Source organism: Eulemur rufifrons, chromosome 30, assembly GCF_041146395.1.
Source record: "Eulemur rufifrons isolate Redbay chromosome 30, OSU_ERuf_1, whole genome shotgun sequence".
In the NCBI taxonomy this organism is placed as follows: Eukaryota; Metazoa; Chordata; class Mammalia; order Primates; family Lemuridae; genus Eulemur; species Eulemur rufifrons.
This window is the reverse complement of record NC_091012.1, coordinates 14,511,317-14,583,405: the sequence shown is the minus strand read 5'-3', so window position 1 is coordinate 14,583,405 and position 72,089 is coordinate 14,511,317. Positions and strand designations below refer to the sequence as shown.

Here is a 72,089-nt window from a genome sequence, read left to right as displayed (position 1 = left end):
ATAATAGAACGAGAGTTGCATTTTGAAACACCGCTCTGGTCACAGGGCAAAGATTAGATTTTAGTGATGTGGGATTTGAAGACAATAGACTGGAGGTAGGGGCGCCAGTTAACAAGTTGTAACATTTTCCAGTGATAGGCAGTGGTCACCTAAACTAAGCACATGTCAAAATAAAGATCTGTGCATGGATTTTCAAGTTGAGGAGAAAGATAAATACCTCAAGACTAATGTTCTCCATGATATAGATCACAAGTTAAAGACAAACGGGGGTGTAGACTAGACAGGCTGAACAACAGATGCATCAGAAAATGGAGAGATAATTGAGAAGCCTGGACGGTCCCAATCTGTGCCATATGATGGGGTTCTTCACATGGGATTTTCTAACACCTTTGCCCCTAAATACTTACATTAAGATGTTCTTTTGTTTTTGTTTGTTTGTTTATGCTTTGTTTTAGATACCTGTCAATTTGAAGACCTACCCCATGTCAAGCATGTAGACATTCATGTACATTTTGTCACCTAATATAGTGAAAAACTCAATGTTTTCAGTTATTTTTTTATGAAAGTGCAGCAGAGACCTGTCCAAATATGTATATTTACCAATTGCCAGAGGAGGAACTTATATGAAATTTTCTGATTCTAAATTCCTTGGATTTATGAAAACTTTGCCTGGTAAGATAAAAGTTACCTTTTCATATATATGTATTTTTTTTTTTTTTTTAGCCAAGATGCAATGTAGAAAAACAGAATAAATTTATACCTGATCTTGGAGAACTCCACTTTTCAGGTTTATCAATATTCTTTATTGTATAGCATGTTGAACAATTTTTCATTAAGTGAGAAAACTGTAGGGGCATCTCCAAAATACATAAATTAAAAAAATTGGAAATATATGTGATAAGTTAGACAGCAGCATATGGTACATCAAATTTTCAAATGAATTAAGCAAACATTGTTATAATTATATTTGGGTATCTTTTTAATTCTATAATTTAATTTTCAAATATGTTACCAATATCATCAGTTGAAATTTGGAACAATAAGAAAGAAATTACAAGACTATTTTCTTTTCTGTTTCTATAAAATAATAAAAACTATTTCACATTCTTTTTTTCTCTTTCTCTGTGTGAAAAACTTTATTGTGATTTTGCTTTATTGGTGTGGTATGGAATTGAACATGCACTAAAGGTGGTAGACATTTCTTTGACCCAAATTTTCTTTCTAATGTAGACAAGCACACAATTTCACACATAGTGAAAGTTATATTTAGTGGAGATGCGTTTGGATGGGATTTTTACCCATGCTCAGGGACTGGGTATTTAAAAATCAACTAGATATTTAAAAATCAGCTGTGTCAAAACATCAAATGTTCCCCATAAATATATACAACTATTTTGTACCCCTAATAATTTTTTAAAAAAAAACCAACAAACAAAACCTGGGCAAAAGATCCCTTACTTATTAGAATCATAATGATCATCCAGGTCCATTATGCTCATGACAAGGTCCATTAGCAGTAATTTACCATCTGACTTACCCAGTAGATAATTTTTGTTTTGGCTCTTGTCCTGTTAGTGTTGGAAAATGTTAGAAAGGGAATGGGTGGAGAGAAAAAGTCATAGAAGGCGAATCACTGTCTTGACAAAGTTGTGGTTTCATAATCCTAAACGTGGGCAACTGCTGTAGGATGGCACTTCGAATCTTTCTTCTCTTTGCTCCTACTTGGTATGAGCTGCAGTTAAGATAATTAAGGATTGTAGTAAGATTTTAGCATAGCATCTTTTCACTGGCCAATTTCTTCCACCCTCTAAATCTGATTTGTTGGCCTGGAAAAGAAAGTTATTGTGATTTTAATTTGGGTTCTAGGGCTGATAATGTAGCCAGTAGAGCAGATGAGGGCTGTTGCTAAACATGAAGTTAGTGTGCTCTCTCTAACATGGTATGATTTTAGGCCATGATACCAAAAACAAGTGCCATGGCTCACGCCTGTAATCCTAGCACTCTAGGAGGCCAAGGCAAGTGGATTGTTTGAGCTCAGGAGTTTGAGACCAGCCTGAGCAAGAGTGAGACCCTGCCTCTACTAAAAATAGAAAGAAATTATATGGACAGCTAAAAAATCTATATATATACATATAGAAAAATTAGACGGGCATGGTGGCGCATGCCTGTAGTCCCAGCTACTCGGGAGGTTGAGGCAGGAGGATTGCTTGAGCCCAGGAGTTTGAGGTTGCTGTGAGCTAGGCTGACACCATGGCACTCTAGCCTGGGCAACAGAGTGAGACTCTGACTCAAAAATAAAAAAAAATAAAAATAAAATATCTTAAGATATGAACAAAACATTATATAGGCATTACTGGCAAACGTTTGTATATTCTATGAAGTTTTCATCTAAGAATAAGTTTCAGTGCCCAGATTATTCTATTTTCATGAAACCTGGTAATCTATGATCTTTTTGGCTGCCAGTCAAAAGTTATAATCCAACCCAAGTTGATAAAAGTTCACATTAAACATAAAAACTGAGAAACAATTACTGTGAAGAAATCAAAATTAGAACTCTTTAAAAATATGCTCAATCTATTCAATATTTTATGAGTACTTAATTTTTTCATGTGTATAAAAGGTAAGATTAATTTTTTGCATAAAATTGGTCAATATACATAAAAATATTTTAAATATTCAAGAATTGCTAAATCTTTCAATTCTTGCCTCTGCAGTCCCATAATCCCATATTGATGCATAGAAATCTTTGGTTTAAAAAAAACTACCTTTTATGAGATACTTTTTAATGTACTACAATTTAGATTACTTTAAGAAAGAATGTATGTTCTTATTCATTTAAAATATGATTAAGTGTTTACTATGTGTGTTGCTTTATTTCATTTTGTGGCTACCTAAGTGAAAGGTCATATATTTGAAAAGTTCAATCTTGTGTGACAGACTTAAGAAAAAGAAATGGTGAATACTATGATATTTAAGTAAAATGATTAAAATCTTAATGTGTGCTTAGGAAATAATAATCTAAATATTTTACAAATATTTGCTGAATTATTCCTCAAAATAAACTTAGGGAATGGATATTCATGTGATTATTTTAAGATAGAGTCTGAGAAATAGTTTCAATAACTTGCCCAAGAACACAGAGAGAGAACCTAATGGAATGAGGATTTAAACTCCAGTTGATGAAGTCAACACTGTAGAGCCTAATCTCTTAATTAACACAATGCAAGGAATGACATAGGCAAGCATCAAATACCCATAATCACATATGAAGGGATGCATCAAACACTGGGCATCAGAGATCTCTTTTAGAGACTGACACAGAAGCTGTGGTTGAAATGACAACTAAATAATAAAGAGAAGAGAGAAAGTCATTACAGGCTAGATGGTATGCTACCATTGCCTTTGACTGTTGACTTCATATAATTACCAAAATATATCATTCCGATATCATCTTTATAAGTTTAGTTTATTCCCCTATTTTGCCAAATAAGGTTTGAGGTGAATTAATATTCAAAAATCACATGTAAAATAGGACAGTCATATGAAAAGTATGCATAGCATTTCAAAGGCCTCATAACAGAAGCATCAAGATACTAAATAACAAATTTAGATGTAACATAAACAAACTACAATTTGGCATTAAATAAGCATATGTAACATTGATATGCAATGGCCTATATTGTTTCAATGGTAAATTTTACTTTTAAAGAGTATCAATTTCACCCATTATATTAATATGAAGATTTCTTGCTTATGAATTATATTAACAAATCCATGAATGCATTAGATTCTCTAGGTTTTCTGTCAGTCTTTGCATTAGGCACTGTTTTTTTTATTTCAGGATATTATGGTGGTACAAACATTTTGGTTACATGTTATGACTCTGCCACATCCCAACCATGATTTGAGATGTGCCCTTCCCTGCTGCAATGCTCACTACATCCATTAGTTGTGAGTTTATTCACCCCCAAACCCCCTACCCCCAAAGAATATTACTACCGTGTGAGCACCTTAGTGTTGATCAGTGTCAGTTTGATGGCGAGTACATGTGGTGCCTATTCTTCCATTCTTGTGATACCTCACTTTGGAGGTAGGCACTGGTTTTGTGGTGCTTACTTTCTTTTATCATTAAGTGCAAGACCTATTTCAAAGTTCCCTTTCCTCTACCCTAATTGTAGAGGAATGTAGTCTAAGAGAGCAACATGCATTTGTATCAGAGTTATAAAACTTATCACAAAAGAGCCATTGTCTGTGATTAAGCACAAAGTCAGCCAGCACATTTCAAAGAATTCCAGAGTATAACTTTTATAAACAATACTGTAATAAAATCATGTCACTTTAGAGTAAAAAATAACCACTGGCCAACCAAGGAAAATAACATTGTTTTCAAATAGGTCCAAATATAATGGAAATGAACAGCCTTATTTATATGATGTAGTAGATGGGCTTACATATGCAGAACTTGATCAATCAAAACTAACAGAAGAGTTAGAACCCATAACAGAGAAAAACAGAAAACATTTCCTTAAACATATTTTGTAAAGGGCTTTTACTATTTGTTTAGTGAAAAATGTGGATTGTTTTATCAGACCTTCATGATCATGTGTTATTTAATTTGATAAATAGTACATGTTTATACATTTAAATTGTGGCTATATGTTTCCTTATGTAATATTTATAAATTTCATAAACTTTTCTATTTTTCTCCAAGTAATTTTAATACATAATATTTTATTTAATAGCATCTAACTGTCTCTTCAAGACTCTGAAGATCAAATTAGGCAAACCAAGATCAGCAATGTTTCTTTCTTTTTTGAGACGAAGTCTCACTCTGTTGCCCAGGCTAAAGTGCCATGGTGTCAGCCTAGCTCACAGCAACCTCAAACTCCCAGGCTCAAGCAATCCTCCTGCCTCAGCCTCCGAAGTAACTGGGACTACAGGCAATATATATATTTTTTTAGTTGCCCAGCTAATTTCTTTGTATTTTTTAGTAGAGGCGGGATCTCGCTCTTGCTCAGGTTGGTCTCAAACTTCTGAGCTCAAACGATCTGCCTGCCTTGGCCTCTCAGAGAGCTAGGATTACAGGCGTGAGCCACCATGCCCAGCCAGCAATGTTTCTTAACTGATTTTTAACAAAATGTATTTGTCTATTTGTGAATTTATATATATACATACCTATCTTTATTTATCTATCTATATGTATATCAAAGTTTAAATAATGCAAAATGCAATGAAGTTGTGATTGGCAATAGAAAGAGAAGTGGTGCATTTTTTTTAACCCCATAAGGTTTTCCATATATTTTATTTATTTTATAATAATAATGATGACGATGGCTAATATTTACTGAGCACTTACTATGTGCCAGAGTGTCTTTAAAGAGTTTTACAATACTAATTTAATATTTATAACACTATAAGGCAATTGCTATTAATATTAATATCCCCATTTTACAAATGAGTGAACTAATCCATAGAAAAGTGAATTACCTTGCCCCAGGGCCAAGCCTCTTTACATTCATTCATTCATTCATTCATTTGGAAATATTAAGGAGCTACAAAATTTTTGTTACATTTATAGCTTTGGTACTGCTTGTGTCAGGGCTATAAGTGTACCTGTCACTCAATTAATGTTCATTGTACCCATTAAGTAGGTTTTTGCCCCTTCCCCTGCTTGATTTCCAGTGACTTTTACCTCCCTCTGTGCACATGTGTACCCATCCATTAGTTCCAATTTATGTGAGAGTTAATGTGGTGTTTGTTTTTCCATTCTTTAGATACTTCACTTAGGATAATGGTCTCCAGTTCCATATAAATTGCTACAGAAGGCATTAATTCACCCTTTTTATGGCTGAATAGTACTCCATGGTATACATACAGCACATTTTGTTAATCCACTCATGCATCGAAGGGCACTTGGGTTGATTCCACATCTTTGCAATTGCAAATTGTGCTGCAATAAAAATTTGAGTGCAGGTGTAATTTTTTTGATAAAATGACTTATTTTCCTTTGGGTAATTACCCAGTAGTGGCATTACTAGATAGAATGATAGGTCTACTTGTAATTCTTTGAGAAATCTCCATGTTGTTTTCCATAGAGGTTGTACTAATTTGCAGTTCCACCAACAGCATATAAGCATTCCTTTCTCTCTGCATCCATGCCAGCATCTATTTTTTTTTTTGGTGGGGCTTTTTAATAAAAAACATTTTTAACAGGGGTGATATCTCATTGTGGTTTTAATTTGCAATTCCCTGATTAGTGATGTTGAGCATTTTTTTCATATGTTTGTTGGCCTTTTGTCTACCTTCTTTTGAAAAACTTCTGTTCATGTATTCTGCTCAATTTTAATGGGGTTATTGTATTTTTTTACCCTATAAGTTTTTTCATATATTTTCCATATAACTCACATGATTTGAATGTCTTATTGTATACTTTCAGAAAAAAGAGACATTTATCATTGGGTTATACTACATTGATAATGCAAGTAAGTTCTTAGCACTGTAATTTTTTATATAATAATTTTACATAATAAAATCTACAAATCAAAAGTATGTAATTCAGTAACTTTTGAGAAATTCATATACTCATGTAGCTATCAATCTAATAAAGGTATAGAATCTATCCATCACCCCAGAAAATTCTCTTTTGTCTCATTCCAGATAATCCTTCACCCCTACTAAAAAAATATTGAAATATCATTCTTTTTTTTTTTTTTGGAGAAAGAGTCTCACTCTGTTGCCCGGGGTAGAGTGCCATGGCATCAGCCTCGCTCACAGCAACCTCAAACTCCTGGGCTCAAGCAATCCTACTGCCTCAGCCTCCCAAGTAGCTGGGAATACAGCATGTGCCACCATGTCTGGCTAATTTTTTCTATATATTTTTAGTTGGTCCGCTATTTTTTTTTTCTATTTTTATTAGAGACAGGGTCTCGCTCTTGCTTAGGCTGGTATCGAACTCCTGACCTCGAGTGATCCACCCGCCTCGGCCTCCCAGAGTGCCAGGATTACAGGCATGAGCCACCGTGCCTGGCCAAAATATCATTCTTATTTCAATCATAAATTAATTTGCTTGTTCTTGAAACATGTATATATATGTGTATGTGTATATACCATTAAATGAAATTTATGATGGACCATCACTATGGACTAGATTCCTACACTAGGCCCCAACAGACCAGACTAAATCAGAATGAAGTCACTCATCAAATTGACATGGTCCAGTTTAAACAAACAAACAAACAGAAATTCATAGCAACCAAGCAGAAGGGGCCCAGTTTACCTTAGAGAGAATGATGAAGAAGTATCCTCTGTTTTACTCTTATAAGGAAAGAAACTTTGAAATGACCAATCTGTGTTTTCTTTGTTTCTTCTATTTTTAAAGCCAATTTCTGCCTAAAACCCAACCTCCACTTCTTAGCTCATTGGAACACCCATTCTACATTATATTACAGCATGAGATATTGGTCAATTCCATAATCACTAACAAAAGCCAAGCATCTTTAAGTTTCTTATAATCTTGTCTTTTGACTGTATCTATGTATCTGTCTTTGAAGCACATGAACACATGAAATGTACACACACAATATGTGCTTTTTAACATCGAGTTCCTTTTGTGAAATGCAATCTTAGAAGATATGTGCATATTGTGTGTGTCTATTGATTATTCTTTTTTGCAGAGTAGTATTCCATTGTATGACTGTTCCATAGTATTTATCTCTTCTCTTATTAAAGTACATTTGAATGGTTTACAAGTTTGACTGTTAAAAGAGAAACTGTGGCACATTAAAATATTAAAGAGTTTACTTGAGCATTCACAATTTATCAATCAGGTAGCCCCAGACTTCAAGTGGTAATGGGCTCAAACAAAGAGGCACGAGGAATGCTTTATAAGGTGAACATAAAATCAAAGCAAAGAAAATATTTGATTGGTTAAAGCGGTTCAGTTGCATTATTTGGGAAAGCCCCAAGTTAGAGGTTTGCTGGGGATTTTGTATAATCCTAGAATGTGACCATTTATACTGAGCTGGGTTCTAGTTTGCTTACATAGGAACTCATGGTGTTATAGAGTGATGAGGTCACAGCCCACCTAGCTTAGAAGCCAATAACTATGACACCTGCTTTTGAGAAATGGCAAGCTTTATTGTAAGGATACCATTGAGGAAATAGGAGGCACAGCTCAAATCTGTCTCCTCAAGTTGGGGGTCTGGGACAAGTTTTAACAAGGGATAGTATTAGGAATTTTGGCTTGGCAGGGCCTGATTGCAGGGCTTCAAATTTGACCATTTATAGTAAGGAATGTTGAGGCAGACATTTTAGCACAAGATGTTCCTGGTCAACAGACTCCTCACTTCTGAAGGGGTTCCAGAGTTCAAGGTTCAGTCATGTTCTGGTCTTCTTTGTTCTGTGGGGATGAAACATTGGTTGTGGGTGTCATTAGAGGCCAAAGCTTTCTCTGTTGCACATGCCCAGGCAACATGACTTGCAGTTTTGGCTCTGGTATACCTACACCATAAGTTGACATTCCATTATCAAAAGAGCAGGGCCAGTTTGAGTGGTCCTGCAGTTACAAAGGCACTGTAGCCACCTCAGCCTAATGGCCTTCCAATTATTATTTCTTTAAAGAAAAATTCTCCCCTTTAGGATAGCCTCTCATTTGTTCTTAGGATGAACTCATAGTTTTATAATAAATCTTAAGCATCCAGTTGAGATAATATAAACATAGTTTACTAGTAAACCAAGGTAGAATAAATGCTGTGTATCTGCATTATATTTAATGCTGACAACTCTGAAGAATGCCTGTTTTAATTAAACTACCAGACTTAAACCTGCTTTTATTGACCAAAGATTACTCAGACCAGGCAAACTTGAGAAATATTGGAGTTACTTTCTGTTTTTCTAAGAGTTTTATAAATATTTAATTTATATAAACACTTATTTTTCCTTAAACTAATTAAATAAAGCTCTACTAAAATTAATCTTAGCAATATTATCCATAGGTAAAAAATATTGTACATACAAGGGCTGTCCAGAGCCATGTAATATGTTCTCATTATATTAACAATGGCTGGATACTTTCCAGACAGCCCTCATACATACATACATAACATAGACATACATGAACACACCAACAGGAACAGGTCTTAGAGTTTTCATTCTAAATTTTTAGCCACATTTGAGGTGGAGTAATAAAGAACTCAGCAATTTATAAAAGAATATTTGCAACTGAATCATGTTTCTGGTAGATGGATGAAGATGAAATTGCCTGCCCAGATGGCAAAAGCTTTTCAATAGTATTTGTGGAAAAGACTTTTACAATTTTTTATTTGCCCAATTTCCAAATTGTTCTATTTTTCTGATGAGACATCTTCTCTCAAATTTGCATATCAAAGAGATATCTCTCAGGTCCTAGAGGGGACAGGATGGAAAATTTACATCTCAAACTCACAGAGCATAAACTTAAATGTAGTCATTTGTCAAAAGAAAACGAAAGGTATAGGTAAGGACCCTGTTAATATAAGAAGACTAAAAAAAAAAAATACCTTAAACAAAGGTTAAGTTTTGTGATGTAGATGTAAGTCAACACTTCCTCCATTTCTTGGTGATTTACTCCTCCTCTTTTCCTGGTGTAGAGAGTGGACCCTTACAAAAGGAGATTGTGCCTGACATGTTCAGGATTTCTTGATTTCCAATGGGCCCTATTGGTGTATAAATTTGTTTAGGTTAAAATCTCCCCATGGTAGTCACTGTAATTCTGTTGTCTTTGGTAAGGTTCACCCATTTTTCTAAAAAACACAGGGTCTGGGTATTCCCAATTAGAATCCTAGACTCCTTGGATTCAGATGAAGCCATTATTCCCTGCCTCCCCAAAATCTTACCTACCTGAGTCCTCTTCATGGACACAGTCCAGTTTCTATTGAACTAGTCCAGCTCTGAAACTAATCCAGATTTTTTAAATGCTCAAATAGAAGCAAAGAGTTCTGGCAAAAAGTTGTGGAGCTTGGGTCCAAGAGCATCCTACTGGCAGGGACTTTCAGATGTGCAGTGAGAAAGCAGTGAACACAAGGGCTTCAATGGGTACCCTTTGAGGTCCCACATTGCTCCCAGGGGTCGTCATCAGGGTTTTCTTTTGAGTACCTCTCTGACATCCAAACTGCTCAAAATCACAATGAGACACATTATAATATTAAAGGGTTTACTTGAGCATTCAGTGATTCATGATTGGACAGCTCCAAACTACAAGAAGTTTGGGAGTTCCAAAAAAGGAACATGGCAGGGGGAGGGAGGATTTTATAAGGAGAATGTGGAAGCAAGGCAAGAAAATATTTGATTGGTTAATTAGGGCAATTGCTTGTGTGAAATTTCCTAGTTAGAGTTTAGTTGGTAGTTTTTGGTTTGTTAAGCTTAGTGGAAAGTTCCTAGTTAGGATTAAGTTCATAGTTTCTGATGGCCTAGAATATGACCATTTACACTGAATTGCATTTCAGTTTGCTTATACAAGAACCTAGGGCATTGAAACCACCACAGACTAATGGCCTCCAATGAATTTATTTTTATCATGACCAATATGAACAAAGTCTCCATATACATTACCATACAAGTCTTTTGGAAATATGTTTTGACTTTATGTGAGCCTATAATTAGCTTATATTGGAGGTCAAACTGCTAGATAGTTTTCCAGCATGGTAGTTGTACATTGTACCCTCCACCAGCAATGTATGAGAGCTCTCATTATTCCTCCTCATCACCTGTATTTTGTGTTGCAAATATTTTTAATTTTAACCCTTCTAGTGGCATGTAGCTAGCTCTATTATCATTTTAAAATCTGAAACTCACTAAAGAATGATGAAGTTCAACACATTCTTAGGTGTTTATTGATAATTGATATATGTTCTTTTATGAGGGGTATCTTTATATTGCTAATAGAAAAAAAACTCCATAAAATAATTTAAAGAGGTTTATTCCAAGACAACTCTGTGTGACTGAGCCTCAAGAGGTCCTGAGAAAATGTGTCTGAGGTGGCCAGGCAGCCGGGTTACAGCTTGGCTTTATACAAGACAGACACTGCAGGTAAAATCCTAAATCAATACATAGAAGGTGTGCATTGCTTTGGTAGGGGGTGCAGCTTACAGGTTATAGGTGGGTTCAAAGATTCTTTGATTTGTAATTGGTTAAAGAAATAAAGCTTTGTCTGAAGGCTTGAAATGTTTTAATTTAACATAAGCAAGTTCCTTAATCGGAGACCAGCCATACTATACTGATTCAAGTGATCTGTTAAAGAAATTTATGGCTTACAGGCAATTTTAATATTTGCCCTGCATGGTCTTAGGTTCTTTTAATAATTTAGTGTCTTATGATCTGAGGAGTGTTTTACGTCCCTTCCCTTCATGGCCAGGAAATCAGTTCTAAGGTATTTCTGTGGTCCCTTTGGCCAAGAGTGGGTCTGTTCATTTGGGAGGGGAGCTTAAGATTTTATTTTAGTTCACAATATCTTTGGCCAAAATGTTTTTGTTTGTATCTATATCAAAATTTGTAAAAATTTTCTCTGTATGCTAGACAAAGTTATTTTGTCAAACATAATGTGCCAGAAATATTTTCTCTTGTTTTGTGGACAGTCTGTTCTTCCTCCAGTGGTGCGATACCAGAGAAAATCTGGGAAAACAGAGGATTTTAATAGGATACAATGTTTCAAAACACAATAACTAAACACTTAGGATACAATTATACATCACATGGAGTACAAGGAAACAAGAAAATCACGACCTGAAAATCATGACCAACAGATGTGTACGCTGACATAACACAAGCATTTGATTTATGTGACAAGGATCTTAAAATAGCTATCACAAAATTGATTCAAGGATCAATTACAAACACAGTGGAAATAAATGAGAATAAGAAATCCTCAACAAAGAAATTTTAAAAATCTCAAGAATAAAATAGAAGATAGAAAGGTTAAATGAAAATTTCAGAATTGGTCTGGTATGGTAGTTCACACCTGTAGTCTACTCACAGCTACTGACTTGGGAGGCTGAGGCAAGAGGATTGCTTGAGCCCAGGGGTTTGAGGTTGCAGTGAGCTAAGATGATGCCCCTGCACTCTAGCCATGGTGACAGAGCAAGACTCAAAAAAAATCAGAAGTGTAAAATGCAACACCCAAAATTTTAACAACACTTAATATATATGTATTTATATTTATATATATATAAAAACATTATATGGGCTAAACAACTAAATAGAGAGTATAAAGGAAAGAATCAGTGAACATAAAGATAGAACAATAGACATTAACCCACCTAAAAAGAGAGAAACAGAAAATAGACTTTTAAAAATGAACAGCGACTCAGAGGTCTATAGAACTAAAACAAAAGATCTAATATCCATATTACGAGAATTCCGAAAAGAGAGTTAAAAATAGGAAAGGCTGAAAAAGTAAAAAGTGATCAAAGAAAGAATGACTATAGACTTCTCAAGTTTAGTAAAAAAAAAAAAATGCACACATACACACACACACACACACACACACACATATATGCACACACCAATAGATTCCATAAGCTACCCACAAAACTAGAGGAAAAACCCAGACTTATCCATACCACAACACATCACAATTAAACTTCTGATAAACTAAAGACAAAATAAAATCTTGAAAGCAGCAAGAACAACAAAAAAAAAGGCACCTTACATAAGGAGAAAAATCAAATGACAGCTTTCATGGAAACCATGAAAACTATGGAAATCATGGAAACAAAAAGGAATTGGCAAAACATTTTCAAGTGTAGAAAGAACAGAACTGTCAACCCAGAATTTTGTATCCAGAGAACATATTCTTCAAGAATGAAGAAAAAATAAAGACATCTTGAATAAAGAAAAACAGAGAAGTTACCATGAGCTGGTCTAACTAAAGAAATAACTTTAAAAAGTTCTTGGAACAGAAAAAAAAAAAAAAGAGGCAATCATGAAATATTAGGAGGGAATAAAACATGTAACATAATAGACTTTCCTTCTTCCCATGAATTTTCTAAATTATGTTTAACATTAAAAATAAATTATAACATTATTCAATGTAGTACTCAATGCATATAGAGGAAATGCTTAACATTATTTTATTATAAATAAAAAAGGGTAAAAGACTTAAAGGGAGATAAAGTTTCTTTACTTTGCTCAAACTTGTAAATATCAACACTGGTGGACAGTGATAAGTTATGTATGTATAGTGTAATACCTGGACACATCACTAAAAATGTCTATACAAAGAGATATAGTCCAACACATTATAGATGATTCAAATTGGAATTACAATACAAAAACAAGTTAAACAAGTAGGCAGGAAAGGCAGGAAAAGAAAACAGGCAACAAACATAAAACTAACATAAGTGACAGACATATGCCCTAAATTATTGCTAATTACATTAAATTTAAGTTTAAATGCATTAATCAAATGATAAAGATTGGCAGAATGGACTTAAAAAGTGATCCAACTAGATGTGTCTATAATAAACTCAGTTCAAACATAAAAACATGCACAGGCTAAAAGTCAATGCTAAAAAAAGATACACATGCAAACATTAATCAAAAGAAAACAAGAGGGGATAGATTAATATCAGATAAACCAGAATTTAGAGCAAAGCAAATAACTAGAGTCAGAGAGAGATGTCACATCCATATGATCAATTCACTAAGCCAACATCACAGTCTTTCATGTATATGTATCAAAAACAGAGCTGCAAAATATGTGAAGCAAAAACTTCTAGAACTATTGGAGAAATAGACAAATCAACAATCATAGTTGGGGTATCAAAAACCATCTCCCAACATGGATAAGACAACCACACAGAGAAAATCAGCAAGGACAAGAAGTGCTAAACAACAGGATTTTTTTGGGTTGAATCATATACCCCTTAAAATATGTTGAAGTCCTACAGTACCTGTGAATGTGACCTTAATAGGAAATAGGTTCTTTGTAGATGATAAATTAAAATAAAGTCATTAGGGTGGGCCCTAATTTAATATGATGGTGTCCTTATAAAAAAGTAAAATCTAGACATAGAGACAGACACAGGGAGAATCCCATATATAGAAAAGTGATACATTTTAAGTCAAGTAAAACTAAATATTTTCAGCAAACCTCCAGAAGGAGGAATAGAGACATAGAAGAGATTTTTCCCTCAAAGACTTGAAAAATAATCAACCCTGTCCTACACCTTGATCTCAGACGTGTAGCCTCTAGAACTGTAAAACAATGCATTGCTGTAGGGTGAGCCACCCAGTTTGTGGTACTTTGTTATGGCAGCCCTAGAAAACAAATAAAAGCATCAAAGACATTGATTTAATTGAAATTTATAGATAACTCGACCTACCAATAGAATGTACTTTCTTTTCAAGTGTCTAACAAATACCAAATATGATAAATCCATTAAAAACTGAACACATTTAAAAGAAGTCAAATCACATAGAGTATATTCTCACAGTAAAATCAATCTAGAAATTAATAACAAAGAGATAACATGAAAAATCTTCAAGTATTTTGAAAAATCTCCAAACTAAACAACATATGACGAGATAATCACTGAATCATAGACAATGACTCAAGTGAAATTTAAAAATAAATAAAATTGAACATAAATGAAAACACAAGATTTTGAAATCTGTGAGACATGGCTAAGCAGTGTAGAAATAAAAATGTATTGTACAGGTACACTCATGGGCTGGAGAATGACATTTTGGTCAACGATGGACCAAAAATATGATTAAAACAGAGCAGAAATATTCTTCTCACGTAGAGACATGGTAGTGCAATCCATTATTCGTGTGGTTGTGTTGATGCTTCTGTATACACCTAAGGTGCTGCCAGTCATATAAAAGTATCCCACATATGTACAGTACATAATATTTGGAAATACATATGGTTTATGTATTTATTATACTATCATTTTATTATTACTTTAGAGTTACTCTTCCTATGTAATACTTATTATAAAATTCAACTGTAAAACTACACCTGGAAGGTCCTTCAGAAGGTGTTACAAGAGAAGGCATTGCTATCACAGAAGAGGGCAGTTCTAGGCATGTTAGTGCCCAGGAAGGCTTTCCAGTAGAACAGAAGTGGAGGTGGAAGATAGTAATAGTGATGATCCTGACCCTATGTAGGCCTAGGCTAATGTGTGTGTTTTATCTTAGTCTTTGACAAAAAAGTTTAAAGAATAATAAAAAGATATAAAACAAAACAAAGATTATAGAATAAGGATATAAAGAAAGAAACTATTATTATATGGCTATACAGTCTGTATTTTAAGCTAAGTGTTATTAAAACAAAGTCAAAAGGTTAAAAAATTTTAAAAGTTTATAAAGTAAAGCTACAGTAAGGTAAGGCTAACTTATTATTGAAGGAAAAAACAACTTTTAAAAATAAATTAAGGGGTGTAGCCTAAGTGTACTTAAGGGGTATATCCTAAGTTTGATAAAGTCTACAATAGTTTACAGTAACGTCCTAGGCCTTCACATTCACTCACCACTCATTCACTGACTCACCCAGAGCAACTTCCCGTCCTGCAAGCTCCATTCATAGTAAGTGTCCTATATATGGGTACCATTTTTAATCTTTTTTATTGCATTTTTCCTGTATCTTTTTATGTTTAGATATGTTTAGATACAGAAAAAAAGCCATATAGCTACAACCAACTGATTTCAACAAAGCAGACAAAAACACTGAGAAACGATGCCCTATTCAATAAATGGTGCTGGGAAACTTGGAGAACCATATGCAGAAAAATGAAACTGAACTACTATCCCTCATCATATACAAAAATTAACTCAAGATGGATTAAAGACTTAATTGTGAGATCTGTTATCATAAAAGTTGTTTCTTTGAAAAGATCAACAAAATTTACTAACTTTTCCCTAGATTGATGAGAGAGAGAGAGAACTCAAAGATTCAAATTAGTACTATAATAAATGAAAGAGGAGATATTACTACTAATTTTACAGACATGAAAACGATTAGATTGCAGAGCTGCGGTCCCTGACCCCCAGGCAGCAGCCCAGAACTGGTGTGTGGCCTGTTAAGAACCGTGCCATGCATCGTAGCCTGAGCTCCACGGTCCCCGGCTTTCTGTGGAAAAATTGTCTTCCATGAAGAGATTAAATCAGTAATCAAAAATCTCCCAGCAAGAACCCAGGACCAAATGGATTCACTAGTGAGTTGCACCAAATATTTAAAGAAGAATCAATGCCAAACCTCACACTTTTGAAAATTGAGTAGGAGGGACCACTTCCAAACTCACTTTATGAGGCCAGCATTACCACAGCCAGTATCTTTATTGAACACAGATGCAAAAATCCTCAATAAAAGACTAGCAAACCAAATTCAAAATCACATTAAAAAATCCATACACTATAACAAAGTGGGATCTATCCCGAGATGAGAAGATGATTTCACAAATGCAAATCAATAAATGTGACAGAACACATCAACAGAAGGAATAAAAATTATATAATTTTTATAGATATGGAAAATCATTTCACAAACTCATCTGACACCTAAAAAAATTAAAGTGCTTGGTTTTTTGTTCTAATCACATCTTAACTGCCCTGTTGTGAATATTTTGTTCATAAATACAAAAAGTTTATTGGCTTTCCTTTTTGCTGAAGAATGAAACTTCGTAATAACAATAATAAATAACAAAACAAAATAAGAACAAATAGAAAAACGAGGTGTGGGACCACTCCCAGCACAGAGTTCGAGTTCAAGTGCTCCGTCCTGTCTGCTGTCTGCCTATGTCATCTCCCTAATCCCAGTGCCTCCAGCAGGGGCGAGGGTGACCTCCAATATTTACGAGGCACTGATGACCTTTGGCTGGATCCATGATTTCATCAAGGAAGGAAAAATGATAATTGTGATTTCTGTTATTATTTCTGCATTTTATAATGAAAACTTTTTGTAACAATTTTGGTTACACTAATGAAATTCATATTACAGAGGCAGTATATGTATTCCTCCAATGGTGAATAATCTTATTTATGGGAAGAGAGATTGTTAGGAAATGAGAAGTTTCTTCAAATCTGGATGTTTCAATATGCTTCAATTATTATATTTTTGATGCTCAAAGTGTCCAAATTTTACCCAGTGGAACTATTTCAGGTACTCTTGCTTCCTTTTCACTTGACCTCATTACTCTTTGATATCTCTCTTGCTTTCTCAAGAAGAATATGTTTTAGGACTATTGTTAGCATTTCTTTAGAAATCATAGTTAATTTACCTGAGAATTATATCTAAAGACAACTTTTGGGAAATTCTGGTTCTCCCTGCTACTAGTTAGCATGACTTTTATGTTTTTTGCAACAGAGACTTAATAACTATGCTTTTTCTAGAAAGAGAAAAATAAACAATAATTTTATATTTGTAATTCAAATTAAAATTATAGAATTTTTACTTAAATTAGTTGTTTATATCTATTTAAAATATTTTATCTTTTCCTGAAAATCCTGTTTTTGATAATATCAGTATAATTACTTACCAATTTGTCTTATGTGTCTCAAAATAATACCGGTAGTAGTACAAAACAAAACTACTTAATGTAGTTTGATATATCTTTGCCATTATCATGTCGTTAGAAAATATTTCACTACTCTGTGTTTAAAGATACTATGTTTGAAATATTTTCTCTTGGTAGTTATTCCATCAACTTTTCCATTTCAGGTAAATTTTCAAATGTAGGACAAAAATGTGATTGTAATATTGGAGTATTACCTTATAAATGACTGCACATTCTGTGGTTATGTTCCATTTTTTTTGATATTTTCATTTATCTTTTATCACTTTATTTTGATCAATTTAAAATTGCCTGTTGTTCACTCCATTTAGTTCTGATTTGATTTTATTAATTTCACTCCTTCTGCTGAGTTTGGGGTCAGTCTGTTCTTCTTTCTCCAGCTCTTTGAGTCTATTCATTAGGTTGTCTGTTTGTAAATTTTCTGTCTTTTTGATAGAGGCATTTATGGAAATAAAATTTCCTCTCAGGACTGCTTTAGCTGTGTCCCACAGATTTTGATAACTTGTGTCTCCTTTGTCATTTAATTCAAAGAATCTTTTGATTTCCATCTTGATTTCCTCATTTATGAAATGATCGTTCAGGAGAAGATTGTTTAGCTTCCATGACTTTGAGTAGAAACAAGAATTTCTGTTAGGGTTGATTTCTACTTTTCCATTGTGATCTGAGAATATGCATAGTATAACTGAAGCCAGCATAACTCTAATACCAAAACCAGGAAAGGATGCAACAAAAATACAAAACCACCGACCAATGTCCCTCATTAATATAGATGGAAAAATTCTCAATAAAATCCTAGCAAATCCAATCCAGGTGATTATCAACGAAATAATCCATCATGACCAAGTGGGCTTCATCTCAGAGATGCAGGGACAGTTCAACATACACAAATCTATAAAGGTAATACACCACATAAATAGAAGCAAAAACAAAGACCGTATGATCCTCTCCATAGATGCAGAAAAAGCATTTGAAAAAATTCAACACCCTTTTATGATCAGAATGCTAAACAAAATAGGCATAGACAGAGTCTACCTAAAAATAATACAGGCCATATATGAAAAACTCACAGCCAACATCATACTGAATGGGGAAAATTTGAAAGCCTTGTGATTCAGCACTGGAACCAGACAAGGTTGCCCACTGTCCCCACTGCTATGCAGCATAGTGCTGGAAGTCCCTGTAAGAGCAATCAGGCAAAAGAGCAGAATGATGGGTGTCCAAATGGGGACAGAAGAGATCAAACTCTAACTCCTTGCAGATTATATGATATTATATCTAGAAAACCCCAAGGATTCAACCAAGAGACTCGTGGAACTGATAAATGAATTCAGTAGGGTGTCAGGATACAAAATCAATACACACAAATCAGAGACATTCATATATGCCAATAACAGTCAACACAGAACCAAATCAAAGACTCAATACCCTTTACAATAGCAACAAAGAAAGTAAAAAACATAGGAATACATTTAACTAAGGAGGTAAAAGACCTCTACAGGGAGAACAATCAAACACTGAGGAAGAAAATTGCAGAACATGGAAATAGGTGCAAAACCATACCATGCTCATGGATCAGAAGAATCAACACTGTTAAAATGTCCATACTACCCAAAGTGATCTACAGATTCAATGCAATCCCTATTAAATTACCAACATCATTTTTCACAGATATAGAAAAAATAATTTTATGCTTTGTATGGAACCAGAGAAGACCCCATTTAGCAGAAGCAATTTTAAGCAATAAGAACAAAATGGGAGGTATTAATTTACCAGACTTCAAACTATACTACCAAGTTGTGGTTATTAAAACAGCTTGGTATTGGCACAAATACAGGTACACAGACCAGTGGAACAGAATCGAGAATCCAGATATAAAACGATCCTCATATAGCCATGTAATCTTTGACAAAGCAGACAAAAACATACTCTGGGGAAAAGAATCCTTATTCAATAAATGCTGCTGGGAAACCTGGATAGCCACATGTAGAAGACTGAAACAGGACCCACCATTTTACCTCTCACAAAAATCAAATCACGGTGGATAACAGACTTAAACCTTAAGTGTGAAACGATTAGAATTATGGAAGAAAATGTGGGAAATACTCTTATAGACATGGGCCTAGGCAAAGAATTTATGAAGAAGACCCCAAAGGCAATCACAGCAATAGGAAATATAAATAAATGGGACCTGATTAAATTAAAAAGCTTCTGCACAGCCAAAAAAACTGTCATGAGCGTAAATAGACAAACTACAGAATGGAAAAAAGTTTTTGCATGCTACACATAATGACAAAGGACTGATAACTAGAATCTATTTAGAACTCAGGTAAATCAGCAAATCAAACAACCTATCAAAAAGTGGGCAAAGGACATGAACAGAAATTTTTCAAAAGAAGACAGAAGAATGGCCAACAAACACATGAAACAAATCCATAACATCTCTAATCATCAGGGAAATGCAAATCAAAACCACACTGAGATATCACTTAACTCCAGTGAGAATGGCCTTTATCAAAAAGTCCCATAACAAATGTTGGCGTGGATGCTGAGAGACAGGAACACTCATACAGTGCTGGTGGGACTGCAAACTAGTGCAATCTCTGTGGAAAGCAAAAGGGAGATACCTTAAACAGATACAAGTAGACATACCATTTGATCCAGTAATCTCATTACTGGGCATCTACACAAAAGAACAAAAGACATTCTATAACAAAGGTATCTGCACCTGAATGTTTATTGCAGCACAATCAGAATTGTGAAGATGTGGAAAAAACCCAAGTGCCCATCCATCAATACATGAGTGGATTAATAAAATGTGGTATATGTATACCATGAAGTACTACTCAGCTATAAGAAACAATGGTGATATAGTACCTCTTGTATTTTCTTGGAAAGAGTTGGAACCCATTCCACTAAGTGAAGTATCACAAGAAAGGAAAAATAAGCACCACATGTACTCACCATCAAATTGGTTTCAATGATCATCACCTAAGAGCACATTTAAGAATAACATTAATCGGGTGTCGGGCAGATGTGGGTGGGGGAGGGGATGGGTGTATACATACATAATGAGTGTGACGCTCACTGTCTAGGGGATGGACACGTTTGAAGCTCTGACTCGGGGGGGGGGGTAAGGGCAATATACGTAACCTAAACTTTTTTACCCCCACAATATGCTGAAATAAGAATAAAAAAAATAAAAATTAAAAAAAATATATGCTGAGACAGTCAATAAGTGTTCTTCACCACAAAGGTGATAACTATGAGAATTAAAGCATCTGTCAATTAGCTAGAATAAGCATTAGACAATGGGTGTGTGTGTGTATGTATATATATTTCAAAACATCACATTTTACATGAGAAATACATATAAAGTTATCAGTCAATTAAAAAAATCAATAAAAATCTTTGAAGTACAGATTGTTCTAAATGCTGAGCCTGGATCTTTTTCATGAGCTTAACTGAACAGTATCAAAAATATATAGCTTTACTGCTGTTTTTATTATTCTATTTGTCAGTCATAAGCAAGGGAACTCTGATATTTACCAGCAGATTCAGAATCCACCACAGAACATGAAAAGGGCTTTAATGCTATTATTTTAAGCTAAGGACAACTGGACTTCTTGGTGTTGATGATTATGGTATGGAAGACACTAAAGAGATATGTAGTGCTCACTGTCCCACCTCTGGCCACTGTCAGCACAGAAAAGAAGATTGCATGCCAAATCACTGATGAAATTTTCAATCAAAAAGCTGCCATGATCCGAGATCCCTCTAGAGAGAATGACCAAATTGTTGGCCACAGTTAGATGACTGAAAATGAAAACTGTGTACTATGTACTGTACGAACTGAAATAAAGTCATGTAAAATAAATTCTCTAACATTGAAATATCAAGTAAAGAAAGATGATTCCAAATTTTAAATCCACAGAAATCATTCTATTAAATTCTAAAAATACACTGAAAATACACACCCATAAGTAGATTCTAGATGGATACATATGTTGTACTATAAGTAATTGATAGAAAATTAAATTCAAACTTCTTCATTTACCTAAACTCTCTATTAAAAGATGGCCAGGTTCTGATGTTTCTTTATATAGTGCTAACCATATACATCACACACTTATTAATGCTTTTCTTATTTAATTGGTTTCATATTTATGACATTATATGTTAGGATCTAATAACATTTTGCTTTTACAAAGCAAACAATACTGAGTTCTTGATTTAATCCTCTGGCATTCAGAATTGTTTATCTTTCTTTGTACTTTAAGGCTCTTACTTTTAGCTTAGGACACTGAATCTCTCTAATCTTAAGTAATCAGAATGCTGCATGTATAACCTATAAATGGCCTCAAACTCTCTAGTTAAATTATTTTTTCACCAAGTTAAAAAATTCTGCACTTCTCATGAGAACTTTTAAAGTACTGTGTGAACTGGTAGGGGGTGAGTACAACAGTGAGAAAGTTGTAGCCCAAGTATAGGCAGAAAGAAGAATGGCTGAGAAACATTTGTAGAAGGGAATGAAGATAAAAAGATAGCAAAAAAACTGGAGAAAATTATGAAATCAAAGAAGCAGAGTTCCCACTTATAAATTCCAAGCGTTGGTTGTTCTGTAGGTCTCTTCTCTCCACATGCAAAATCAGTGCCATTTTTTCACCCTGGACATTTTCAATCTCTTACCTAGAGCCACAAACTCATTCCCACAGAAATATTTATTGCTAATTATAAAGCATCTATTACATACATAACACTGGCCTGTACTTGTTCCTTCTATTTAAATATCGAAACAACCCCATAATTTATAAATCCTTCTTAGTGTTTACTTGAACAAATTAGCTGACACAGTCAATAAATCAATTAGGTCAATGACCAAAAGAAAAAGAAACAGTGACCAAAAGTACTTTCAATACACTCCCCAAATTAGAAGGGAAATATAGGATGTGCTAAGTAAATAAAATGAAATTGATACACTGTGGAATTACTCATACCTTCAGATTATTTTATGAGCACTATTAAATTTTATAAAAATCATTCTTCAAATTGAAGAGCATGTCATATAAAGAATACTTAACGAACTTTGAAATAATAAAATTATACATCGGGTCTAGCATGAGTAATAAGCATGTAAGAACAGAGGACTGGCATGGGCAGGTTCTGAACTAGAAGCTTTAGGGTTTTAAACAAATTAATTCAACATAAAGCAAAAAAAAATTGCTTTTAGAATCTTTGAAGTTTCTAATTTGCTAGTAAATTCTCAACACTTTTGAAATTACCTATTTTTTCCAATATTTCTTCTTTTCTTTTCAAAATAGGTATACATCCACATTCACACAAACATAATTACTTACTCTGTAAATCTATTACAACTAAAGTTCATCTTAACCATGATGTATTTGTATGTTGGATTCCATGTAAATAAAAAATGTGTTTATTTGTGCTTCACTGGCTAAAGAGGTTGCATGTTGAAAGAAAAATGTAGAATAAAATGGAACAAGTAGTCATTCAGTGTTCAGAAATGGATGGCTTTTCATTAAATGGACAATCTTTATTATAAGCATTACAGTAACAATGTAATTGCAAAAATAATAAAAAATAATAAAACTTTTGGGAACATTATTCTTCGAAGTATTAGAAACTTAAAGCCACTGGAAAAAAAGGATCACAAATGACGTCATTTTAGTGTGTAACCAATTGTACCTTTTTACAATCCATTACCTCCAACTCTGAGTAACATCAGACAAGTTAATGTTAGTGGGAAAATAACACTTCATTCAATCTACAACATGTTTGACATAATAGAAACCTTTTTTAACTTAATAAAACAAATTAAGTTTACATGTAATCTAAAAATATTTCAAAATTCACTCTATTTCATCATTGTAATTTGCAATTAGTAAAACAATTTATTTCTAATATTGTAATTGTTTCATTCTGATTATAATGAGAAGAATATTAGTCTGTATACCTACATTATACATCACTTAAAATACTGTTTGTTAAAAGTCAACCGCAAAGCACCTTTCCATTTCATACATGTTACATTTCAGTGATTTCAATTTTCCATGGAAAAGTACATGAATGATGCCTACTTAAGACAGAAAGACTTCTAATAACTGTGATGTAGCTACCATTAACCACACACATTCACATACATACTAGGAATGAAATCATAACATCTACTGCTTTGAGAGTTGAATCACATCAATATTTGCTTGTCAAAAAAGGAAAAAATTATACTTTGCTATATTTTCACCCCATCCTGACCAGAAAATATATTTTACATGTAATTATAACTCTCAAAAAATCTCTCTCTTTTTTCAAACTGACATAAAAATAAATTATCTAACTATTTTAACTGGATTATTCTCTATAATCAACAACCTGGTTTAAAGAAATAGGTGAATGTGTTAGTGTCTTAGTGCATTGTACTGTGAATCCTCTGATATCTATTTAGACTTGATTTTTGATTGAATCTGTTCCAAAATTTATTATATATGTAAAGCAGTTTTAAGTATCAATTCTGTGTTGTTCTTTAAGGTATACCTTTTCTATAAATCTTTTTTCACATTCATTAAATTTGTAAGGTTTCTATCTATTAAAAATTTTCTGATGTTGAGCAATGCTTGAGAAAATATTGGAGGGTTTCTTTCAGTGTAAGTTCTCTCATGTCCAATAAGATCTGTGATAGAAGTAAAGGTATGTTCAGTGCTCTACATTATTATTGTTTACTTTCAGAATAAGTACTGTTGTGCATTTTAAGGCTAATGCTTTGGGAAAGCACTGCCATAGTCATTACATTTATCTCACTTTTATCTAGTATGATGTCTTTGATGTTGAGTAAGATGTGAGCAGTTATTGAAGGCTTTGCCACATTCTTCACATTTGTAGGGCTTCTCTACTGTATGATTTCTTTTATGTAGAGTAAGGTATGGGTTCCGGTTAATGGTTTTGCCACATTCTTCATATCTGTAGGATTTCACTCCAGTATGACTTTTCTTTATGTACCATAAGGTGTGAGCACAGGGTAAAGGCTTAGACACATTCTTCACATTTGTATGGTTTCTCTCCTGTATGAATTCTTTTATGTATAGTAAGACTTGAGCACTGGGTAAAGGCTTTGCCACATTCTTCACATTTGTATGGTTTCTCTCCTGTATGAATTCTTTTATGTAGAGTAAGGTATGAGCACTGGGTAAAGGCTTTGCCACATTCTTCACATTTGTATGGTTTCTCTCCTGTATGAATTCTTTTATGTAGAGTAAGGTCTCTGTGCCGACTAAAGGCTTTGCCACATTCTTCACATTTGTATGGCTTCTCTCCTGTATGAATTCTTTTATGTTCAATAAGACTTGAGCACTGGGTAAAGGCTTTGCCACATTCTTCACATTTGTATGGTTTCTCTCCTGTATGAATTCTTTTATGTAGAGTAAGGTGTGAGCACTGGGTAAAGGCTTTGCCACATTCTTCACATTTGTATGGTTTCTCTCCTGTATGAATTCTTTTATGTAGAGTAAGGTCTGTGCCCCGGCTAAAGGCTTTGCCACATTCTTCACACTTGTAGGGTTTCTCTCCTGTATGAATTCTTTTATGTTCAATAAGACTGGAGCACTGGGTAAAGGCTTTGCCACATTCTTCACATTTGTATGGTTTCTCTCCTGTATGAATTCTCTTGTGTGTAGTAAGTTTTGAGCACCAGTTAAAGGCTTTTCCACATTCTTCACACTTGTGGGGTTTCTCTCCTGTATGAATTCTTTTATGTTCAGCAAGACTTGAGTACCTGGTAAAGGCTTTGCCACATTCTTCACACTTGTAGGGTTTCTCACCTGTATGAATTCTTTTATGTTCAATAAGACTTGAGCACTGGGTAAAGGCTTTGCCACATTGTTCACATTTGTATGGTTTCTCTCCTGTATGAATTCTTTTATGTTCAGTAAGATGTGAGCAGTGGGTAAAGACTTTGCCACATTCTTCACATTTGTATGGTTTCTCTCCTGTATGAATTCTTTTATGTTCAGTAAGACTTGAGTACCTGGTAAAGGCTTTGCTACATTGTTCACATTTGTATGGTTTCTCACCTGTATGAATTCTTTTATGTTCAGTAAGACGTGAGCAGTGGGTAAAGGCTTTGCCACATTCTTCACATTTGTATGGTTTCTCACCTGTATGAATTCTTTTATGTTCAGTAAGACGTGAGCAATGGGTAAAGGCTTTGCCACATTCTTCACATTTGTATGGTTTCTCTCCTGTATGAATTCTTTTATGTAGAGTGAGGTTTGTACACTGGATAAAGGCTTTGCCACATTCTTCACATTTGTATGGTTTCTCACCTGTGTGAATTCTTTTATGTTCAGTAAGACGTGAGCAGTGGGTAAAGGCTTTGCCACATTCTTCACATTTGTATGGTTTCTCTCCTGTATGAATTCTTTTATGTAGAGTGAGGTTTGTACACTGGGTAAAGGTTTTGCCACATTCTTCACATTTGTATGGTTTCTCTCCTGTATGAATTCTTTTATGTTCAGTAAGACTTGAGTACCGGGTAAAGGCTTTGCTACATTCTTCACATTTGTATGGTTTCTCTCCTGTATGAATTCTTTTATGTTCAGTAAGACTTGAGTACCAGTTAAAGGCTTTTCCACATTCTTCACACTTGTAGGGTTTCTCTCCTGTATGAATTTTCCTATGTCCAGAAACATTTGAGATGTGGTTAAAAGTTTTCCCACATCTATTATGCCTGAAAATTCCCTCTCCTGTAGGTCTTTTTTTATGTCTATTTAGATTTGAAAATTTCGTAAAGACTTTTATACAGCTGAATATTTTCCTATGGGTAGTTGACAAACATTGGGTAAGACCATCGTAATATACTTTCTGCCTCTTACACTCATTCACACACTCCCAGTCTTCTCTTAAATGTATATTTTCAAGGCTACCAGTTTCATATAGTCTCCTTATTGATTTCTGAAATGAGTCTTTTATGCCCTGCTCTGGCACCAGGTCTCGGGTGCAATGGGAAGACAGTTCTGAAAGAAATGAAAATAACAAAGTATCTCACTAACTGGACTCAGGTGAATGTACTTCACAATTTGAATATATAAAACTATACCAGGCACATTAGCAAGAAAGCACAATAGAATACCATGGTCTTACTTCCATGATAGATGTATGACCTTAAAAATATACTTACAAACATGACTTTTTGAGAAATCATAACTGCTAATAGTTCATAGCACCTCATATGAGAATGACACCAAGAACCAAATGGAACCAGAAGGAAAGTTTGTTACATTTACCTAGCAAAGCCCTTCCTCACCGCTGATATAGAGGAATCACATTAGTAGTAAAATCCCATCTCCTGGACTCCCTTTCAAAAGAGAATGAAACTATTGGCACATATGTCCATACATCTCATTTTTTATGGCCTTTCCACAAGCTGGTTTCTGTCCTCTATTATAACTACATAACTATCTGGGAAAGGTGTGTACATATCCAAAATAAAATTCTGCAGTATTATAATGATGGTACAAAAACATTTATTTATGCTATAAAATTTGAAAGACAAAATTGACAAAGAGCATTACCATATGTTAATTGATACACAATGTAAAAATACATAATTATTGACATCAATATCATAAGGTTGGGGGCAAACATAAAGATTAAGAATTTTTGTATGCACCTGAAGTTGAGTACTTATCAGTTCAATGTATTTTGCAACTTCAAAGGACTTTAGGTAATTCTCACTGTGAACATCAGGAAAATGTTTATAGAGATACAAAAAGGAAGGTGGACAAAGAAACAAAATATGTCCCTAAATATTAGTGGCACATAATGAAGAAGAAAAAAAGAGGAAACAAAGAAAAAATAGTGACAAAAGTTATATAAAACAATTAATATTAGGGAAATTATAAGTCCTTCCCTTTGAGAAAATTATATAAATATTTATGTACTAGTATTTCCAGTCAGAAGACACAGTTAAATAAAGGGATTAAAAAATCCAACTATATTCTCTCTAAAGAGACTTTACTTCATATCTTGTGAAAACAATAGACTAAAATTGGCAGGATATAACAAGATATGCCATGAAAACTTTAAGCATATAACAGCAGTGGAGTTCAAAATTATATTAGGCATATTATATTTGAAGTGAAAAATGTTACAGTTTATAAAATATACTTTAGGCCAAAACTTTCACAAGAGACAAACAAGGACATTTAATATAAAAAGAGGTCATTCACTGAGAACCCATGAAAATAAGACATATATATGATATCTATCTTTATCTCACATGAAGGTTCGCAAATATATAAAGAAAATATTGACAGAATTGAAGCAAGAAATGGACAGCAAAATATAGGATACATTGATATTCCACTTTCAATAATAATAAAGCCAGTCAAATTAATGATAAGAAAACAGAAGTTTTGAAAACACCGTAGAGCAATTAGACCTAACAGATATATAGAGAACACTCTACAGAATAATAATAGAACATGCAATCTTCTTGATACCTCATAAAACATTCTTCCAAAAAACTACCTGTTTGGCCACAAAACAAGTCTTAACCAATTTTAGAAAACTGAAATCTTGCACACTTTAATTTCTGACCAGAATGGAATGAAACTGTAAATAAATAACAGAAGAAACACAGAAAAATTCACAAATATATGAAAATAACACACTTTTGAACACGTTCTTGTTCAAGGGAAGAAGACTTAATGCTGTGAAGATATTGATAGTGGTCTACAGATTCAATGCAATTCCTTTCAAATTCTCCATTTAATTTTTTCAAAAAGAGAAACAGCAAACCCAAAAATAATATGGAATCTCAAGAGACCACAAAGATCTGAACAATCATCAAAAAGAGAAACAATGCTATTGATACCATACTTCCCCATTTTAAAACATTGAAAAAGCTACAGTAGTCAATGAAGTTTTCTACTGGCAGAAAGACAGAAAACTGGACCAATAAATCAGAAAGAAACACAAATATAAACTCTTGCATATGTTGTAAAATTAAAAGGTATCTTCACACTCATATTTATTTCATCATTATTCACAAAGGCCAGTAGATGAAAGAAAACCAAACTTCCCTTACCAAATGAAAGGATAAATACAATTTGAAATTTAGAAATAGTGGATTATTTCTCAGCTTTAATAAAACAAATAATCTAGTAACACGCACAGTAGAGATAAACCTTGACGACATTATGCTTAATGATGGGATGGTGGTATAACTACATAATGAATGCAATGCACACTATCTGGGGAATGGACATGCTTGAAGCTCTGACTTGGGGGTATGGGTGGGACATGGGCAATATATATAACCTGAACTTTTGTACCCCCATAATAAGCTGAAATAAAAAAAAAATGATTATTTCCCCAAACTCATAGTAACAATTTATTATATTTTTATATATTTGTATTATAAATTTACATTAACAAAGTGAAATAAAACAAATTTATAGAATTCAAAAAAAAGTAAGTGGTGTTTACCTGGTTCAGCAAAATCCAATATGGCAGTTCTCCAGGGGAGGTTTGGTGGGGGAACATTGATAGACCACTGTTTTCCTTTTCTCCTCCACACACTCCCAATGGACACGAACTTTCATTCCCTGCCTGATTTCAAAACTGGGACCCTTCCTCAATGCTTCTCATCCTGTTGACTGTGTGTCAGCAGACAGATGCACCAAGTGCCTGTCAATGGGAAGATCACAAGCTGAGCCAGGTGAAAAAGCACCCATAGCACAGAGAGATGGGCATCTCAGCACAGAGAATTCCAGCATCAGCTACGGTGGCAAGAAGGGGTCATGGTCTTCCTGTAACACTCTCAGGAAGAGTGAGTGCCAGCCTACCCTCCTCCTCTCTGAGTTGCAGCACCAGATACACTTTCCAAGGCAGGCTTGGCTGGTAGTTTGCACCCCCTTGCCAAAGGCGTGCTCAGTCACTCAGTGCAGCTTTTGCTGGAAGTGTGCTACCCGATGCCCAAGGCAGGCTTAGTCACTCAGTGCAAGGTGCTTTGGCAGTTGCTATGGGGGGAGTGTGGTCACACAGCTATGAGAACCTTAAGCCAAAATTGCTTCCTGGGATGCCTGGAGTGTATCAGGTGCAGAGGAGGGGGTGTCCAGGTGCAGTGATGCTGGCTCTCTTGTTGCTCATAGCACACTCCCATGGGATGAGAGACATGCATCCTATTGCAGGCCTGAGGCACCTGGGTGGGGGAGGTCAAAATCCCTTACTTTTTCCCTGGGCTCCAGAAGTCCTGTGATTTTGTTTGTGCCAGTTCCTACCTTTTATCCTCCTCTCTTCTCAGCTGCTCAGTACCTGCTCTTAGTGTCCAAGACTCCACTTGTTTCAGACTGTATGGTCTACTGCTTACCAGGAATCATCCTCCACTCCCCTCTGTTAAATTCTCAACTGTTCTACTTGAATGGTCCGACAAGCCTTGATTCTCGTCAGCCATCTTGAAGTCTCCTTACATGATTATTTCTCTCACACCAATATAATACACATTCAGCAATAAAGAACTGCTGAAATTATAATTTTTATGACTACTCACCTAGTCAAGATAAAAGAATTATAGACCACAAACCAAGAAAACAAGTAAGTTTGAAACACACTAGACATAATTTTTACTCACACAGGCAAGCAAACACATAGAGAATTATTTTAGCACTGGATAAATTGCTAATTCATATTTAAATATTAAATCATACTATGTTAAAGTGACCAGAGTTGAATATTGCCACACAAAAATTACAGTGTATAAGTAAAAACAAAGATAAAATTAACTGTACTTATCACAAGATTTGAGGGAATGCAGAGGATTCACAAAACCTATCCCACAGCAACAAAAAACATAAATCTCCAGGAACCAATGCTTATGAAATGGAGATATTTGGAGTACCTGAAAAACCTTAGAAATAATCATCTGAAACATCCCCTACAAGAAAAACAAAACACAGACAACAAAATCTGCAAAATGATGCCTGAAGAAACTGAGATATTAACAGACATAAAAACTATAACAAGAACCTAACACAAATTTTAGAGCTGAAGAATATAATAACTGAGATGAAAAATTCACTAGAGAAGCACACTTAATGAAGCAGAAGAATCAGAAAGTTGAAGACATTTCATTTATAAATATTGTGTCATGGAAGCAAAATTTTAAAAGGGACACAACTGAAGGTGGAGTATGGGACGTATTGGACACAGTCAGGTAGACCAGTATATCTAAGAAAGGTTCCTAGAAGAAGAATAGAGTGGGAAAATGGCAGAAAGATTATTTGGAGAATAAGGCAGCTGAGAATTTTCTAAATGCCAGAGTGATAACAAAAAAAAAAAAAAAAGTACTACCAACTAAGAGGGCTTCCTCTGGGAAATATTTTTTTCAAAAACAAGAGAAAAATTAAAGATTTTCCAAGCTAAGCAAAAGTCAATGCTGTTCATCACCACGGGAGTAGGCCAGAAGAAATGTAAAGGGGGTCCACTGTGATGAAAAATAAAATTATGTTGGGTAGCATTATAAACAGTTAAAAACATAAAGCTCTGTGTTAAAGATAAATGTATAAACAGATATAGAATTCTATTTGATCATGATGGTTCATAAACCCTCATAATAAATCTATAGAATTAAAGAAAAACTGAAAGCATAAATGTGCAAAAATCTGTTCTCACATATACAATATAAAAGGTATAATTTGTGACATTAATAAGAACATGTGGCACTTTAAGACATGTAGGTTTTTAATTTACTTTAATTGAAACTATTACGAGATTAACATATGTTGTTATAACACAGAGATTTAGTCTCCATTTCCTAATGTGGTCACAAACAGAATGCCTGTAGAAGATATGCAAAAGAAAATGGGAAAGCAATAAAAGCATGTCACTTCAAAATCAAGGAAATAAAACTAAAGAGAATAAGACAGGCAATGAGGAACAATGTATATACAGGGCACATGGGCAAGAATTAAAAAATTTCAATGATAAATTCATGTCCTTTAGAAGTTACTTTAAATATAAGTGGTTTAAACTCTCTAATGAAAAATAAGATGACTTTCGGGAGACTCGAAGATGGCGGAATGGTGGTGACCTCCTGGATTCGTGCTCCCAGAGTGGAAGGCATGGGTCTCGGACTGTCACAATGCTAGAGGTTCACTCCTCCACAAGAACAGCCGTGTGAACCCACGGAGAATCAGCGTGGGACAGAGAGAGAGAGCAAGAAAGGACTGAGGTGATTGAGAAATAAATCATGAAAATCTGGAGAGTGTGGGACGGTCAATAGAGAAGGGAGCGCGGGACTGCTGTACCCACCTCACCAGAGAGTGGGGTGGGTTCAGCCCCACAGGAAAGCATCTTGCTCCCCCTCTGACCTCCACACCCACTCAATTGGGGATCTGCCTGAAGTCAGTGCAGAATCGCCGCGGGAGACGTGGGGCTCTGCAGAGAGGAGACATTAGCAGGAGGCATTTTGGACCCTGGAGCGCTGTGCACAGCCGAGGTGCCTAGCAAATGTCTCCTATACGTGGGCAGCGGGACTGCTTCAGTCCGGCTCTAGCAGACACCGAACTGTGTCGTTTAGGCGGGCGGCTGGATTCTCCCGGTCCCCGGCTCCTCTGGCCTCTGCCGGTCCCTGAGCGTTCAACCCCAGAGACAGTGATCTGCAGACGGGCAGCTGCCATTGTCGGGTTTCACAGCCTAAACGCTGCAGAGCGATTGGGTACCAGGCAGCTCCCTGGGCGCCTCCCTTCCCTAGTCCACGGACCCCCACTACGAGCTCCACCTTTGTGTGAACACTGAGTGGTTCCCCAGTTGCGAGAGAGTGGAGCGTGGACCTTGCAGACATTGGGGCAGGGTGGACCATCACCCGCGGGAACTGCAGCGGCTGGGGCATTGGGCGAACGAGGGTGCCACTCCACTCCCCCTATCCACTGTCTTTCACGCAGAGAGAGACGGAAACTACCTTGGGAGAGGAAGAGGAGCAGCCCCCCCAGCAAAGGTAACAAAATCCTGAACAACATGCGAAGGGCTCCCCCTAGTGACAGAGGACGCACCATACCTGGCGCTCACGGCGTGCCCCTATCCAGACTAAAGCTGAAAGAAGGGATCTTAAGGACTCATCCAGATGGGAAGGGCTAAGTGAAAGAACTCTGGGACTATAAAGAATCAAGCTGAAACCTTGCCCTCAAAGAGGATTACTAGTTCTCCACCAATTAACACAAACCAGATTCCAAATAGCAACATGTCACAGGAAGAATTTCAAATATGGATCATAAATACGCTGAACATTATGAAAGAAAAAATGGATAATCAACACAAAGAAACCACAAAAAAGATCCAGGACTTGGAAGAAAAATTCACCAAAGAAATCGAAATACTGAAGAAAAATCAAACTGAACTCCTGGAAATGAAGAATTTATTCAAGGAGCTACAAAACACAGTGGAAAGTCTCAAGAGCAGGGTAGATCAAACAGAAGAAAGAATCTCAGAGATTGAAGATAACACTTTGCAATTAAATAAGACAGTCACAGAGTTAGAGCAAAGAAACAAGAGAAAAGACCAGAGTCTACAAGAAATGTGGGATTATGTGAAGAAGCCTAATGTGAGAGTTATCGGCATTCCTGAGGGTGAAGAAGACAATAAGCAAGGGCTGAATAAACTATTTGAAGATATAATTGAGGAAAATTTCCCAGGCCTAGCAAAATCTCTAGATATACAGGTTCAAGAAGCTCAAAGAACCCCTGGGAGATTCATACCAAATAGGAAGACACCACGTCATGTAGTCATCAGACTGACCAAAATATCTACTAAAGAGGCCCTTCTTCAAGCTGTAAGGAGAAAGAAACAAGTAACATACAAAGGAAAGTCCATCCGAATCACGCCAGATTTCTCAACTGAAACCTTACAAGCAAGAAGAGATTGGGGCCCCATTCTCACTCTTCTGAAACAGAATAATGCCCAGCCTAGAATCCTGTACCCAGCTAAGCTCCATTTTATATATGAAGGTGAAATTAAGACATTCTCAGATAAACAAAAACTCAGGGAATTCACCAAGACAAGACTAGCTCTCCAAGAAGTACTCAAAAGAGAGTTACACATGGTCCAGCACAAGAAGGACCCTCGAATGTAACACTAATCAAGAGATAAATATAAAAATTCAGTTATCATAATGGCTCAAGAGAGAAAACAGATCAATGAAATTCAACCCAACATGTGGAACAGCAATCTGTCTCACTTATAAGTTCTCTCATTAAATGTGAATGGATTCAATTCCCCACTCAAGAGACATAGACTGGCCCAATGGATAAAAAAATATAAGCCAAGTATCTTCTGTCTTCAGGAAACTCATCTAACCTGCAAGGATGCATTTAGACTGAAAATAAAAGGGTGTAAATCAATATTCCAAGTAAATGGAACCCAAAAGAAAGCTGACGTGGCGGTTCTAATCTCTGATAATGTAGTTTTTAAATCAACAAAAGTAAAGAAAGACAAAGATGGTCACTATATACTGGTGAAGGGTACAATTAAACAAGAAGACATAACTATACTTAATATATATGCACCCAATCTAGGTGCACCCAGATTCATAAAGCAAACCCAACTTGATCTGAACCAAATGATAGATAACAATACTGTAATACCTGGAGACTTTAACATCCCACTGACAGTACAGGACAGATCCTCTAAACAGAAAATAAACAAAGACATAATGGACTTAAATAGAATTCTAGAACAAATGGGCCTGACTGACATCTACAGGACATTCTACCCAAAAACCACTGAATATACTTTCTTCTCATCAGCTCATGGGACATTCTCCAAGATTGACCATATCTTAGGACATAAAGCATGTCTTAAAAAATTTAAAAATATAGAAATTATACCATGCATCTTCTCAGATCACAGTGGAATAAAAGTAACAATGAACCCTAACAGAAATCCTCACTTCTACTCAAAGTCATGGAAGCTAAATAACCTTCTCCTGAACACTCATTTTATAAATGAAGAAATCAAGTCAGAAATCAAAAGATTCTTTGAAGTAAACGACAAAGGAGATACAACGTATCAAAATCGGTGGGACACAGCTAAAGCAGTCCTGAGAGGAAAATTTATTTCCATAAATGCCTATATCAAAAAGACAGAAAACTTACAAGTAGACAATCTAATGAATAGACTCAAAGAGCTGGAGAAGGAAGACCAGACCGATCCCAAACCCAGCAGAAGGAGAGAAATTATTAAGATTAAATCAGAACTAAATGAAAAGCACAACAATCAAACCATAAGGGAGATTAATAAAACCAAAAGATGGTTCTTTGAAAAAATAAACAAAATTGACACACCTCTGGCTAGACTAACCAAGAGCAGAAAAGAAAAATCTCTTATAACCTCCATCAGGAACACGAAAGGAGTAATCACGACTGATGCCACAGAGATACTTGATATCATCTATGAATTCTACAAAAATCTTTATGCACACAAATTAGAAAACCTGCAGGAAATGGACAAATTCTGAGAAACACACAGGCTTCCCAGGCTCAACCAGGAAGAAATATAATTCCTGAATAGACCGATATCTAGATCTGAAATCGAAACAGCAATAAAAAAACCTTCCCAAAAAGAAAAGCCCTGGAACAGATGTGTTCACACCTGAATTCTACCATACCTACAAAGAAGAACTGGTGCCAATCCTACATAAACTATTCTCCAATATAGAGAAGGATGGGATTCTCCCCAACACTTTTTACCAAGCCAACATAATCCTGATACCAAAACCAGGAAAGGATGCAACTAAAACAGAGAACTATAGACCAATTTCTCTTATGAATATAGATGTAAAAATTCTGAATAAAATCCTAGCAAATCGAATCCAAGTGCTTATCAAAAAAATAATCCATCACGACCAAGTGGGCTTCATCCCAGAGATGCAGGGATGGTTTAACATACGAAAATCTATGAATGTAATTCATCACATAAATAGAAGCAAAAATAAAGATCATATGATCCTCTCAATAGATGCAGAAAAAGCATTCGACAAAATTCAACACCCTTTTATGATAAGAACACTTAACAAAATAGGCATAGACAGGGCCTATCTAAAAATGATACAAGCCATATACGACAAACCCACAGCCAACATCATACTGAATGGGGAAAAACTGAAAGCATTCCCACATCGAACTGGAACCATATAAGGCTGCCCACTGTCCCCATTACTTTTCAACATAGTATTGGAAGTCGTTGCGAGAGCTATCAGGCAAGAGAGCAGAATCAAGGGAGTCCAAATAGGGACAGAAGAGATCAAACTCTCACTCTTCGTTGATGATATGATGTTATATCTAGAAAATCCCAAGGTTTCAACCAAGACTCCTGGAATTGATCAATGAATTCAGTAAAGTCTCAGGATACAAAATCAATACACACAAATCAGAGGCATTCATATTCGCCAATAACAGTCAAACGGAGGACCAAATTAAGGACTCAATACCCTTCAAAATAGCAACAAAGAAAATAAAATATCTAGGAATATATTTAACTAAGGAGGTAAAGGACCTCTATAGGGAAAACTATGAAACACTGAGGAAGGAAATCGCAGAACATGTAAATAGGTGGAAAACCATACCATGCTCATGGATCGATAGAATCAACATTGTTAAAATGTCTATATTGCCCAAAGTTATCTACAGATTCAATGTAATCCTATTAAATTACCAACATCTTTTTGCACAGACACAGAAAAAATAATTTTACGCTTTGTATGGAACCAGATAAGACCCCGTTTAGCAAAAGCAATCTTAAACAACAAAAACAAAATGGGAGGTATTAATTTGCCAGACTTCAAACTATACTACAAGGCTGTGGTTCTTAAAACAGCCTGATACTGGCACAAGTGCAGGGACACAGACCAGTGGAACAGAACAGATAATCCAAATATAAAACCATCCTCCTATAGCCATCTAATCTTTGACAAAGCAGACAAAAACATACTCCGGGGAAAAGATTCCTTATTTAATAAATGGTGCTGGGAAAACTGGGTATGCACATGTAGAAGACTAAAACAGGACACACAGCTCTCACCCCTCACAAAAATCAAATCACAGTGGTTAACAGACTTAAACCTTAGGTCAGAAACTATTAGAATTCTAGAAGAAAACGTAGGAAAGACTCTTACAGACATTGGCCTAGGCAAAGAATTTATGAAGAAGACCCCTGAGGCAATCACAGCAACAACAAAAATAATTCAATGGCACCTGATCAAATTAAAAAGCTTCTGCACAGCCAAAGAAATAGTCATGAGAGTAAACAGACAACCCACAGAATGGGAAAAAATTTTTGCATACTACACATCAGATAAAGGACTGATAACAAGAATCTATTTAGAACTCAGGAAAATCAGTAAGAAAAAATCGAACAACCCTATCAAAAAGTGGACAAAGGACATGAATAGAAATTTTTCAAAAGAAGATATAAAAATGGCTAACAAACTTATGAAAAAATGTTCAAGATCTCTAATCATCAGGGAAATGCAAATCAAAACCACAATGAGATATCACTTAACTCCAGTGAGAACGGCCTTTATCAAAAAGTCCCAAAACTATACATGTTGGCGTGGGTGTGGAGAGATAGGTACACTCATACACTGCTGGTGGGACTGTAAACTAGTGCAGCCCCTGTGGAAAGCAATGTGGAGATACCTTAAACAGATTCAAGTAGACCTACCATTCGATCCAGCAATCCCATTATTGGGCATCTACCCAGAAGAACAAAAGTCATTCTATACAAAAGATACCTGCACCCGAATGTTTATAGCAGCACAATTCACAATCGCAAAGATGTGGAAACAACCCAAATGCCCATCAATTCATGACTGGATTAGCAAAATGTGGTATATGTATACCATGAAATATTACTCAGCTATTAGAAATAATGCCAATATGGCATCTCTTTGGTTCTCCTGGAGAGAGCTGGAACCCATTCTATTAAGTGAAGTATCCCACGAATGGAAAAATAAGCACCACATGTACTCACCAGCAAACTGGTTTCCCTGAGTACACATTTGGGAATAACACCAATTGGGTATCAGACAGAGGTCGGGGCTTGGTGGTAGGGATGGGTGTATACCTACTTGTTGAGTGTGATGCGCACTGCCTGGAGAATGGACACGCTTGAAGTTCTGACTGGGGGGTATGGGATGGGGGGAGGGGAGGTGTGCACATCTACATGATGAGTGTGATGTGCACTGTCTAGGTAATGGACACAACTGAAGCTCAGACTCGGGGGGATAGAGAGGCATGGGCAATGTATATAGCCTGATCTTTTGTACCTCCATAATGATCTGAAAAACAAACAAAAAATAAAAATAAAAATAAAAGTTAAAAAAAAGAAAAAAAAAGGAAAATAAGATGACTTTATAAATAAAAAACAAACAGCACTCTACAATATGCCACCTATGAAAGCCTTCCTTTAGCTCTGAAATGTCAAATTGGTTAAAAGTAATTGTAAAAAAAAATGTATGTAAATAATTAGAGGAGGATATTGTGGCCATAATTAAAGGAAATACTCCTTAAGTCAAAAACCATCAGAAGAGACAAAGACTGTTATAACATACTGATAAAATGGGTCATTTAAAAGAAATCTATAGCACAGGATACACATAGATATATACATGCAATGCACTTATTTTATCATAGATATTTTTAAATATATATTATATACATCAGGACTTCTAAATATATTAAGCAAATAGGAACAAAAGTGTGGACAGAAGTGTTGCAAGAAACACCTAGTAACACACTAATTATAGGAGACTGCAAGACCTCACTTTCAATAATGAATAGAAAAATTTGATAGAAGATCAATAAGAAACAGATAATGGGAAAAACATTATAGATCAGTTAGATGTGAAAGACATTTAAAGAGGTCTTCAGTGAAACGTAGCAGAATACACAATAGTTTCAATCAGACATGACAAATGCTGTTAGGACACTTAAGTTTTATCAACTGGAAGAAGTCTAAAAACATACAACATATGTTTTTTGGCAAAAGTGAAGTGGACCTAGAAATCAAAAGCAAAAGATAAACTGGTTAATACAAAAATATGTCAAAATTAAATACACTCTTACATGTATTCATGTTCAATGGTCAGATGATTTAAAATTGCTGAGATGTCAACAGTATACACAGTGATATACAAATTTAATGCAGTGTCTATAACATTCCAATCATACTTGATCTTGAGATATATAAAAGAGTTGGAATCTATTCTACTAAGTGAAGTATCCCAAGAATGGAAAAATAAGCACCACATGTACTCACCAGCAAATTGGTTTCCCTGATCATCGCCTAAGTGCACATTTGGGAATAACACCAATTGTGTGTCATGCAGATATGGGGGGAGGGGGAGGGAGGAGGGGATGGGTGTATACCTACATAATGAATGCGATGTGCACTGTCTGGGGAATGGACACATTTGAAGCTCTGGCTCGAGGGAGTGGGGGGCATGGGCAATATAAATAACCTAAAATTTGGTACCCCCATAATAAGCTGAAATTAAAAGAAGGATATACATGTATAAAACTCTTAGAAGAAAATAAAAGGGAAAGATCATGATATTGGTCCTGGCACTGTTTTAGTAGATGTAACACCGAATGCATAAGCAATAAAAATGAAGAAAAGAAAAATGGGATTTCATCAAACTTCAAAATGTCTGCACAAAGAAAAGATTCAGTGGAATAAAAATGCCTCCTACAAAATGGGTAAAAATAGATGCAAATCACATATTGGATAGCAGTTAACATCATGAATATACAAACAATGACTAAAATTCAACAACAAAAAGCGAATAGCTTGATAGAAAAATGGACAGTGGATTGATCTTGCATTTCTGCAAAGAAGAAATACAAAGGGACAAACAGAATTTGAAAGTATCCCAAAAATTGTTAATCTTTTGAGAAATGCAAAGCAAAGTCACAATGAGATATCACCTCACATCCATTATATTGAGAACTTTTAAAAAAATAAATACATATACAAATACAAACATACATACATATGGTGAGAATGTAGAGAAATTGAAATGCTGTCATGTTATTCTGAAACTTTGATTCTAAAATTATAAAAAAAATGAAATAGAACAGATCAGAAATAAAAAATATATAAGGAGACTAAACTGAGCAATATGGTGGGAGGGGAAGGATCCACTTGTATTTTTCTAAACAACAACAAAACTTTGCTGGCCATCCACAGAAAATTACACTTATCTGAATTTGGGGACTTAAATAGAAGGTCATTAAACCCTAGAGGAACCATAGATCTTGGAGGGTCATTTTGAATATTCAGGTTCTCATTCAGGTGCCAAAATTAAGGACCCGTTGTCCTGACTACAGACTACATCATGGGTCAACCAATTTGGATACACACAGTCTCTAACTGTTCCCTGTGACAAAGTTACAGTGGTGCTGTTCATCCAGAGACTTTGGGAGAGACACACCTATCTGTAGCCATGGAGGCAGACCTGAATAATTTGGTCTTACTGTCATCTGAAAAGCAGACCTGTGACTCTGCTGCAGCTGTCTAAACTATAGTCCATGGCCAGTTCTTTCAGTGCATAGATCCACACAGTGACCTGAAGGGAAACTTCCAAGGTACTCATTGGGAGCCGCACCCATCCACACATCTGGTATCAGCCCCACCATATGCAGACTCAACTGCACAATCATACCGTAGTATGTTTGAGTAGAAATCAAAATCCTGAAGTCAACCAGCTTACCCAGAAACAAGAGAGGATTGAAAACCACCCAAGCCCTTCAGAACTGGCCCACCAAATGCAGAGTCCACTGTAGAGCAAGGGGCAGCCTTGTGACCTAGCTAAAGCAACTCTTCATTGAAAACTCACTGGACATACCTTTAGTCCAAGTACCCAAAAGGAAACATCTTTACCTTCCTAGACCACTTTATAAAAACTGGAAAAGGTATTTAATCCTTCACATGCACAGATACCAATATAAGGATAATGTGCAACCACTCTTAATGCTTCTATTTTGTGATATTACTACAAGACCTAAGTAGAAAAACTAGGCAAGAACGTCACAAGAATCCACTCAAATTAGACAGAAAAAAGTAAAAATAACACTTTTACTTTACTAATGCCACAGTGTTTTCAGATGGCATTATCTTATGTGTTAAAAACCATAAAGAAGATAGGAAAAAAACCTTTATGAAGTAATAAAACCACTCAGTTAAGTCACAGGATATACAATTTACATTCAAACATCAGTTGTTTTTCTATATACTAACAAACTATCCAATAAAAAAGGAAAACACTCTCATTTACAATAACATCAAGAGAATAGTATGCTAAGAAATAAATTTAACCAAAGTAGTAAAAAAAAAAAAAACAACCTTTACACTGAGTACTATAAGATATTAATAAAAGAAGTTGAAGATGACATGAGTAAATAGAAAGATATTATCCAAAACCATGTATAGATTCAATGCACTCCCTATCAAAATTCCAGGGGCATTACTCACAGTATTAACAAACAAATCCTAACATTTGTGTGATATCTCATGTACCTTTGATGAGCCAGAACCATATTGAGAAAGAAGAAAAAAGGTTCTGGCATCACGCTTTCTGATTTCAAACTATATTTCAACGTGATAGTAATAAAAATACAATATGCACATAAAACCAACACAAAAAACAATGGAACAGAATGGAGAGCTCAGAAATAAACCGAAGTATATAAGGTCAACTAACCCTTACCTAAGGCACTAGCAATGTGCAATGCAGAAAGTATGGTCTCTTCAGTGTTTGGTGCTGGAAAACTGGATACCCACAAACAAATGAATAAAAGTAGACTATTTTTTTCTTACATGATATTCAAAAACTAACTCCAGATGTAATAAAGATTTAAATGGGAGACATAAAATTCTTTTATGAAGGTAACATGAAGAATAACTCAGCATCACCAAAACATCATACAAACACAAATCAAAATTATCATAAGATATCACCTCACAACTGTTAAAATGGCTAATGTCCAAAAGAAGAGACATAAAAAGTGTGGGCAAAGTGTGCAGAAAAGCAATCCATGTACACTGTTATTGATTTGTAAAAAGGTATTGTCATCATAGAGATTTGTTTAAAAATGTAAATAATAGAACTGCCTTATCATTCATCAATTCTACTTCTGAGTATAACCAAAGATGTAAAATGAGTATCTCAAGAAAATTCTGCACCCCCGTGTATACTGCAGCAATACTTACAATGTATACAATAAATATATACAGTTATACAATTCTTATTTGTGGAAAAATTCACCAGTTAAACATGCACACACAAATATATATGCACACATACACACATATATGTTAATGACAATTTCCTGATAGTACTAAATAGGGGAAAATTATGGAATATAAGTATCAAAATACAATGTATCAATTGGGAGTATAAATATATTCAGTAATTTGAAGCACTCAAAGGGAGAGTATATTTAAGGATTCTATGAGGTGAGTAGGGAAAATAAACTATAATACAGTTTGGCAATTTGGGTACAATAAAGTTGAAATTTTACTCTTATTTTATACTAGAAAAACGAATATACATAAAAAAGAAAAAAGGATATTTCAAAGTGAAATAATGTTAGATGTTCTTAGGTTTAGGAAGAGGCTATGCATTTGTATAAAATTAATGAGTCTGAATTTCTATAGGATTGCCTCTGAAACCTTAGAATTGGAAATCATGATGTAGAAAATATGAAAAATCTGTCCCTAGTGTTTCTAGAATTACTGAAGCAAATCACAATATCTCCACTATTCCTATTTACACATTTCAAAAATGAAGCAAGAAAAGGAACTTCAAAAATGGAGCTGGGCATGGTGGATCACAACTATAATCTCAGCAATTTGGTATCCAAGGAAGGAGGATCAGTTGAGGTCAGGATCTTGAAACCAGCCCCAGAACCATAAAGAGACTTCATTTTAACAAATAATAATAATAATAGGAATAAATCAGCTGGCCATGGTGGCTCATGCCCATAGTCCTAGGTACTTGGAAAATTGAGGTAGCAGGATCCCTGGAGCCCAGAAGTTTCAGGTTGCAGAGAGCTATGATCAACCACTGTACTACAGATGGGGCAGCAGAGCCAGACGCTGTCAAAAGATGCTTTAATGTAGAGGTCTTCAAAATATGTACAGATATTCCCATATCTCCCGGAACAATAGAAGTGTTTACAGATAATGTAGTCCCTTATGAGCCATGACAAGAAGTTTGGCTCTCACTGAATTCTAAGGAAGATCACTACAGATGTACAGTTCTTAGAGATTTTAAGAGCATGGGACAGAAGATATCCTTGTGTAAGAGAAAGATAAACATACACAGGCTTCTCAAAAAACATTTCCAAAAGAGCGGAGCATTCCAAACCACTTTTTAATATCTGCCTTTCTCCTTGAGCTTTGGCTTTTTAAGATTTGTTATCTGCTTTACTGTATCTCACCTACCTGTATATTTAGCGGTTGTTTCCTCTTTATTCATAATCCAGGGCTCTATCCCTTGTTCCAGACATGTGATCAGCTCTGGCTTTGAGACAGCAAGACCTGTTTTATTAGAAAGAATACACATGACTTTTGCTGAAGACTCTCCAATTACTAATCTTTTAAGTACTATACTTATAGACAGAATATTATAGAAAATTCTAGAAAATTGTTTTCCAAAATATGGTTTTCTCACAGACCCTGTAGAATGATAAGAAATTATTTCAAATTTATGGCTCCAGAACACCAATTCCCACTAGCACCAAATAAAAAATAAGTGGTGGAAATTGTGTTCTAAGGTGCAGGCAACAATTATATACCCTGATTTCTAGAGGAACCACTAATCTAGAGTGAAGTATACAGATCAGCTCAAGAAAGGAAAAGGTTCATGATAAGATGAGATGTCTAGCGATTTTATTTTCTACGCCAAAATCCTTCAAATTTTCCTTAAAAGCAGGGATATAAAATTCATTCATGTAAAGTAGAAACTTCCAAGAAACAATCTAAAAAAATAAAATAATGCCCTTAGTGTGGAATAGGAATTGTGTATTGAAGTGATCCTCACCAAGGGAGACCAGGTTTCCGTAGTTCTCTAACATCACATCCCTATATAAATTGCGCTGCACATTGTCAAGGCATGCCCACTCCTCTGGAGAGAATTCTATAGCCACATCCCTGAATGTCACCAGTTCCTGAAAAAAGACACATATTTCCCAAGTTGCCAAGGAGAGAATTCTTAATTTGACTACAAGGAAAATGAAAGTTATGAGAACTGTTGCTGACATATGGGTGACTGGAATTATCCAATAAGATATTTTTTAGCATAGTGATATTCTTGAACATATTCTCTAATTCTCAGGAATGAAAATCGTATAACATGTGTGAAATTAGTGTGCATATGATATTGTTTTGCATGATAAAGTATTTAATATAAAATTAAGGGCCTCAACACTGCAATATAAATTTGTGCTATATTTACATCATATGAAATAAGTTGTGCATATTCTCACACAGAGAAACAGTGAGTTAGAAGGTATCACCCAATTTTCACGTGTATAGTAATGAACTGGAGATCTTGTTAAAATACAGATTCTCATTCAGGAGATCTTGGGTGGGGTCTGAGTCTCTGCATTTCACATAATATAACCAGTGAAGCCAGTGCTTCTGGCCTAAGGAGAGTATTTTGTCAACATCCAGTAAGTGGTAGACTTTCAATTTATCTCACTTCATCTGACCAGAAGACAAAGATAAGAGCCTTCATTTTTCAAAGCAAGCTATAAAAAGAAAGGGGAGCTTCCAGTGTAAATGTGATAGTTCATGCACATCAGTCAGTAAATTTCCAAAAGACATTTATTCATAAAGAAAAAAAACAATTAACTTTACTTTGGATGAATCTGTCAGAGAACACCTTAACCAAGTGAATGAAATTAACATCAACCGTAGTGGGACAAATTGGTATTAGGCACCATTGCACAGAGGATAAAAAAATCACTGCTGGGATGGTAGTGCCCAAAAATATGTAACCATGAAGAATCATCTGTTTTATGCAAAGTTCAAGTTATAGATATTTCCCATGTTTTGTAATCTTTAATAATGTATGTAAATACTTTTCCATTTTACAGAGCAAGTCTTCTATTTTTTATTTTTCCAGAATTTTCTTGTTATCCTAGGCAATCAATGCTATCCTCTTTCTGCATTTTCCAAATGCTATTTCACATAGAGCTGATGAAAACATCCAGATCAAACCTTGAAAGTACATGTTCCCCTTCTTCACTCAAATACAAAGACCCTATCCCATCCCCAATAGGAATATCAGATATCCACACTATTGTAGGTTGAATTGTCACAATGGGAACATTTTTAATATTACATATCACACATTTATTATGAAACTTGTTTATTTTATTAAGAAGCTTGTGTGGAGAGAATGTAGAGCAGGTTTTATTATATAGGGAGGAAGGATTTTCCAGTGCTCCTTGACTGTCATAAGAAGAAATGAAAAAAATGTAGTGAAAAAAACTCATTAGGCATAAACATCAGAAGTAAAGAAATAAAGGTTTACAAGTTCTAAAAATTGAAGTTCTGCATGACATTCCAGGAGGAACAGTGGACACAGGCCCCTAACCTGGGACACACTTACCTGAAAAACAGCCATTTCTTCTTCTCCTTCTCCTACTCTGAAATTTCTTTTCAGGTGAGATTGTGTAGAACAATCAAAATTACATCTTGAGACTATTCCCTGAAAGGAGTCAGCACAATTTCTTCACCTGTTTACACAGCATCCACAAGCAGGAGGACCACAAAATGCAGAAAAGGCTACACTCACTGGTTCTTAGTCACAGGAAACAGTCAGGTATGATGTCTCCTTATAAAGACTAAAATGTGAGGTTCTCCTGTCTTTCCCTTGGTGACCTCCCCCTGCCACACATGCCAGGACTTTCTGCTACAGCAGTGGGAATCTGGACCACACTGATCTGCCCCTATGAAACCCAAAGCAGCAGGCCCTGTGACTTCTCTCTGGAAAAAAGTCTAAACTCAATCTCACGAATGTATTTGGGAGTTCTAATGCTTGACCCTAGTATCAAATTAGAATTATTTGGGGCACAATTAAAACCACATGGATGTTCCCACCCAGCCCCATAGACAGGTGATGGTGTTTCTTTTAAGCTAGCCAGGTGGTCCTAATTGAAAGGTTGGGCTGAGAGGCAATTACTTAAAAATTGTCTCTGAACCATCAATGTGAATAGAAATCATGTTGTATTGTGGGCCTCACTCTAAGAAAAGTGGTCTGCTGGTGTGGAAGGGGGACATTAATTGGCTTCTTTGTCAAGTCCCCTTTTAGTGCTGATGTTGCTCAACCTAGATCCATTATTAGGAGCACTCAGCTAGAGACAACAAGCACAGCATACAGAATGTCTTATGCCCAACACTCATCACAACACAGATACTTATTTTCCAAAGTGAAGACCAGCATAATGCAATGTCTACTGAGCATGTACTGTGTGCTCAGAACGATGGTACGCTGCACCATGAAGAAGCCTTTACATTGTGTGACTTAATCCTTAAAATACCAGAAAAGGTGAGTAATAAGTGTCCAATAATTTCCACAAAAATTTAGTTGTGATGCCAGCTTTTCTATTCTTCTCCCACAACTATAATAGGACACTACACAAGACTTAGAAAATTCTTTAATCCCACCCTCAAAAGTCCTTTCAAAGTCAATTTACAAAGTCTGTGTTCATCTCATACACTGCAGAAAATGTCTCCCTTGAGTTTTTTGTACATCCTTAATCCAAAATCTGCCCCTGTCTTTTGAATTGCAGATTGAGGGCAGGTCTAGGTTGGATCAAATTTGCTGTGCATTCTCTGGTGTTACAGTGAGGTAAGGAAAAGAGGAGGAAAGATTCCCTTATGGAACCTTCTCTAATGGATCCTGAAAAACCTCAGGCCTTAGATTCAGAATTCAGAGCTGCAGATTTAGCCCTCCAGAGAGGCATGAATTCAGTAGCACCCACGTCACATTCCCTGGCATTTGGGCAAGAGGACAAGGCAGAAGTGGTTTTTTTTGGGTTCAAACCAGTGCACACTATCTTGTTCTGGCTTGTGTCATGGCCCCATGGTCTCTGAATCCATTTCAGTTCTGAAGATGTCAGGTGCATTTAATGAAAGGCTAGTACTACTGATTATTATCCTGTGAGAGTGTTTTCATAGGAATCTGGTCTAAGTATTCTCTTGATGAGACAGCAGACCCCAAACAGGCACAGAGAACTTACTGTGTGCAGATGAGGGGACAGTGAAGGTCTGTGCTGCACAGTTGTGAGTTTGTGACTGGAAGCCAAAGAAGGATCTACTCTTCAAAGCACCTCCAGTGTAAATCCTGGGGGACACGTTTTATTTTCATGTTATATTTTTTTAATTCTGGAAAGTGTTCAGGAAATATTTTTGAACATAATCTCCAACACAGAAAACCTCTCCACAAAGTTAAAAGAGAAATAAAAAACCCTTTTATTACTGAATTAAACCATATGTGATGTACATAATGCCAATCCACTGAGAGATTTCAAAGACATACATAAAGTCATTACTTTACATTACAAAGCAAATCCTACCTTTTACATACATGTTCTCTAGATAAATAATTAGTTTTGAAGTAAGAAGACTTGACAGCACAATTTGTCATACAGAGAAATTTACTTGGTAATTAGTGAGACTCTCTTTTTTGCTAATTGGTTTTATTCAAATAAAAAACACACATCTCAAGTGTATGTAGGAGGAGATAATTTTGCAACTTAAAGCTAGGTGCTCACTGTAGTTAGCATCTCATCTTCATGTGGAAATTGTGTGATAGGGCACTATCTTCCTTGATATTTTATTTCAAAGAGATGTATTTCAGGTTCCAAAAAAGCATTTTTTTATTTCAGCCTATTATGGGGGCACAAATGTTTAGGTTATGTATATTTCCCTATACTATTTGCTCCAATGGCTGTATTGAGAAAATAGATGTTTAAGAGTAAGAAGGGAGGAGGGTGATTGGGGTTGAGGGATCAAATATTATCTACTGGGTGCAATGTATATTACTTGAATGAAGGATACACTAAAAGTACTGAATTCAACACTACATAATTCATCCATTTATCAAAAAAAAAACCTGTTACCTACTAAATTTATTGAAATACAAATAAATTACACAGTTTTTATTATCACAGCCTTGTAGTATAGTTTGAAGTCTGGCAAATTAATACCTCCCATTTTGTTTTTGTTGCTTAAAATTGCTTTTGCTGAATGGGGTCTTCTCTGGTTCCATACAAAGTGTAAAATTATTTTTTCTATATCTATGAAAAATGATGTTGGTAATTTAATAGGGATTGCATTGAATCTGTAGATAACTTTGGGCAGTATAGACATTTTAACAATGTTGATTCTACCAATCCATATTGGCACAAGTGCAGGGACACAGACCAGTGGAATAGAACAGAAAATCCAAATACAAAACTATCCTCATATAGCCATCTAATCTTTGACAAAGCAGACAAAAACATACTCTGGGGAAAAGATTCCTTATTTAAAAAATGGTGTTGGGAAAACTGGATAGCCACATGTAGAAGACTAAAACAGGACACACAGCTTTCACCTCTCACAAAAATCAAATCACAGTGGATAACAGACTTAAATCTTAGGTCAGAAACTATTAGAATTCTAGAAGAAACATAGGAAAGACTCTTACAGACATTGGCCTAGGCAAATAATTTATGAAGAACACCCCTAAGGCAATCACAGCAGCAACAAAAATAAATAAATGGGACCTGATTAAATTAAAAAAGCTTCTGCACAGCCAAAGAAACAGTCACGAGAGTAAACAGACAACCTACAGAATGGGAAAAAAATTTCGCATACTACACATCAGATAAAGGACTGATAACAAGAATCTATTTAGAACTCAGGAAAATCAGTAAGAAAAAAATTGAACAACCCTATCAAAAAGTGGGCAAAGGACATGAATAGAAATTTTTCAAAGAAGATATAAAAATGGCTAACAAACATATGAAAAAATGTTCAAGATCTCTAATCATCAGGGAAATGCAAATCAAAACCACAATGAGATATCACTTCAGTGAGAATGGCCTTTATCGAAAAGTCCCAAAACTATACATGTTGGCGGGGGTGTGGAGAGATAGGTACACTCATACACTGCTGCTGGGACTGTAAACTAGTGCAGCCCCTGTGGAAGGCAATGTGGAGATACCTTAAACAGATTCAAGTAGACCTACCATTCGATCCAGCAATCCCATTATTGGGCATCTAACCAGAAGAACAAAAGTCATTCTATAAAAAAGACACCTGCACCTGAATGTTTATAGCAGCACAATTCACAATTGCAAAGATGTGGAAACAACCCAAATGCCCATCAATTCATGACTGGATTAGCAAAATGTGGTATATGTATACCATAGAATATTATTCAGCTATTAGAAATAATGGCGATATGGCATGTCTTTGGTTCTCTTGGAGAGAGTTGGAACCCATTCTATTAAGTGAAGTATCCCAAGAATGGAAAAATAAGCACCACATGTACTCACCGGCACACTGGTGTTCCTGATCATCACCTAAGTGCACATTTGGGAATGACACCAATTGGGTATCGAACAGAGGTGGAGGCTGGGGGGAAGGGATGGTTGTATATGTACTTGATGAGGGCGATGCGCACTGTCTGGGGAATGGACACGCTTGAAGTTCTGACTGGGGGGGATGGGGTGGGGGGAGGGGATGGGTGCATACCTACAGATTGAGTGTGATGTGTACTGTCTAGGGAATGGACACGCTTGAAGCTCAGACTCGGGGGGATAGGGGGGCATGGTCAATATATGTAACCTGAAATTTTGTACCCCCATAATGAGCTGAAATAAAAATAAATAAAAAATAAATAAAAATTCATCATAGATAACAAAATAAAAAAAAATAAATTAGACAGTCCTAATGTATACTCACAGCAACAATATAGAAGTGTTTCCTTTTCTCCACATCCTCACCGGCACTTAGTATTCATCATATTCAGAATAGGCATTCTCACTGGTGTGAGTTAATAGCTCATTGTGGTTATAATTTGCATTTCCCTGTTGATAAGATAGGTTGAGAATTTGTCATATACCTGTTGAACATTCATTTCTCTCTTTTGAGAAATGTTAATTAGCTTTAACATATCTTTCCACAAAGTATACCTAAAGTCAACACATTGTGTCCTACATATACATATACCATTATTTGTCAATGAAAAACAGAAATATAGCAAAATAAATAACGATGCCAAATAAGATGATTGCATAGGAGTAAGGAAAGTGTATTTGATCAAGTACACATATAAAACACATTCCCAATATATTATATTTGAGTACAAATACACAAATGAATTAAAGGAAGAAAATGACCAATTTACATAGCAACTTTCAACACAGGATTCTTTCTTTTTGTCTCTTCTTTTTCCTCAAACTATCTTTCTCTATACTTAAATGCATATGAATATGTCTCTCTACATATGGTAAATCCCAGCATTTCAATGTATATGCTTTCGTTGTTTTAGATTTGGATTTTCATTGGAAACTTAAAAATGTCATATTCTCGATTTTCTGAGAACTCCCCTGAGGGATCCAAAGACATCCTTGTTTCTCAGACTGTAGGTGAGAGGGTTGAGCATTTGTGTTAGGATCGCGTAGAAGACAGAGACTACCTCTCCTGGACAGGGGAGTGAGATTTTGGTGGAAGGTACTTGGTAATGGCAGCCACATAGAATAGAGACACCAAGGGCATGTGAAAGGAGTAAGTAGCCAAGGTTCCCATGTGCCCCAGTCTTGAGGCTGTCACCAGTAGAGTGCACAGTGTACTTCCATAGGAGTCCATAATGGCTAATATAGGAGAGAGGAGAAAAATAACACCACTGACAAAAAGACCCTTTTGATAGAGGGAATTGTCAGCACAACTAGTTTCAAAACAGCTCGGAACTCAGAAACGAAATGACAGCTTTCCCTGGAGGTGAAGTAACAAAAAGTCAGAGTGTAGAGCACATGGATCAAGGCATTGAGCACTGCGCTCAACCAAGATGCAAGCACCAGACACACATAGAGATCATGGGGAATGTGGATGAGGCAATGCAATGGGTGACAGATGGCCACAAAGAGGTCCTAAGCCAGGATGGCCAACATCAGACACTTTCCTGCCAACAGGGTCATGAAGAGCAATAGCTGAATGCCATAGTCAGTGAAAGAGATGTGATTATTCCTAGAGAGAAAGTTGAGGGCCATCTGGGGGTGAACAATGGAAATCTAGAACAAGTACATCAGAGATGGCTGGATGAGAAAAAAAAAATGAGGCAGTGGAGAAGTGGGTAGGTCTGAATGAGGAGGACGACCATGGTGTTGCCAAAAAGGACCAGAAGCTCCAGCATGGTGAGAACAAAGAGAAGCCAGGGAGCCTGGGGCCCGTGAAACAGGTCCAAGAGGATGAAATCAGCCCTGAATTCTGGTTGTTTGGCCGTGTCATTCTCTCATTCCTTATTTGTTAAATTTGGAGACAGTTTCAAAAAGCATTACATTCACCATCTGTACATAATTACACCAAATTAAATCACAAACCACTTTCCAGCACCTCAAATTCATTTTGCCCTGCTCTTCATCTTTTAGTTTCAGTAAATAAATTCATTTGCCTTTCACCAGAATTTACTAAGGAATCTTCAGAGAGTTCTAGAATATGACACTTGACACATTGGAAGAGAGGGCATAATCACTGTTTAATTTGAACATGTACTTTTGACATATTTTTTCCTTTATTAAAGTTCTAGAAATTGAAATCGTCTCACAATCACAGTAAACATCCTTTTTGGTTAGTAGTCCCTAAACTTAGATAAATGCATTAATTAATTATATGGATTAATTCCTGTGTGTTTACTCAGTTTATCAATAAATTATATGAAGCAAGTGTGGAAAAAGTTAAATAAAAATCTAGAATCAGAATAAGGGCACATCAGTCATCAGTTAAATACCTCATATATAGTCCAATTACCTCCAGAATTCTGACATGTTTCAAAATAAAAAAAAAAAACTATTATCTTCTAAGGATACATTATAAAAACATGAGAAGAAATATCTTGAAACTTCTTATATTGTGCTATAAAGCATACCATAACATTTATAAAAGTAGATATCACACTATGTTTTGACTATAATGGAATCAAAGTAGAAATCAACAACATAAAGATAGAGAAAGAATCCCCAAATATTAAGGAATAAACAACACTTTTCCCCAATATTATTGAGGCATAATTTAGAAGCAAAATCATATGCATTTCACTTATACAACTTGATAATTTGACGTACATAGACATTGTGAAATATTCACCCAAATATACCTGATTAACACATCAGTCACTTACAGTGATACAATATTTTTGTTCTTATGACATTTATGATTTTTCTTCTTAGCAACTGATAAGCATACAATACAATATTGCTATCTATACACATTTTGTTGTTTAGAACTTATCTTACATAACTGAAACTTTGTATCAGTTCACTAACATCTCATTTCACCCTTTCTCCAGCTCGTAGAAGCAACAAGTCTACCATCTGTTTCTACATGTTTGACATTTTATATTTCCACATATAAGTGAGATCAGGCAGTATTTATCTTCCTGTGTCTGGCTTATTTCATTTACCGTAATGTCTTCTAGGTTAATCTACATTGTCACAAATGGCAGAATTTCCTTCCTTTTGAGGCTGAATATCTCATTGTATATCTGTACCACATTTTCTCTATCCATTCCTCCGTCAATCCACATATAGGTTATTTCATATCTTGACTATTTTGAAAAATGGTATAAAGAAATGAGATTGCAGATATTCCCTTGTCATACTGATTTCATTTCTTTGTGATATGTACCCAAAAGTAGGATTCCTGTATCATAGAGTAGTCCAATTTTTAATTTTTTGAGAAACCTGCATAGTGATTTCATAGTGGCTATACCATTTGCCTTTCCACCAACATTGTTTAAGGGTTCTCTTTTCTCCATATACTTCCCAACTTATATTATGTTTCTTCTTTCTGATAACAGTCATTCCAATGTGTGTGAGATAATAACCCATTGTGGCTCAGTTTGCATTTTCTTGATAATTAGTGAAATTGAGCATCTTTTTGTGTACCTGTTAACACAATCCTCAAAAATTCATGGACCAAAGCAGAAATCTCAAGCGGGATCTTTAAAAAAATTGAGGTAAATGTTAACACCAATTATCTAGTTTTGTAGTAACACAGAGAAAGAAGAAGGGATGGAAATTTATAGCATTAAATTCATCTATTTGTAAAGAAAATCTGAAATCAATAAACTGATTTTCCACCTTAGGAAAATAGAGGAAGTAGAACAATTTAAGTATAAAGCAAGTAGAGGAAAAGTTATATTTAAATAAAAAAAAAAAGAAATCAGCCAGGCATAGTGCCTCATTCCTGTATTACTATCACTCTGGAAGGCCAGGACAGCTGGATGGCTTGAGCTCAGGTGTTTGAGACCAGGCTGAGAAAGAGCAAAACACCATCTCTATTAAAATAGAAAAATCAGCCAGTGATATGCACTTGTAGTCCCAGCTACTTGGGAGGTTGAAGTAAGAGAATTGCTTGTGCCCAGGAGTTTGAGGTTGTAGTGAGCTGTGATGATAGCACTGCACTCTACCCAGGGTACCAGAGTTAGTCATTAAAAAAAAAAATACAAATCAATGACATTGAAAACATGAAAGCATTTGAAAAAATCTGAAAAATAAAAACTGGTTATTTGGAAAGATCAATAAATTCATACAACTTTAGCCAAGCTATCCCCTGAACAATGAGAGACATCACAAATTATCACATTGAGATTAAAAGGATAATAAAGAACACTACAAATGAATCTAGGGCCATGAATTTAATATCTTAGAGGAAACTGGCAAATTTCTTGAAAGACATACTAGGTGAATCCATATTTACAATTGTTATCTCATCTTGATGAGTTGACCCCTTTGTCTTTACTGTATAGAATGCCTGCATCCTCCTCTTCCTCCTCTTGATCTTCCTCCTTATCATTATTTTTTCTTTTTCTTCTTCAAAATCATTCATAATGAGTGTCAGACTGCCTCAGTGATTCTCAAAATTTATATATTGCTTTCCTATGTATGCTAAAACAAATTGCCACAATGTCAGGATTTAAAACACAGAAATTTGTTTTCTCATGGGTCTGGCATCAGAAGTGCACAACTAGTATCTCAAGGCTGAAATAAAGGTGTCAGCGTGGCTGTGCTCCCTCCAGAAGATCTAGAGAAGAATCAGGTCTTACCTGTTCCTGCACTGATGACTGTCAGAGTCCCTCTCCTTTTGCCTGCATCACTCCAATCTCTGCCTCTGTGGTCACATCACCTTCTCTTTTGTCTAACTCAAAATTTCCTTTACATTTTCAGGAGTAAAGGATATGCCATCCAAAAAATATGCCAAATTGGCATAATGATTATTTTGAGATGAAAATATGGAGAAATTGTTGTTTTGGAAAGGGCTATCAGTTTAACACTTCCTTCATGCCGCAAGTCAAAAAGTGGTACCATCCATATAACACCCTGAGAAAATAGCTCTTATCATCAGAGACTGGGACTTGAGGGCAGCAATAAACCTGAAAAAATATCCTTAATGAAGTAACCATTGTCTTCTACTGTTTTTACGCCCTCACATACATCTCCTAGTGACTCACCTAGAAATGTATTTTCCCTTGCCAGAGTTTCTTTGCCCTGTCATTTCTTCTCAAATTTATCATTCTTTGTCTAAAAAGAATAAAAGGATCTTGCTTTGGCCACTTCCTCCAAGAACATTTTCTTGTGAAGATCCCCATGTATGTGCAAAACTAATAACATTTATATGATTTTCTCTTGTTAATCTGCCTGGTATCAATTTAGTTTCCAGAATCAGCCAAACAACCCACATAAGAGATAGTGGGGGAGAGATGGGAGTGATTTCTGACATAACTAAACATCCCTCTTGTAACGCAAGAGGTAATGGTATTTAGGGACCGTGCCCATAATCCATGGTAATCTCACCTCAAGATCTTTAATTTAATCACATCTGCAAAGACTTTACTCTATAAGGTAAGTGTCACAGGGTTCAGAAATTAGGACTTGCTATTTTCAGAAACCATTTCTCAGCCTATGATGGTTCACATCTGCTTCAGAGAAAGACCACATTCCTTGTTTCAGTCTTAGATTTTTCAGTGAAGATCGGTTATTCAGTAAGTTTTCAGTCAGTATTTGTTAAAATGTTTTCTGCACTGCACTATTTTCTCACCATCAGAGTTTAACACAAAAAAAATTATCTTATTATTGTTCCAGAAGACCCTCCACAGGACCATAAAGCTTTTTTCCTTAGTTTTTGAATGTTTTCATTTTCTTTTTAGATTGGATGATTACTATTGATCTATCTTTTTTAATGGATGTATCACATTTTATTGATTTGCTCATAAGTCAATGGACATTTGGCTCATTTTCAATTTTTGGCTGTTAAGAACAATGCTGCTATGAACATTGGTGTACAAGTTTTGGATATTTATTCTTTGTCATATACCTAGAAGTGCAATTGCTACATCATATGATAACTGAACATTAAACCTTTTGGTGAACACCACACTGTCTTCCAATGAAGCTGCACCAACTTACATTCCCATCAGAAATGCATAAGGGCTCTAGTTTCTCCACAACCTCTCCACCACTGGTTATAGTTCATCTATTTCATTTTAGCCCATTTGTCTTCGGCATCAGTTAATCTTTCTTGTGCCAGTTGAAAACTACTGTCGAGGTGCTCCAGTATTTTTTTAATTTTAGATTATTATATTTCTAAACTCCAGGATTTCTATTTGGTTATTTTTGATAAATTCATTTTCTTGACATTTTCTCTTTGGGGAAATGTTCTCAAATGTTCCTTTACCTTTTAGACTCAATTCCCTTTATTGCCAGAAGTCCCAAAACAACTAATGCTGGTGTGGATGTGGAGAGATAGGAACACTCTTACACTGCTCTTGGGACTGCAAATTAGTACACCCCCTGTGGAAAGTAATTGGAGATAGCTCTAAGAACTAAAAATAGAAATACGATTTCATCCAGCAATCCCACTACTAGGCATCTACCCAAAGGAATAAAAAAAGACATTCTATAATGAAGACACATGCACTGGAATGTTTATGGCAGCACAATTCACAATCACAAAGTTGTGGAAACAACCCAAGTGCTCATCAACACATGAGTGGATTAATGAAATTTGGTATATGTATACCATGGATTGCTACTCAACTACAAAAAACAATGATGATCTTGCACCTCTTATATTATCCTGGATAGAGCTGGAGACCCTCCTTCCAAGTGAAGTATCACAAGAATGGAAAAACAAGCACCACATGTACTCACCATCAAATTGGTACTAACAGATCAACACTAAGGTGCTCACATGGAAGTAATATTCATTGGGTGCCAGTTAGGTGAAAGGAGGGTGATGGTGTTGAATAAACTCACAACCAATGGTTGTGGAGCGCACTGTATGGGGGAAGGGCACACTTGTAGTTCTGGCTTGGGAGAGTCAAAGCCATTATATGTAACCAAAATGAATGTACTCCCATAATATTCTGAAATTGAAAATAAAATAAAATAAAATACACATGTGCCTAACACTCATACAGAAACCCTCAGCAAAGACTGAGAAATTTGTGGGTTTCAGGTATTTAAGGAAATTATTTTCAATCACTAAGTGACCACTAACTAACCAGGCAGAAAGTTCACAGATCATACTTAATAAAGAATACAGAGTTTACAGAACTAGTTGAGAAAAATTAATAAATAAAGAAAAAGAAGTATAGCGTGCAGCCACAGATGGCAGCAAACTGAGAGTGTTGGTGGAGTTGATTTCCACAGTTGCCACCTTATGTTATTTGAGATGTGCAGTTTTAAACTGAAATTTTGTGTCCTACAAAGATATAGAAATGTATGACTCATACAAAAATTTAAGACAATAGAGACTGTCCCCGAGGAAACCCTGATCATTATCTATCCTTAAATTCACAGACTTTTCCATCTCTTGTTTCCATTTCGATATTGAGTTGAACTGCAATGAAAGTTTTCTATTAAATTTTGGTTACTGTATTTTAGGGATCTAAAATTTTTATTTCATTTTTCTTTCAGTCTTCTTCTTCTTTTTAAGAGCCTGGGGTTTTTCACAGGAAATGAGACAACTTGACTTTAAATACAGACTGCACACATATGATCAATACTAAAAAATCTAATCAGAATAGGATTGCCACTTTGCTTAGATTCAAGATCCAAAGGCAGAAGTGTACTAAAATCTACAGAGGGCTTACCTTCTAATAAACAAAATGACAACTGGAACTTACCTGGATCAAGCAATTACAATAGCTCATGTTTTGTCAAGGGCAAACAACTTTTCCCATCTTCAATTTCATGAGACATTTTTTAAAATGTCATGTTTACAGTTGTGGATCTAAGATTTGTATTTTCTAGTAGAGAAACCAGAGGTCACAGAACTTATAAAAGAGTGGACCGCGATCCAAGGATGGCAGGCTGTATATATTAAAAAAAAAAAAAAAAAACAAGAACAAGCAATAGCAAATTAATGAGCTACAGCCCCAAATAAAATCAAACTCCAAAGTGCCTGGCAAAATGAATGCAATGTGCTTTTTATGTTTTTGCTGTAGCACTGACTTTATTACACAGATGCCAAGATATAAAATATAAAAATAAAATGCAATTACATTACATGGATGGAAAAATATTGATACTTACAATGTAGCAGTAATTTTTTTGACTTTAGTTCAATAAAAGAAAAGGTAGCTGGATTCTACCATGGTTATATTTCATTTTAACTACTGTCTTTGACAAGAGCTGGTCTCTCAATATGACCATGTTTAATGTTCCCTTCCTACAAATCTACAGACAAGTAAGGCCAGAATGACATTACTTCACTTCTTAATGTATTTTTCAACATCATCCCTTTACAAGATCATCTATTTACATTTTATTTTTGTTTCTAAATAATTGTCTCTTGATTTAATAAATCACAGCTTTCTGAAAGCACGCAGGAAGTATACTGAAATTCCAGGAATCTATAAAATGTCTGTGAAAATTAAATATCTTTGGTATCCAAAGAATCAGATTTATACAACTCTGGCTATTTAATAGAAGAGTATATTTAGGCAAAAAGAAAAATTGGACACACCCCTCAATAGTACATCCTAGCCTCTGATATGAGAGAATCCAACACAGCCACGCTAGAAGATTTCTTTTCTACCCCAAGAGGGACAATAAGAAGATGTTGCACAGAGAGAACATTCAGCTCATGAAGACATCATGATTTTTATCTTCATGAGTAAGTCATGATAATCCAACTCAATCCACTAATATTTAATAATTTGCTTATGAAGTTTGAAATTCAGAAAATCCACAATTATACCACTGTATATATTTTAGAATGGATAATAACATTCTGTCTATTATCCATTCCATAATATGAAGAAATAAAACATGCTTTTTGACAAAGTCATTGAGCTAAAACTCTTGTAATAAACCGTAAATTCTGTCAAATAAATGATTTTGCTGTTACTATTTTATTTTTGACAGAACAGATTGATTAATTATTTAAGAATCCTAGGTAAAAGATATACAGTTTTAATATTAAGTTTTGTGAACAGGGATCAGAAAAGTGCAGAATAGGATATTATAGACAGTGTTCTAGATGTTCTATGATTAATCAAGGAGTTCCTGATGAGAAAAAATGGGACATATATGTGCCTACTACTAACATTGCAAAAAAGATCAATGTAATATAAAGTAAAGATGTCACAATTTTATCACCCTTTTAAACAAGAGAATCTGAAAACAGAAGAAAACATATTTTAAAATTCTCCCGCTTTCTGAAGCCATAATGAAGAAAAACAAAAAAAGAAAATATTTGTTCCCCAGGGTACCAAATTTTCTCACTCTTACACTAGTCAATTTTCAGGTTCAATTCTCCTTTAAATAACATTGCAGATATTCTATTTGTATGATAATTTAATTTCTTTAAATCTTAACCACATATTTATCCATGGATATATCTTAAGGAATTTTCCCAGGTAATCATTATTGTAGATTTATAAATTCTTTAATTAGTGGCAAATTATGTCACTACTCTAATATGTAAATATTGGCTATGATTTTAATAAGGCAAATAATTGAACATCACATCTGAGAGAAATATAATTACCTTCAACTCATTTTATTGACAAATTTAGTTAATCTTCAGATTAGTCTAAATGCTAAAGCATGATGAGCAATTAGATCCATACAAAACTGACCTTATTTTTTAAAATTATTTCACCTAAAAATAAAAAATAAAAGTATCATCTATATCCATTGAAATGTCAAGAGATAATGATATCAAATTTTAAAAACTACTTAACCACAAGTAAAAATAACCCAATAAGAACTTGTATTTCCTAAGCTGAAAAGACATTTCAGTTGTTGAATTTACTCTCTGAAAACACATAAACCTCTCTTGCATGTTTAAACAGATGATTATTTGAAATTGCTATATTTTGTGCTATATATGTTTATCTCATTGAAATAAAATATCTAACATCTGTTATCAAACACTGCATTAAATCGATACTCAAATATACAGCTGAAGCCACTAGAAGCAACACAATGGCCACAGCTGAAAGAATGAATAAACAAAATGGGCTGCATACATCCAATGAAGTATTATTCACCTTTAAAAATGAAGGGCATTCTTACACATGATATAACATGGATGAACTTCAGGACATTACTAGAGGTGAAATAACTCAATCAGAAGAAAACAAATAATGTATGATTTCATTATGTGATGTTCCTGGAGCAACCACATTTATAGAGACAGAAAGAAAAATGGTGGTTGCTAAGAGCTGGGCAGGGAAGAATGTTCAATAGTTACAGAGCTTCAGTTAGGGGAAGTAAAAGTTGTTTCATAGATGGATAGTGTTGATCATTATAAAGTAATGTGAATGCACTTGATGCCACTATACTGAATGTCCACTTAAAATGTATAACATGGTAACCTAAATTAATTTAAGGTTGCCCATTAACCTATGGTTATTAAATTATTGAATGACATTTTTTGTTTAAGTGTACAGTCGGATATTCTGTATTTATTTAAAATTTAATACTTTTCCTGTCACAATTTTTATATTAATTTTGATTTTTTGAATATGGATTGATTGTTTTAAATGTTTGAAATGTGATCAATCTTCAACAATGAGGAAGGTTGGAGAAATGGAGAAACAGAAGTCCTCAATCAAGGAAAAGTTAGGAGGGTTTTTAGGACCTTCTGGAAAGTGACACTAAGGGCAAAAAGTTGGAATTTCATTTAGTTACTATGCATAGAAATTGCATGTTAGAGATATAAAGTTGTGGAGATCACAAAGTTTTGGCAAATGCTGTATATAGTTGGCAAGAAGAAAGTATATTTCCATGATATAGTAATAGTATGATAGACAGTAATGACGTAGTAGTGGGGGATTTTGACACCCCACTGTCTGAAATGGACAGATCCTCCAAACAAAAAATGAGCAAAGAAATAATGGACTTAAACAGAGCTCTAGAACAGATGGGTCTAACCGACATCTACAGAACATTCCACCCAAATAAAGCCAAATATACTTTCTTCTCAACTCATGGAACTTTCTCCAAAATAGACCACATCCTAGGCCACAAATCAGACCTCAACAAATTTTAAAAAACAGAGATTTTACCATGTATCTTCTCAGATCACAGTGGTATAAAACTAGAGATCATTTACAACAGAAATGCTCACCACTTCACAAAATCACAGAAACTAAAATCTATTGCTAAATGACTGCTGGGTGAAGGCATACGTTTAGATGGAGATAAAAAATTCTTTGAATTCAATGATAATGGGGACATAAGCTATCAAGACCTGTGTGATACAGCAAAAAGCATTCCTGAGAGGAAAACTAATAGCATTAAATGCTCACATCCAAAAGTCAGAAAGCTAATCAAAAAACTAATAAATCTTCTCAAGGAACTGGAAAAGGAAGAGAAAATTAATTGTAAACCTAGCAGAAGAAAGAAAATAACTAAGATTAGAGCAGAACTAAATGAAATTGAGAATAAAAAAACTATACAGAAGATCAATAAAACAAAAAGCTGGTTTTTGGAAAAGATAAACAAAATTGATAGCCCTCTTGCTAGATTGACAAGAACTAGAAAGGAAAGGACTTCAATAAACTCAATCAGAAATGAAAAAGGAGAGGTCACTATAGACATCATGGAAATACAAAAAATTATCTTTGAATACTAGAAAAATCTATATGCCCAAAAGCTACACAATGTGAATGAAATGGACAAATCCTTGGAAACACACAAGCTCCCTAAGCTCAATCAGAAGGAAATAGAATGCCTGAAAAGACCAATATCAAGCATAGAAATTGGAGCAACAAAAAAAATCTTCCCCCCCAAAAAGGTCCAGACAAGATGGATTCACATCTGAATTTTAACAGACGTACAAAGAAGAGCTCATACATATACTGTAGAAATTATTCGACAACATTGAGAAGGATGGTATCCTCTCCAACTCATTCTACAAAGCCAATATCACCTTGACACCAAAGCCAGGAAAGGATGTAGCAAAAAAAGAAAACTACAGACCAATATCCCTCATGAATACACATGCAAAAATTATAAACAAAATTTTTACAATCTGAATTCAATAGCACATCAAGAAAATAATTCACCAGGAATTTGTGGGCTTTATCCCAGAAATGCAAGGCTGGTTCAATATACACAAATGTATAAATGTAATTCACTGTATAAATAAAAGCAAGAACAGCAACCATATGATTCTCTGAATACATACAGAAAAAACATTTGATAAAATCCAGTACACTTTCATGATAAAAACCCTCAACAAAATAGTCATAGATGGAACATTCCTTAAAATTATTAAGGCCATATATGACAAATACACAGCCAATATCATATTGAATGGGGAAAAACTGAAAGCATTCCCACTTAGAACTGGAACCAGACAAGAATGCTCACTATCTCCCCTTCTATTCAACATAGTACTGGAAGTCCTTGCCAGAACAATCAGAGAAGAGAAGGGAATTAAAGGTGTCCAAATGGGTCAGAAGGGGTCAAACTCTCACTCTTTGCTGATAGTATGCTATTATATCTAGAAAAGCCCAAGGCCTCACTCAGCCAAGAGACTCCTGGAATTGATAAACAGATTCAGTGAAGTCTCAGGATACAAAATTAATGCACACAAATCAGTAGCATTCATATCTGCCAATAACAGTCAAGTTGAAAATCAAATCAAAGACACAACACCTTTGAAAACAGCATCAAAGAAATTTAAATATTTAGAAATGTATTTAAGGAAAGAGGTGAGAGATATTTATAGGGAGAACTACAAAATACTGAGAAAAGAAATTGTACAAGATCTGCACAAATGGAAATCCCTATCATGCTAATGGATTGGTAGAATCATTATTGTTAAATGTCCATTCTACCTAAAGTGATCTATAGAATTAATGCAATGCCTATCAAAATTTCAGCATCATTTTTACATATTTAGAAAACATAATTCTATGCTTAGTCTGGAACCAGAGAAGACCTAAAGCCAAAAAAATCTTAAGCAAAAACAAAAATTGGGAGGGATCTGTCTGCAGGACTTCAATCTTTACTATGAGGCTAAAGTAACCAACACAATATGGTACTGGCACAAGAACAGAGAGATACACCTTTGGAATAGTACAGTGATCCCAGATATAAAATCATTGTCACAATGTCATCTAATCTTCAACAAAGCAGACAATAATATACATTAGGGAAAATAATCTCTATTCAATAAGTGGTGCTGGGAAAACCGAATGTCCACATGCAGAAGATTGAAACTGGATCCTCAACTCTCATGTCTCACAAAAATGAACTCACGTTGGATAACAGCCTTAAACCTAAGGCATGAAACCTTAAGAATTCTGGAAGAAAATGTGGGGAAGACTCTTTTGACGTTGTCCTAGGCTAAGAATTTATAAAAAAGAGCCCCAAAGCAATCACAGCAACAACAAAAATAAACAAATGGGATCTGATCAAATTAAAAAGCTTCTGCGATATATGGCTGGGAAGATGGTGGAGTGGTGGTGACTGCCTGGATCTGCGCTCCGGTGAGGAAGTCATTGATCCGGACCTGCCACAATGCTAGAGGACCGCTCCGACACAGGAACAGCAGTGTGAATCCACGGAAAATCAACGTGGGACAAACAGAGCGAGTGAGGTCTGAGGTGAACAAAAATTAGGATCGCGAAACTCTGCGGAACGCGGAACAGACAGTAGCCAGCGGAGCATGGGTCGACTGCCACGTGCCCCCAGGTGGGGCGGGGGCAGCCTTCTGGGAAAGCGGCTTGCTCTCCTCACTGACCTCCAATCCCAATTGTTTGGAGATCTCCCGCAAGCCAGAGCAGAAGCACCGAGGTAAACGTGGGGCATTGCAGACAGGAGACTTTTTTGGGAGAATAGCTTGGAAGCTGGGAAGTCTCAGCTGAGACAGCCCTTGGCGAGGAGGGACGGACCTGCGCCAGGGGGGAGGGGCACGAAGGATCCTGAATCAGCAAATTGCGTTGTGCCTCTGTGCTGCTTTTTTCGGCAGTTCTCCAGCCGGTGGCCCCCGGTGGCTTTGCTTGCCAGCCCCCCAGCAGTGGCGGTCACTGCCTGCCGGGGAGCCAGTCCCCCTCCCACCCCGGAGCGCTGCAGGTGCCATCTTGAAAGCAAAGGCAGAACCGCTCGGGAGCCATAAGGTGCTGAGCGGCTCTCTCTGCCCGGCGCCCTCCGCTGGTCTCTGGGCCCACGCCGGGAGCGCGGGATATGCATGGGCACACTGGGCAGGAGACAATAAAGGGTGAACAACTTGGACCCTGGGGGAATCTCCGCCGGGGCCGTGCTCGGCGTGAAGGGGCGGAGATGCGCTAAGATATAAAAAAAAAAAAAAAAAAAAAAAAAACAAAAAAAAAAAACATTGAGTCGCCGCTTGGGACCCAACCGAGCAGGCGTGAAGGGGCAGAGCTGAGCTAAGGCGTAAAAACACAATCATTGAGTCGCCGAACTATATACTTCAGATTTGTGTATCTTTTCATTTAGAGATGTGGTGTGGTGCTGTGTACTTTTGTTTTTATTCTTTTGTGTTTATGTTTTTGGGGTTTTTGGTTAGTTTTTTTGTGTTTTTTGTTTGTTTGTTTGTTTTTTCTCTTTTTTCTTTTTTTCTCTTCTCTTTTTCTTTTCTGTTTCTTTTCTTTCTTTTCTCTTCTTTTCTTTTTTTTTTTTCTTTCTTCTCTCTTTTTGCCTTCTAACTGGGAAGCCATGGTGAGGTTTGGAATGGGCCAGGCCCCTGGCTCTGGTACATACCAGAACCTGAGTAGTCACCTCCAATGCCAGCGATCTGTGGGCGCACAATTGCCATCTTGGGGCCCAGAGCCAAGTCACTGCGGAGCAATTGGGTGACAAGAGGCTCCCTGCACGGCCCCCTCCCCTGGTCCACAGACCTTATATAGGGGCCCCGCTCATGTGTAAACACTGAATACTTCTCCAGAAGCGAGAGTGTGGAGCCTGGTCCCTGGGGACATTGGGCCAAAGCAGACTTTTGCCCATGGGAGCTGCAGCAACTGGGGCGCTTAGCGAGCGAGGGCACCGGCCACTCCCCATAGCTAGTATCTTTCCTGTGGATAGAGACAGAAACCACCGCTATAGAGGAAGAACCAAAGGGAAACAAACAAACAAAGAGAATTTCGGTCTACTACTAGTGTGGACCCTGCCTGTCTTCTGAAAGACCACAACACAGTGTCCTAACTCACCAAAGCGGTCTTGGATCACTCCAATCCTCTAGGGTTGGACCCACCAGAAGCAGTCCCCCAATTGAAATAGAAAAAACTCTAAAAAATATACAACAGTCTCCCCCTCTTGACAAAGGAAGCAATATACCTAGACTGCTTCACAGCCTAAGAACAGAGTACAAAGAGTGCTGTTAACCAGACTAAATCTTTAAGAAAAGATCCAATGATAAATCTAGATGGGAAGGGCCCAGCAAAAAAACACGGGGAGCACAAAGAATCAAATGGAAAGCTCACCCCCAAAGAGAAATACCAGCTCTCAACAGTTTGACACAAACCAGACTCAAAAGACCAACATGTCACAGGAAGAATTCCAATTATGGATTATAAACAAGCTGAATAATATACAAGAATCAATGGATAATCAACACAAAGAAACCACAAAAAAAATACTGGATTTGGAGGAAAAATTCACTAAAGAAATTGAAATATTGAAGAAAAACCAAACTGAACTCCTAGAAATGAAGAATTCACTCAGAGAGCTACAAAGCACTGTGGAATGTCTCAAGAGCAAGGTAGATCAAACAGAGGAAAGAATCTCAGAAATTGAAGATAACTCTTTCCAACTATATAAGTCAGTCACAGAGATAGATCAAAGAAGTAAGAAAAATGATCTGAGTCTTCAAGAAATGTGGGATTATGTGAAGAAACCTAACTTGAGAGTTATTGGCATTCCTGAGGGTGAAGAAGACAATAAGGAAGGGTTGGACAAGCTATTTGAAGACATAATCGAGGAAAATTTTCCAGGCCTTGCTAATACTCTAGACATACAGATTCAAGAAGCTCAAAGGACCCCTGGGAGATTCATAGCAAATAGGAAAACACAACGGCACGTAGTCATCAGGCTGACCAAAATATCCACTAAAGAGTCCCTTCTCCGAGCTGTAAGGAGAAAGAAACAAGTAACTTACAAAGGAAAACCCATCAGAATTACGCCAGATTTCTCAGCTGAAACCTTACAAGCAAGAAGTGGTTGGGGCCCCATTTTCACTCTTCTGAAACAGAAGAACGCCCAGCCTAGAATCTTGTACCCAGCTAAGCTAAGTTTTCTATACGAAGGAGAAATTAAGATATTCTCATATAAACAAAGGTTGAGGGAATTCACCAAGAGAGGACCAGCCCTACAAGAAGTACTCAAAAGAGAGTTACACACGGATCAGCACAAGAAAGATCCACGAATGTAAAACTACTCAAGAGCTAAAGATCAAATTCCAGATACCACAATGGCTCAGGAGAGAAAACATCGCAATGAAGTTCTACGCAACAAGCTGAACAAAAAACCGTCTCACTTATCAGTTTTCTCAATAAATGTGAATGGCTTGAATTCCCCACTCAAGAGACATGGACTGGCCCAATGGATAAAAAAACACAATCCAAGTATCTGCTGTCTTCAAGAAACCCACCTAACCTGCAAAGATGCATTTAGACTGAAAATAAAAGGATGGAAATCGGTATTTCAAGCAAACGGTAACGAAAAGAAAGCTGGTGTGGCAATCTTAATTTCCAATAACTTAGCTTTCAAACCAACAAAAATAATAAAAGACAAAGATGGCTACTACATACTGGTCAAGGGCAAAATTCAACAAGAAGCCATGACTATACTCAATATATATGCACCCAACCTAGGTGCACCTAGATTCATAAAGCAAACTCTACTAGATCTGAACCAAATGATAGATAACAATACTGTAGTAGCTGGAGACTTTAACACCCCACTGACAGTACAGGACAGATCCTCTAAACAGAAAATAAACAAAGATATAATGGACCTAAATGAATGCTAGAACAAATGGTCATGGTTGACATCTATAGGACATTCTACCCAAAGTCCACAGAATATACATTCTTCTCATCAGTTCACGGGACATTCTCTAAGATTGACCATATCCTAGGACATAAAGCATGTCTTAAAAAATTCAAAAAAATAGAAATTATACCATGCATCTTCTCAGATCACAGCGGAATAAATGTAACAATGAACCCAAACAGAAACCCTCACTCTTACTCAAAGTCATGAAAGCTAAATAACTTTCTCCTGAATAATTATTCTATAAAGGAAGAAATCAAGATGGAAATCAAAAGTTTCTTTGAATTAAATGACAATGGAGATACAACTTATCAAAATCTATGGGATGCAGCTAAAGCAGTCCTGAGAGGAAAATTCATATCAATAAATGCCTATATCAAAAAGACAGACAACCTGCATATAGACAACCTAACGAATAGACTCAAAGAGCTGGAGAAAGAAGAACAGAATGACCCCAAACCCAGCAGAAGGCGAGAAATTACTAAGATTAAATCAGAATTAAATGAAAAGGACAACAAAGAAACTGTAGGGGAAATTAATAAAACAAAAAGTTGGTTCTTTGAACAGATAAACAAAATAGACACACCTCTGGCTAGACTAACCAAGAGCACAAAAGTAAAATCTCTAATAACCTCCATCAGGAACATGAAAGGAGAAATCAAAACCGATGCTACAGAGATACAAGATATCATCTATGAATTCTACAAAAATCTTTATGCACACAAACTGGAGAATGCGGAGGAAATGGACAAATTTTTAGAAACACATAGTCTTCCCAGGCTCAACCAGGAAGAAATAGAGTACCTGTACAGACCAATATCAAGAACTGAAATCGAAACAGCAATAAAAAACCTTCCCAAAAAGAAAAGCCCTGGTCCAGATGGGTTCACACCTGAATTTTACCATACATACAAAGAAGACCTGGTGCCCATCCTACATAAACTATTCTCCAATATTGAGAAGGATGGAATTCTCCCCAACACGTTCTACCAAGCCAATATAACATTGATACCAAAACCAGGAAAGGACGCAACAAAAATAGAGAACTACAGACCAATTTCTCTCATGAATATAGATGCAAAAATTTTCAATGAAATACTAGGAAATCTAATCCAAGTACTTTTCAAAAAAATAATCCACTACGACCAAGTGGGCTTCATCCCAGAGATGCAAGGGTGGTTCAACATATGTAAATCTATAAATGTAATTCACCACATATATAGAAGCAAAAACAAAAACCATATGATACTCTCATTAGATGCAGAAAAAGCATTTGACAAAATTCAACACCCTTTTATGATAAAAACGCTTAACAAAATAGACGTTGATGGAACCTACCTAAAAATGATATGAGCCATATATGACAAACCCATAGCCAACATCATTCTGAATGGGGAAAAATTGAAAGCACTCTCACTTAGAACTGGAACCAGACAGGGCTGCCCACTGTCCCCATTACTTTTCAACATAGTATTGGAAGTCCTTGCGAGACCTATCAGGCAAGTGAGCAAAATCAAGGGAGCCCAAATAGGGAAGGAAGTGATCAAACTCTCACTTTTTGCTGATGATATGATGCTTTATCTGCAAAACCTCCAGGATTCAACCATGAGACTCCTGGAATTGATTAACAAATATAGCAAAGTCTCTGGCTACAAAATTAATATACACAAATCAGAGGCATTTATATGTGCCAATAACAGTCAATCGGAAAACCAAATTAAAGACTCAATACCCTTCAAAATAGCAACAAAGAATATAAAATATCTAGGTATATACCTAACTAAAGAGGTAAAGGACCTCTATAAGGAAAACTATGAAACACTGAGAAAAGAAATAGCAGAACTTGCAAATAGATGGAAAAATATACCATGCTCGTGGATCGGAAGAATCAACATTGTTAAAATGTCTATACTACCCAAAGTGATCTACAGATTCAATGCAATCCTTATTAAATTACCAACATCATTCTTCACAGACGTAGAGAAAATAATTATACACTTTTTATGGAATCAGAGAAGACCCCGTATAGCAAAAGCAATTTTAAGCAACAAAAACAAAATGGGAGGTATTAATTTGCCAGACCTCGAACTATACTACAAGGCCGTGTTTCTTAAAACAGCCTGGTACTGGCACAAGTACAGGGTCACAGACCAGTGGAACACAACAGAAAATCAGGAGAATTGGTTAGCCACTTGTAGAAGACTGAAACAGGACCCACAGCTTTCACCTCTCACAAAAATCAAATCACGGTGGATAACAGACTTAAACCTTAGGCGTGATACAATCAGAATTCTAGAAGAAAATGTAGGAAATACTCTTACAGACATTGGCCTAGGCAAAGAATTTATGAAGAAGACCTCCAAGGCAATCACAGCAGCAACAAAACTAAAACATTTTTCAAATGGCAGATTAAGGATTTGAAATAGGTTTCATCATTTTCATACAAGTTCTTTTCAAAAAATATGTAGTCAGATGGAGCACAATTGATGATGAGGAGTGAACTCTGATCTTTTTCTATGCCCCAAAATTTCTTTCTAAGGGGGCCTGGTGAATCACACATACAAATGATAAAAATCTCAGTAAACAGGTGTTTATGATGTGGTTTACTTCCCAAGTTGATTTCAGTATAGCATCACATAAAACATAGAAGACCCTTATCTTATCAAAGCAATCTTGTCTTCTGTTTCCTGGCCTTTTGGAGAAAGCCTAACTCTTTCAGCCAATTATCAAGTAAAGAATCCCTGAGTCCACCTATGACTTGTAAGCCCCCACTTCGAGATGTCCCATCTTTTGGAGCCAAACCAATATATGCCTTCCATGGATTGATTTATGACTTTAACTGTAATTCCTGTCTCCCCACAATCTATAAATCCAACCTGTAGCCCAGGAACAACAAGCCCATTCGCTCAAGGCTCCTTGGAGATGGCTCTGGGCCATGGTCCTCAAATTGGGCTGAAAATAAACATCCTTGCATTCTTCTACAGAGTTTTTCTTCTTTGCCGTTGACCATGATGACAACTCTCTCATCTATTTGTCCATTTTCAGTGTCACTACTGTTTGAAATCATGGAAAATAGAAACACCACCTCATATTTTTTTGTCCTAGGCCTTTTTAACAACACAAGAGTCTGCCAATTTTCCTTTGTGATGGTTCTAACAATTGTTTTCACTGCCCTATTGGGCAATGTCCTTATACTTCTCCTAATTTACCAGGACCAATGTCTCCACACACCCAAATGCTTTCTATTGAGCAAACTCTCCCATCATGGATGTGTTGCTGGTTTCCACCACTGTGCCCAGAATGGCTGCTGACTGGTTGACTTCAAATCAGTTCATCTCGCCACTGGATGTGGGTTGCAGATCTTCCTCACACTGGGTGGTGGAGAGTGCTTCCTCTTAGCAGCCCAGTCCTCTTCTGAGACTTGCTACAGCCAGACTGACTGCCTCCCCAAAGCCCTCTGGCCAAGTCATTTCTGCCTACACATCTCTGCTCTGAGCATTACTTCTCTCTGACACACCACATTAGTCAGTGTTCTCCAGAACAAGAAAACCAATAGGATATACATGTTGGTAAATAAATAAATAAATAAATAAATAATCCCTTTCTCCATATGTGTACATATAGGGAAAATTTTTATGAGAATTTATTCAAGTGATTACAGATACCAAGAAGTCCCAGAATATGCCCTAAGAGGTATGCAATCTGGGGGACCAGTAAATCCAGTGGTGTAATCCAGTCCATGTCTAAAGGTTGTAAACCAGGGAATATGATGCTATAAGTGAATAGCCCAAGGCCAAAGGCCAGAGAAACCAGAGGGGCTGCTGGTGGAAGTCCCAGAATCCAGGTCCTGAGAGGTTGACTCTCCAGTGTCCAAATGTAGGGAAGATAGATGGGGCAGCTTAAGAGAAGACAGAAAATTCAGTCTTTCTCCACATGGTTTTTCTATTTGGGCCCTTATCACATTGGATCATGCCTGCCTTATTTGGTGAGGGTAGATCTTCTTTACTCCTCCGAATTCAAGTGCTAATCTCTTTAATAAACATCCTCACAGACACACTCAGACATAATGTTTTCTAGCTATCTCAGCATACCTTAACACAGTGAAGGTTATAAAAAATTACCTGTTAAAGTCTATAACTTGTCAACTTGGTACCCACATGCATCTTCTTAAATCGCACTTAATCTATAAGTAAAGACAATAACAAGGTCATTATTCCATGTATCATGATTCAACCATCTTGTGTACAGCTGGAAACCCACTTATCTCTTCCCCAGAGGAAGAGGTAAAGTTGTTGAGTGATGTTTATTCTTGTCCTGGAAACTAGTAGCTTAAATATTATACTATAATATAAAATTAACAATACTTAAATACTGATGTGAAATCAATACATCCTAGGCTCTGTAAAATTTACATATGTATACATACATACAAATGTTATTTATAACAAAACAAAAAAAATACTCATGACAATTATACTTCTGTCTGCAACTGGTACCAATTATATCTGTTATCTATAAGGACTTTACTCCCACTGCTTATTTTGTGTACCTTGTACTTTCAGCAAGAATCTTAGTTGATCATGGTTCTTTATACGGTAGGGCAAATCAATCTTTCATTCCAGAAGGGACTGGGTCATTTGTAGGCCTGCCTGGACTGGGTTGTTTTATTTTCATACTGACCTTAACCACAGTGCATAGCAAAACTTTTGTTTAAAAGCCCAAAGGTATCTTCTGTGTTACAGACATATACTTCCTTACCTCCAGTGTAGAGTAGCAGTCCACTTTCTCCATGGTAGTGAGCATCAGTCATGCCAGCCAGCATGATAACTCCTTTCTTTACCTGTTGATCCAGAGGCATGAGGTTGAGTCCAAATGTCCAATTGCTGTCTTAAACCCTAGTTCAAGGGACTCATAGTGTGTCTTTGTGAGATTATTCTTCCCTGTAGAATTAATACTTTTATGATAGAAGAGTATAAAATAGTGATAATACAAAGCAAAAATTTTTCTAGTGATTCACTAAGAGTAATAGGAAGTGGTGTCATTCCTTTTTTCACCCCTTGTTTTCTGGACCCATGAACCTGGGTACAAGAGCGACAACATCATACATTAGACACAGATTCAGGGGACAAGCACCTTTCTGAAGAACCTTGCCCCAGCCATGCAAATATTTGTAACTTAAGTGGTTCTATAAATGAGTCTTTAAAATGCCATTCCACAATTCTCTCAAACCACGTACTTCATGGTGGTCAAAACATGGAAAGATCATGAATTCAACGGCATGCCATCTTGCTGCATTTCTGTGGCTGTGGATTCCATTCCCTGGTCAGAAACAATGCTGTATGCAATATCATAATGGCAGATAAAGCATTCTGTGAGTCCACAGATGGTAGTTTGGGCAGAAACATTGTGTGCAGAGAAGGCAAATCCATATACAGAGTAAGTGCCCACTCTTTCAGGACATAATATTGGGTCTATGACTGAACTGGTTGAATTTAATCAACATTAAACCAGGGAGGTGGCTGATCACCCTGAGGAATAATGCCATATTAGAGACCTACTATTGATCTCTGCAACTGGAAGACTGTGCATTCAGGGGTGGTCAGAGCCAGCTTGGCCTGGTGAGTAGAAGTGTACCTTGTGAATCCCAAATATAAACTTCATTCCTACTACCATGGCCATTTTGTTCAAGATGCTGGTATACAATGATGAGCTGGTTGGGGAA

General features: G+C 35.9%; 1 protein-coding gene across 1 annotated transcript; it reads right to left on the bottom strand.

The window, feature by feature from the left end:
- Positions 1-24,531: 24,531 nt before the first annotated feature.
- Positions 24,532-43,690, bottom strand: LOC138378178 (zinc finger protein 737-like). The gene is made up of 6 exons (XM_069463498.1): positions 43,657-43,690; positions 43,059-43,154; positions 26,321-26,572; positions 25,631-25,900; positions 24,689-25,462; positions 24,532-24,545 (listed from the first exon to the last, which is right to left on the bottom strand). The coding sequence occupies exons 1-6, from the start codon at positions 43,688-43,690 to the stop codon at positions 24,532-24,534; spliced, it is 1,440 nt and encodes a 479-aa protein (XP_069319599.1).
- Between the last annotated feature and the right edge of the window lie 28,399 nt (positions 43,691-72,089).

Excerpts from the sequence above, each read along its gene's own strand:
- LOC138378178 (XM_069463498.1), bottom strand. The coding sequence starts at position 43,690 with ATGTTAGAGAACTACGGAAACCTGGTCTCCCTTG. Across the intron at positions 43,155-43,656 it reads CGGAAACCTGGTCTCCCTTG|GTCTTGCTGTCTCAAAGCCA; the intron begins GTGAGGATCACT and ends CTAATAAAACAG. Across the intron at positions 25,901-26,320 it reads ATTTTCAAATCTAAATAGAC|ATAAAAGAATTCACACAGGT; the intron begins ATAAAAAAAGAC and ends GTCTTACTGAAC.